Source organism: Cygnus olor, chromosome 3, assembly GCF_009769625.2.
Source record: "Cygnus olor isolate bCygOlo1 chromosome 3, bCygOlo1.pri.v2, whole genome shotgun sequence".
NCBI lineage: Eukaryota > Metazoa > Chordata > Aves > Anseriformes > Anatidae > Cygnus > Cygnus olor.
The window spans coordinates 6,090,966-6,161,017 of record NC_049171.1 but is presented as its reverse complement, the minus strand read 5'-3'; the positions used below and the strand labels follow the sequence as shown (position 1 = coordinate 6,161,017).

At 41.7% G+C, this 70,052-nt stretch overlaps 1 protein-coding gene across 1 annotated transcript; it reads left to right on the top strand.

Moving 5' to 3' along the window:
* Positions 1-10,087: 10,087 nt before the first annotated feature.
* CLIC5 (chloride intracellular channel 5) lies at positions 10,088-63,427 on the top strand. The gene is given in 7 exon segments (XM_040554279.1): positions 10,088-10,568; positions 35,994-36,103; positions 36,429-36,554; positions 37,917-38,023; positions 59,247-59,329; positions 59,332-59,430; positions 61,884-63,427. Coding segments are annotated over 7 exon segments (756 nt in total). The 5' UTR covers positions 10,088-10,505; the 3' UTR covers positions 62,052-63,427.
* Positions 63,428-70,052: the final 6,625 nt, after the last annotated feature.

The following is a 70,052-nucleotide window of genomic DNA, read 5'->3' as shown; positions in this document are numbered from 1 at the left end:
GGTGTTTTGGGGCTAAACAAGCCAATCATTTATTATTATTTTTTGGACAGCCACTTCTGCCAGTCATAGCAATTCCCTTCGGCATGTATCTTCTTTCCACAAAGGTGCCTCTTTTCACAGCTGCATCCTGTGTCAGGTTGCTTCTACTTTTATAACTAGACTAAACAAGAAGAAAAAAAAGATTATTTTAATAACTTCCTTGTTTAAGGTATCTACCATCATTTAAGTAAATACATCATTCAATTTAAGTGAAATGTCCAGATGTAAACACATTAGAGTCAGTCAGAAGAAGCCTCATTAATTTCTTGGTGCCTTTCACAGTTTTTCACTTACCCTGACACCTGTTTTCCTTCCAGCAGCAATATATATATATTTTTTCTAACATCTTCATGATGTTTCCTAGCCTGCCTACAGAGCAGTAACAGAGCCTAATTTTCACTTTCCCGTTGGTGTACTGTCCTGGTTTCAGTTAGGACAGAGTGAATTTTCCTCCTAGTAGCTGGCAGGGTGCTATGTTTTGGATTAGAATGAGAAGAGTGCTGATAACATGCTGATGTTTTAATTGTTGTAGAGCAGTGCATACACCAAGCCAAGGACTTTTCAGCCTCTCTCTGTCCTGCTAGCGAGCAGGCTGGGGATGCAGCAGAAGCTGGGAGGGGACAGACCCAGGACAGCTGACCCAAACTGGCCAAAGGGGTATTCCATACCACCTGACGTCATGCTGAACAATATATAGGGGTGGCTAGCCGGGGTGGAGGGGTGGCCGGCTGCTCGGGGATAGGCTGGGCATCGGTCAACGGGTGGTGAGCAATTGCATTGTGCATCACTTATTTCGTACACATTATTACTATTAATACTATTATTATTATTATTATTATTGTTATTCTTTTCCCTGTCTTAATAAACTGTCTTTATCTCAACTCACAGGCTTCACTTTCCCGTTTCTCTCCCCCATCCCGGAGAGGGAGGGGGGAGGGTGAGCGAACGGCTGTGTGGTGTTTGACTGCCAGCCGGGCTAAACCACAACATGTACTCACAGGTACTGGTCCTGAACTTTGACTTCATCAGGTTCAAAGGGCTTCTCTCTGGATCCTTATTAAAATCCTAATGCAGTTGTTTCCTTGTCTGCATTACTGATTTTTAGGAAATCTTAGCATCTGTGTGTAGAAGCTCAGAGCTTTATCCCTGTAGCTTGAGGAGTGTCTGGGAAGAAAACAGGAGTAGAAGCTTATACACAAATATATATGTATTTAATCTCTCTTCTGATTTCTGCCCACCTGCATTTATGCTATTCTTGGATTTATTTTAAAATGTATTTGAAAAAAATCTGTAAGTTGCTCTTTCTGAGGTGTTGGACACGATTTGGGATTCAGATGCTCTGGCAGGTAGGAGACCTGTGCCCTGTGCAACAGCAGCTTGGGGGTCAGGCAGGGTGCCCTGGGCACTTCACATGTCCCTAGGGGCTGGGTTTCCATCTACAATCCCACCAACACAGCCCCAAATCACTGCAAAGTCACATTTCCATGGAAAGATCTAATCAAATATATCAGGGAAATATCAGATGTCAACAAGGTGTGATACGCCCAGGCACCCGCCTTTCTTCTCTCCGTGGCGATGGGTTTGTCAGTGCCCAACAAGCAGTTTCTAGTTACACAGCGCATAGTTCCTAAATGACATAACAAAGAACACCTTAGTAAAACAAAAGGACAAAAACGCAGGGGCTGATTTATTCATCCATGTATCATTCTGCAGGACCGCATTCCGCGCTGGGCTTCGCGAGGCAAGCTAAATTCTTTCTGTTTTCACCAAATGCAGGCAGGGAGCGTCTCTGTTGACTCAGCAGCTGCCTCCTGGTCCTAACTACTCATTTACTTCGGCGTGCGTCGCCTTGAGTTAACGAGACCACGTAGCCACCAGCACAAGTTGGGAGCAGCAAAATCACGGTCATCGGGCTCCTCCCTGTGAGACTGCGGAGAATGAAGTTTGGACCGGAGCAGGGTTTCTTTGAGGCATCGGGTGCTGATTGGCCCCGGGCCCCGCAGCTGATAACAGCTAAAAATAGCAGAGTATAAAAGCAGAGCCCGCAGCAGGGCTGCCCTGGCCTTTCTTCTGCGGCTGCCGGCCAGGGAGAGCCGGTGCTCCTTGAGTCCGGGCACACAGGTCGCCCAAGAGCATTCTCTGCTGCTTAATTCCCCTTAACAATTAACTCGTCAAATAAAGGCGCATGCTGGGCTGCGTGACTCAGAGGGGAAGGAACCAAGTTCTAATTTTAAAACAAAAAAAAACATACCAAAGGACGGGTTTTCCAAGCACAGCGGGACAGGTGGGCCAGTGGTAGGGCTTTGGGAGTGTGCTGGCAGCGCACCCATACCTCTGTGTGCAGGAATGTTGTATGCACACACATACCTGCATAGGGAATGTTCTCTAACTAGGGGATTCTGGATACCTGGATGTGTTTTTATTAGATTTTTGTTTGGCACTAGTGGCATTGAGGAGTTCAGGAGTCTGTTCTCAGCCTGGCTGCTGACCGGGGGGGAAATCGGGTCTCATTCTTCCATTTCTGTTCCCTTTCAAGCTTCATCTCTATTTCTTTTTAAATGTAGACAGTGGGACTGGGAACAGTGACTTCAGCAGCTGATGGCGTTGCAAGAGAAACCTTTGGATGTCTGAAGCACTGTGCATAAATAAAGGAGGCAGATACCTGTGTGAAAAAAATACCCCTCCATAGTCTGGCAAAAGTTATACGGAATTGAAAACGTTGTAATCAGGGAAAGCACTAGGGAGACTTAAAAATAGGTGGCAGTATCAGCCCTATCAATAATAAATCATTCTCTCCTGGATTAATTCCAGTTGCTATGAGTCCTCCTCAGTGATTTTATGAAGCTTTGCACTATGGAATTTGTATGGATGGATTCCTGCTCAGTGTAACTATAGGGTGCTTTTTTTTTTTCCTCATCTATAATAGGTTTATAATATCTTGCAACCTCTACAGATGACCTGGCCAACTTGTCTTCAGTTTTGATCTGATACACTTAATTATCTGAAAAGGTCACTTATAACTGCCTAGTCATTTTCCCTAAGAACATTCAATTACCTTTTAATTTATGTTTTAATTGAGAGATCACTCATAGCAAACAAGGTAATTGCAGAGGATGCTGGTTTGATAATTCTGTAGAATAAAGTCTTTCTTTTGTGCTCAGGAAACCCAGCATGAGTAGTGCTGGTAGAAACTCCCATATGGTCCAGATACAGAACTGAGAGGAGTCACTCTTGGCAGCACACCTGACTTCCCCTTTCTGAACTCTTTGCCTTTCTTCTTTGAAGGATGTTTTTCAGTGTTAACCTGAATCCAAAAGAGAACCTGAGAGTCTCTTACAGCTGCCTTCCTCTGCAGGGGGGTTTAGGATTTCTCACAACATCACAAAATGCCTTTATGTGTATTTATGTCTGGCATCCAACTCTCACTTGCTGCTTGGCTAGGTATGGATGGAAATTGCTAATAACGAGTAAAGGGCTCCATATATCATTGGCATTTTTCTAACTAATGTAGGTCTCCCAGGAAAAGCTAGTCCATTTTCTACAGAGTTGTATCGTAATTGTCACCAAGGTCAGAGCAGTGAGACTGGAATATCACAGCCAGCACCCACAGGCCCACATGTTCCTTATAAAAGTGATACCTGCCATACGCATTGTGGAAATCTTGAGATTTAGGTAAAACATAAAAAATTTTTGGAAAATCTTCCATTTAAGATGAAAAATCTTTCCTCTTTCAAGTTGGTCTACCCGGTATTCCTAATTCTGGCAGATTTAAATGAGACCCCATCACTGTTCAGACTGTGCTTAGAGCTGAATTTCCCACTAAGATTTACCTTTAGACTTAAGCTAAGCTTGTTAAAAATTGTCGCCACCTTCCTTCACCTAGGGATGTGATCTCAGAAGTCCTCATAACCCGTGCGTGGTGCTAATTGTCACCAGTGAAATCTAATAACTTGTGAGTGTCGCTGCTGAAGAGGGGTTCACATTGTGCTCAGCTAACCTCATTGCTCTGATTCATGCTGTTGTCTGAGTTAACAGGGCTGTGAAAGGGGTCTCTAAGCAAAGAAAAAATAAAATGAGATCTAACAATGTCAAGACATTGAACCTTCGTGTAGAAGAAAGAAAAGACCAAACCACCCTTCATTTAATAACAGCTTGAGGTGATGCACTAAGGAAAGTGAGCTTGATCACTGGCAAACTTTATGGAAACTTTAGCACAGAAGTACCCAAAGGTGAAATGAAAAATGAACGAGCATTTTCTAAGGAGAATGGAAGGGTTACACAGTCCACTGGAGGCTCAAGGTCAGCCAGCAGCATTTAACCTAGGCGCACAGCACTGCCATCAACGCGATGTTGACCGCTGCTATTTCACAGTGATCACAGATGGATTTATTGGGGGGGCCAACAACCAGAAGCCCCTTTCTTAAGCCAAATAGTGCACATGCCATGGAGGATGCTGTAATGTGCTGTGCAGATGCGTGCCCGTAACCTGCTGTGCAGGTTGGTTACGGCTTCATTTGGCACAGCTAAAAGTGAACTGCTGCCAGCACTTGAACCCCAAGGGAACTGGTTTGAGTCACGAGTAATTTCAAACTGAGTTGCTGAGGCTTCATCTTTTAGAAATAATGCGCATCGATACGGAGCGTAATTTCTGCAGTTAGCCAAATTGCTCGCTAAACAGCAGAGTGAAACACAAATGCATCCAAGGAAATCAGCAGCAATTGCGCCTTCGTGGGGCCTTGTTTACTGGGAGCAACTGAAACCTAGGCTGAGATCTGCGTGGCATGAACATTCAATTTCAAACCTTTTCTATGTATATTCAATAATCAGGGTGGGAGCAGCGCATTGTGTGCTGGTCCTTTTGGGGGGATTTCATCCTAGTTGCATGTACATGCATCAAATTATAATCAATTTAGATTTATTTCATAAGGAGAATTGCACCAAGAAATGAACAGAAATAATCTAAACAGGGACTTGCACTAAGAACACCTGTAAATTAAGATAGAGATATGTGTTATTTGCTCTGTTGCAGAGTTTTAAGTAAAATCACGTGGTTTTAGTTCTATGACAGCAGTGAGTCAACAACAGTGGGTACATCACATTTACCTGGTGTTATTTTTCTTCATAGCACTTAACATTATGGAGGACTTATTTTGAAAAACAAGGGCTGAGGATATCCATATTCCTTTTTTCATCAGCTATGTTGTTGATGTAAGCCACAAATCTGGACAATCTGTGATGCTCTCCATTTTATCCCCTGCAATAATGCTTTCCAGAGCTGTCTTGGTCCTGTATGGAAGAAATTTATGTTTTTTGATTGAATTGATGGCTTGGGGGATAATAGTAATTAAACAAACCTCTGTCCTCTAGAAACCTCTCTACCGAATGCAGCATTAGGAGATGATGTTGTACCTTTCAAGTGCCACTTCCCTGTGAATGGTCACCTGTGACTGTCTCGATGCAAGTGGAGAGATGATTATCCATAATGAAATCCTCCTTCACCCTGAACAGCAGTGGGTTTTTCTCCTGAAGCTGTTAATGCTTACTAACGTTACAGTGAGGTTTGATACTGCATCCATGTGAAAACGTAATTACACAGAAAAATCATGTCATGGAGCTCTCTGAGAAACTGCCATCTGAGCTGATGCTAGTGATCTCCCATTTTGTTAAGCAGCTCGGTTTTGTCCAGAGATCTTTAGACCTAAAATCATGCATTCTCACCGTATGGTGAAGGACAGCTGCTGTAGCTTGCAGCTACAACAGATTTATAATGTCTAGGGGATGGCTGTAGAGGGAATATCTAAAAAAATGCCATTTAAGGGGAATGCAAAGTTTTCCTGGCCCAAATTTTGCCACCTCATCCATTTCTTGGGACATTCAGGCTGTGCAGCTGTTGTATGGCTGTCTTTTGTTCCATGCCCTTGAGTGTGGCACAATTTAGAAGGAGGAACAAAATCACAGTTCCTCCTTGTTCCATCCAAACAACATGTTTGGAGGCAGTGTGCATCTCTGGAACCGGGGCTCACCAGAACCGGTGCTCACCCAGCCTTGCTCTGAGGCTCAGAAGTGCTTTGTACATCCTTGCATGCCTTGTGCCTCTGGGGAGGCGAACAGTCTGACCCCAAATGTCTGAGACAAATCTCTTTTGATTTTTCTGAAGATCAAGCAAGAGCTAGATAGAGACGTTGTAATTCAAGTGAAAATTAAAGCTATTCAATTAATCCCTTTTATTTTTGGCTTCACAGTTTCTCACACGTTTGCTTGTTAAATAAATGCTATGTCAAAGATACCAGCATGCAATAAATGCAGTTGCAAATTACTGTAATTCAGAACTGTCCCCAGAAGCTATATTTTCATAACCTGTTCACACATGCTGGATTAGTACCTGCACTCGCTGCTTGGTTGGTTTCCTTTTAGGCAATTAAACAGTTAAATAATTCCCAGGTGAAAATCGTAGCTCCCAATACCATTTACTACAGCTGCACCAAGATTTTGGTTCTTTTCTTACTCCATGGTGGAAGTTTATTCCCAACATAAAAAAAAAAAAGAAATCAAAAAAATCATGTTTCTGCCTTCCAGGAAATGTTCTCTGTCATACAAGACTTGCAATTCCTTGCCCTAACAAGATGAAATGGGCAGCAGCACCACGTGCACGCTGCGGGATGTGCTCTGTGCACTGATCCTTCTTGGTAGCTCAGCGGCCTGTTGGAGAGCTCCACGATAGAATTACATGCTGGATGCCTGGCCTCTGATTCACCCCCTCGGGACAAATCTTTGCTGGAAGTGAGGCTTGGATCAGGCCTGTGAAAGCTGATAGTGGTAGAGTGCACCTACAATAGCGGTCTTACGTGGAGATGTGATGGTTCCTTTTCTGTAGCTGGCCTCTTCTTTTATTAATGGCACGACGTGCTCATATTCATTTATATGTCTCATAAACCTCAAACAATAATGACTTGGCTTATGAGGAGTTCATAATTCAGTATCTAATGTTCTTGTAGGTAACTCAAAGCCTCTGCTACTTCTGACTTGTGAGAAAATGATAGGCCAAACTAAGCGACTCATTCTTCACAGCGAAATGAGAGTGTACTAATTATTTATCAGTATCTTACCCCTCATTTGACTGAAGAAAGAGCTGATTTTCGTACCACAAAATAGAGCCAAGTGGACAATAACAACCATCATAGTCAAAAAGGTTCCACCCAGATGTAAGTGATAAGTCAGTTTTAGATGACAGCAAAGCAGAAAATGCATGAATAGATTCCTGAAGTATTACATATATATATATAATATATAATATATATATATTTCCTCCTACTCACTGCCTCCTACAATGGTTACCTTAAATCAAGCTTTTAGGATCTATTGAAAAAAACACACCTCAGCACTTATATGAACAAAGACTCTGTTTTGTTCGGATCTGAGCACCTTCTTTAAGGAACTAAGTCCTGTTTTCTCCACCATAACTCTCAGGAGTGGGAAAGTGTTAAGTGTTTCACAGAATGTAGCTGTAATAACTAAAGACAATGCTCTACAGCAGGTCCTATGCTACAGAGTCCCGATAATCCTGTTCCCTGATATGTATCTTTGCATTCACTCCCATTTAATTAAATGGCCTATAATCAAAGAGGCTTGCTTTTAAGCTTTCATTTTGTCATGAACATTCAGGATGATGCTTTCTATTAGCAATAATAAACCCGAGCTGAAGCGGGGAGCCTCTTCTTGGGATTCCAGAGGGAGATTTTTGAAAATCGGTGTTTTTTTGAGGTGGGCTGGATTATTCTCTCTGTGGCCCACCAGCAGCATGAAGCTGATGGGGCCTGACCCATTCCTACAGTACCTTAAATCTGGGATGAAATGAAAACAGCTTCAGGTTTTCTTATCTTTCCCTGGACTGCATAGTTTCCTTTCTACTTTGCTGAGCTTCAGTATAAAAATCCTGATTTTATAGACTAATTACAATGCGTGACTAAACCCAGACAGTAATTGGGAAGGAAGGATTTAAATGTTTTGATATGTTGAGTCTCTGCAGAAATTGCTGCATCTGTAGCGGAACTTCCAGAGGTGCACGGCAAGCACATCATCTGAAGTGGGAGATGACACGTGTGTAGAAATCAGGCACTAATTTCTGTTATTTAATAGTTACAGTGGGATTTGTCTGGCCATTGTAACGCCGTCCATCTGAGGTTGTTACCCTGGGCTCACTTTTTTACCAGTGGAAAAAAAGTAGGCACTTCTAGGGCACGTTTCTCCATTCTAAAATAGACATCTAAATAGGCCACACAAATCATCTTTGTAAGTGCAGATACCTTGAATGCTGATTTTATTTAAACACTTTGTTTTCGCATTAGCAGTACTGTAGCTGGCAGTATTTTCTTCTTCCAGAGCTGATATATACTCTCCTGTGATATAAACTGTGCAAAGCACTTGCCAATATCCAAACAGTGTTTGCAGTGAGGCTGGAGCTACAGGTAACCTCAGTCAGGGCAACCCACTTGCCATCATTTTCAGGAGCCTTCAATAAAGGGAAATTGCATTGTTGCATGAGATGCTAAAGCAAAACAAGTTTCCAGCAAAATTTATAGCCACGTAGATGATAATATATTATTTATGGATGCATTTCAGAGATACGGTGACTGTACTTACATATTTGGCTGACTTTTATAACTGTAATATATAATTACAGTGCAATGATTCTTTTTGCTACACACAAGTACGCTTAGCCCATGTCCTTGGAAGTTTGCCTGTAGGCCTATGAATAATTATACTATAAATGTTTGGTAATTAATGTACTTAGTCCAAAAATTACATGTAAAAAATTGAAATCAAAGGAGTAATAACACTTAATTCTCTTATAGTTAACCTTCCAGTTATTTGAATGAGTGCTAATTAGATCTAAAAACCATAAGCGCACTTTTACACTAATTATGATGTTGATTATGTTGTAATTACAGTTGCAGCAGCGTAACGAGGTTGTTAACCATTTGAGTGCTTCAGGGAGTGCACGCAACGGCTGTTGATAGGCATTCCCAGAGAGTTTCCCCAAACTGCCGCGGAGATGTTGGCCACTGCTTTCCTGGACCCGTGTCAAGCGCCTGGAGGTCAGGGGAGGGAATCAGAGATTATCGCGACGGCTGGCAGCTGGGAGCACTTTTAGGAAAGCCGACTGTTTGATCATGTCAGAACAGTTCCCGACAGCCCTGTGGGTGCCAGAAGGGAAGGGTAAACCTGTGCCGCAGCCACACGAGGTCAGTTTTGCTCCTGCCATGCCTGGCTCGCCCAGCATGCGAGAGGGAGCTGCTGCGGTCCTGAAATTACGTTTTGTAATTAAAAAGTCATGTATTGGAATTAAAAAGTCCTCCAAAGGGACTTTTTGAGGGCATGAAGGTGGCCGGTCCCTGCCGGCAGTGATGGCAAAGGCAAGGAGGTGCTGCCCGGCCCCTCCGCCCCTGGGTGCTGCCCTTCCCTGTGCCTTTTTGCCCTGTCAGTGCCCCGCGCCCCGTGCCACCTCTCGCTCAGGATTTGTGCCTGGTGACCTCTGAGTCACACCGGGGTGAGGGAAGGGAGCATAGGTGTGCCAGTTAGGAGGCTGAAGCCCTTTAAAGAAGTTTTCTTCCATGCTCCAGCGTGCCATCACACACCAGTCCCCACTCTGCAACCAGGGATGAGTCCAGCAATATTTGGCCCCAAATATTTAATTTTACTTTATTCTCCCAGGCCCTGTAGCTCTTCGTTGTCCTGCTTAACCCCGTTCCCACTATGCAGGGCTTTCCACCTGTGCAGAGCTCTGCCTTCCTGCACGCCCCTTGCACCAACACAGCATCCAGCCCACGGGGTGAAGAAATCAGGCTCCCTTCCCCTCTCCATCCTCAGCAGTAACAACATTAGGATTTCGAACAGCTGAGCAGCAGGACAAAACACCTTCAGAAGAGAAAGAAAACCACCCCCAGTGGTCAAAGCAAGGAGCCCAGCCTGCCGTGGAGCTTCCCTCTGCCCATCTCCCCAGTGCTCCCAGCTGCAGAATAAGGGAGGGAGCGACCGAAACGTGGAAAGCGGGAAGAGCAGAACTGTTTGCTCAGAGACCGATCCTGCTGTAGGTACCAGGAGCTTGTCTCCTCCCCTGTGAGTTAACCCCACCCTCTGTTTTTATGCTCTGGGCTATTTTGGGCAGGCAGCGAGAAGTGCAGCTCTGACAGATGAGGATTCTGTACCAGAGCACAGCAGCACTTGTTGCTCTGAAGAAGTACAGCCCTGCGGCGGGGACCGCTCCTCCGCTGCCTGCAATTTGCCTTTTATTTATTTATCCACCTGCAAACTTGCCTTCACCACCGGTTTCGAGTTTTATTGTTGCGAGTGATGTTTTAAAAGCTTGGCAGAGCTTTTTTTGGAAGGGAAACCCACCCGCTGTGGGGCTGAAACCTCCTTTTGCCACTTAATAGCGGGAGATCAGCTGGTGGCCTTGGGGGTGAAAAATGACAGACTCTGTTCGTGCTAATGGGGAAGGAAAGGACCCTGAAATCGAGCTCTTTGTCAAGGTAAGCTGCTCTGTGAACTGGACACTGGTGTGGCTCTCGGATCACCTCGGCTTCTATTTAATGATTGAACTTTAATTTTCTGGCGCTGAGCAGACGCGGTGCTGTGACAGCCTGTTATCTCCTGCAAACATGTTCATGCTGCTTTCTTCTTCGTGACATTAGAATTAGGTAATGTTGCAGGAGAGCCAGAGTTCCTTGATTTTATTGTTATTGCTCTCCTTGTGAGTTTGTCCTGTTATTCTTAGCCTGCTGCCTGCAACGTGCTGGGTCCCAACTTTGGAGTGCCAGGATTTTTGTTAGGAATCCTGACTTCCTTCTCCATTTTTGGGAATTAAAAGCAAAGAGCTGAGGGGTACCACAGTTCAGTACCTCGGCAGAGGCTGTCAGGTCTGAAGCACTGACAGCTCCGGAAACACAAAGGGTAGAGCTAAGCTGGCAGACTTCTGATTATATTTCCTGGACTCTTGGTTTCTAAAGCCCATTCTGATTTTTTTACAAGGGTGACTAATAAAGAAAACTGATCTAATGATTAAACACAGAAAAACAAGTGCACCCATTATATGGTAGGATTTTAGAGTACTTCAAACTGGGTACATCTGTTGGTCTTGGGCTAGGAAAATCTTTCCACTGAAGCCAGTGGCACAGTTCAGCCCTGTAACACAAACAACCTGAGTAATAGCAAACTTCACGCAAGCTGTCCCACTGGAGAACTCAGATTTTTTGATGTTCAGAGCATGTTTTAAAGCCTCTGCCCATGTCAATCCACCATGCCCATGTAAAACCCAGGTGTTTGGGCTCTCCGAGCCTAAACCGTCGCTGGTTTGGATGGGATCATTATTAATATGTGGGAGTTATATCGGGCCCTTTGCAAACAGAGTACTAAATGATTGGGAAAGCAAATTCCAGCTCCTCCCTTCTGTCAAGCTGAGGGTACATAATTGCTTTGTACTCCCTGATGGATATTTTGGGCTATAAGTTGAAATGTCAGCCACATACCACAACGCATATACATCTTCCAAAAACAGTCATTTCAGGTGTGGCCTTTCTGACCGGGCCAGCACAGAGTTTTTTTCCTTATCAGACAAAGATTTTACAAGAATTCCTGGCTTGTAACTGTCCGGTACATCCCTCGTGAGGACCTTAATGTGTCAAAAAGGACCTGCCTGGGTCTGTACGTCCTGATACCTTTCCTCTGCAAGTTGTTTCTACCGAAGTGAGTTTAATGGAGAGGTTTCTGTGCTAAAAAATAGGTTAGTGAGATTTTCTGGTGCTCTGTCTTCACAAATGTGTTCTGGAATGCAAACCTGTAACTAGCGGTTCGTTTTAGTGCCCACCCTATTTTGCTGAGGCTGATATGGAGGTTTGTGATATACGGTAATTTGACTAGCATCAGCTGTGAAAGTCAAGGCCACTTTTCAGTGTGTGAAGCTCTGGACCCATAAGTGAGTGGCAAAATTTTCACTGTAGTCAGTGGAGCCATGCCATCACCTGAAGATTTATAACTCCTGAAAGAACATTTTTAGCAATGTGACTTCCTGCATAATGCATGTTACAGAACTGTATAGAGACTCACGTAAAACTCATAATTTGCTGAGCTGCAGCAGAAGAATTAATTGGTATCTTCCTGGAGACTTTCCATTTGGGTTGAAAAATTGCAGTTCTTGAAGTTGTGGAAAGGTGCCATTAATTTAATTAAAAGTCTAACAAGTTGAATAGCAAAACACGTAACCAGAGTATTAAAACACACAGCTCAAAAGTTGAAAACTAAGTAAGAAGACCCAAACAAGACAGGAGCTAAAAGCTGAAAAGTAGGAGTGTATAAGAGAAATATGAACAGGTGAACACTTAGCTAGAGCATGAAATTTAAAAGGATAACTGGATAAAGGGATACTGCAGAGGAGGAGGAGGAGGCCCTTGTGCTGTTTTAAGTTTGGGAAGAAGAGCAGAAAGGCGGCAGTTTCCAGGTGAGTATAAGATGCTGGGACGGGTGGCAAATCTAAACATCAAGGACCACCCTCGAGGGAAGTACTAAGATCAGGCAGTGCTGGGGTCAGGGAGCATTTCATCGTTTGCTTTTGCAGAGCTGACATTTACTCGAGGGAAAGAGTTCGGCCATGCACCCTTGAACGAATCCGCAGCCAGAAAACGCAGAGATCAGTGAGACGACGTAAGACAGCGGGTATGGCCTGGAGAAAACTGAATCTTCTGCAAACACAAATAAACCAGAACAGGCTGTTGTTCACCAGCCAGTGAGCCTCTAATAAAAGCAGTTGGTGTCTCAGGTTAAAAAAAGAGGTGTTACACAATTGCTCTATTTCCTTTTTCTATTTAACAAGCGGTAGAGCAGGAGCCGTAGAAAGACAAGCAGAGGGATGACTGTAAACAAGAGAGCCGTGCTGTAACCTAATGCAGGTCAGCTATCTCCCAAGCCATGCAGATAGGCTGGGCACCACCGCGGTGCTTCCGGACACGGGCATTTGAGCTGGGACGGCAGAGGCGGGTTAAGCGGTTATCACACCTATTTGTTATCATCCCCATTGATTTTACACCTTTTTCTGTTTTCCTAACAGTGCCCTAACCTGGATCTGGGAGATGGCTTGCTGTTAAGGAGTGTTCCTTTCTGTTCCTTTCCCCAAATCTGGGCTAGGGCACAGGAATGGGTAGATGGGGCTCCAGGCAGAGCGGGGAGATGCTGCTGGAGCTGAGTCCGCAGGTTGTGTAGGCAGGCCCGTGGCAAACACCGAAACTCTCCAGCAGCAAATCGCTCTCTGAACTTGTTTGACAAGGACTTGGAAGAGGCTGCTGGAAAATAAAAGGCTTGCTATATAGCAGCGAGGGATGCTGGCAGCAGCGGTGTTGGGGAAGTAAGCATCAGGAGGCAGTGCTTGCTCTGTGCTTAGCCCAGCTGGTTGTAACTCAGGTTAATTTTATTTCTTTGTATGCAGGAGAAGCAAAGTGCCTCTGTATAAATGACAGAAGGTATATTTAGCTTTTTTTTGGCAGTCTTGCACCTGAATATAATGACTAAACTGAACTGGTGCTCTTTTGAGAGACGTGCAGCAATACCAACTATTAAATTGCATATGGGAGGAGCACAGAACTTTTATGGTTTCTTTTTGTTTGCTGTGTAACCAGGTGTTTGGATGTATGTTCCTTGCATTTCAGAGTTAGAGTGCTGCTTAATATCTGGAAAGTTAATTTGACAGCAGATTTGTCTTAAGTGTGGAAAACCAAACGTGATGCAAACAAGGCTCAGAAGTGGAACTGTCTGATTGCATTGCTCAGGACGAGCACAGTCTAGAGAGCAAACAAACCACAGAAATTGTCCAAAGTACATTTAATTAAATAAATCTTCCTGTTTTAGAAATATCTATAATAAGATACATAACGATCCATATTTCTGATGATCAAAAGGCAGTAGTGTCATCGTGGCAGTAGGAGGACAAGCAGTGAGCTGGCAGACAGTTATTTCTGCAGCCAGTCATTGCTGTGGCATTGGGGTGGATATTCTGGATACGCTCATCGGACGAGGTTTGCAAGAGCTTTTGCTGAAAAGCTGCAAGGCTTTACTTCACAGAGCCTTCAGCTGCAGTCATGCCCAACACCCGTCTCCTGGAAATGTGGATGTGCTTTGAAAAGCACAGAGGGAGACCTGTTAGAGACCTTGAACTCACTGACTCATCCGTTGACCGGATGCTAATTGAAGGCATAAAGTCATAAACCACGCCAAATGCTCTCAACCTGTCCCACCCATTAGGAGCAGAGAGCGTTGTGCATGACCAGCCATGGCGAAGGTGTCCTTGCAGCGCCTCAGGGTTACGGCAGCAGCCAAGGTAAGGCTCAAGGCCTAACAGCGGTGATATAATTGTAAGAACTCCTCCAGACACTGTTGCTAGAGGCTTATCATAAAGAAAAGAGGTTAGTTTCGGTGTGGCCATGGTCTGCTGGAGGAGCAAGCAGACATGCTGGGAGCCTACGAGCCATTTGTCACCTCCAAACGTTTCATTCTGAGGAGCTTGAGGTGTCTATTAGGAGTATGCTTAAAAGCACTGACAAGATTCAGCCAGGGATGAGCCCTACAGTTTTTAATTATCTCTACCATAGGGTGATTTCAGACTAACCCTGGTCAGGATTTTGGTGAGCTGTTGTAATGGAGCCCTAAAGGAAGATGCAGATAAAAAGGTTACTCTCAGTACAACCAGTCCCCATTATTAAAGCTTTTTGTGTTTTTAAGCTGATAGAGTCATTGAGATAAGAAAACTGGTTTTAGTTTCAAATTTTGGGGCTTCTCAAAGCCAGCAATGGCCTTGCAAACTGGGAGAGAGAGCTTGATGGGTTCCTTTTAACCTATTATAACAATACAAGCTCTGTAATTTATTTGATTCATAGACTGCCCTCTAGAAACATTCTGACGATGACTAGGAATCCCAACCAGATCTGGAAGGCACAAAGTTCATTTCTGTTTCTTAAGACGCCTGGATATTTTACCAGCTGCTGTGAACTCAGCTTTTGTCTTCCATAAAAAAATCATTTCTACCTTTAGCGGAACTTTCCAGGTAAAGAGGAAATAGTAAAGAAAGAAAACTACCAGGAAGAATAGTGATACTGAAACATCTGGTTCAGCCTGTCTGGCAGTCCAAGGAGGACAATAACATATTTTTGGATCCTTGGTCTAGTGACTTGCCAAGCCTTTCATGTTTCAAGAGAGAAGTAGACAACCTACATGGCAGATACACAGATGCATACAGTGCATGCAGTCTCTGACAGCTTTCAGCCATCACCCTGGCAGCAGCCCTGAGCACGGGTGTTATTATAAGGATCCTGCATTTCTTGTCTGTTCTGAGCTGCCCAGCAGATGGTGGGCTTCATAGGCCTTGTCTCCTCCAAACTTTGTTTGGTGAGGGGGTACATGAGCAGCAATCTTCTGTCTTCCAGTGTGCTGGCCTTGTGCACTGCTATCAAGGTTCCCAAGCCATACCAGAGTCCACTGGTAGTCCAGACATAAGCATATGTACTGGGAGGAAAATAATTTTAAAGCTTTATTTGCACTCATATACTCTTGCTTCATGAGCTCCATGCAGATCTCAAGAATTTCATTGCGATTCTGGCTCAGTTCCTTTCTTGCTCAGTTCTTTTCAAATCAGGATTGACCCTGTTGAAGCCCACAGAATTTATATATGTGTAAAATGGGCAAAGACAGTCAGGCCTCCTAAATCTGAATCACACTGTTTGAACAAACAACATAACCCACTGCAGTAACAAGCAGTAACCCACTGCAGCCCCAATTAAGTGGGAGAAATGCTACCTGGGCTGAGACTTGTTTCTCTGGCCTTCCAATTCAGCATTTACCATAAAGTAATCTAAAGAATAGAGTCAAGTGAAAAAATCCACTTTGATAAGATCTAATTTTGCTTTAATTTTGTATTGCTGAAAAACTATAATTCAATAAATTAAGAAATAGACGCTTAGCAACTGTTTTAAAATTGCAAGTTGCATATTTTTCCTTGTGACGAAGAAAAGCAGTACTCTAAAGAAGCTTTAGCCTGAGTTGTGCAGGCCAGAGTCTGTGTGTCTGCGTCTCTGTTTTCTCTCTGAGCATTTGCAGATTTTGTCTTGTGCGAAGAGAAGTGTCTCATTGGTGGGAATACTGGAGACAGACAGTGTACAGTTTAAGCAGGCCAAATGTACAAAAGGACTTGGCAGGGATATAATCACTATCCATGCCACCTTAAACCTAGGCTGGAACACTTTTATGATTGATTGGGAAACTGGATCTCAAGTTAAGAAGGGAATTTCATCTGTGTCTCCTGCCTGCATACATGATCTAATCATTAGCTAAAGGTGACTGACACCCTTACCTGCCTTTTTGCATTTTTTTCCCCCTTATATAAATAGGCATGACTGCTGGCTGTTTATTGAACTTGATGGCATCAATGTATATGTTAGATGTGACCAAAGCATCTGATTAAAATTAAACATTCAGATTTTTGTTGAGTATGCATGGACTTCAATATTTCCTTAAATACCTTTCTAAATTGAACCCGTAATTAGAACAGATAAGACTTTAGAGACATTCAGGATGGGTCATATCCCGTTGCCATAAAATCCAGTGAAGCTTGCACTGCTGAGTTCAGCAGCAGCAGTTAGACCAGCTTGTGTGTCTTTGAGAAATCTCACCTTAAGTATATTTGAGATTTTGTTTAAACTCCATCTTCTATTTTTATTCCTTTTTTTTTTTTTTTTTTTTTTTTTTTTTTTTTTTTTAGCTGCATAGTCAGATCAGGTAAATAGAGTGTTTTAATCCTACCAAAAAGAGCTGGTAATATTCGTAATTGTTGTTGCCTGTACTTAGAAATAGCCATCAGTATGCTTTGGGCGCTCTATGTTTAGCTGCAGATAGCTTGTTTTCCATCTCTGGCAGCTGACTCTCTGGTCTCTGTGGTCTCTCTGGTCTCGTCAGAATCACAGGTTGGTGTGTCACAGTTCAGTGGTGACAGTGAAGCTCCAGTAAGTGTCCCCAGGAAAATTTTATCGGCAATATATGGCTCTGCTGCGGCTATTCCAGAACAGTAAATGTCACAGAGATCGGTTGACAGAGCATCCCAAAAATATACAGGGATCCTTTCCAAGAGAGCCAGTAGGAAGTACGTCTCTGCTCCATAGTTACATGCTAGTATCAGTTCACCTGGCTATGTCAAATATATTTTGATGGAATGCTGCGTGAGGATCATTTAGAATAACAAAATGATCATTACAGTAACTGTATTACTTGTATTACTAGTACTACCTGTATTACTGGTGATTATAAGACATGTAATTCTTCAAAACCTGGCAGATATCAGTAAACCAATCCTAGCTATGAGAGGTATCATAAACACCAGTATTTCCATTTGGCAGCTAAGGGCTCTAGTGGAAGATTTTTCAAATTATTCTTTAATAGAGTTAGACAAGTGCTAATTGGCAGTGAGTTTATGTGTTAGGGTTATAAATGATTAAAAGATGTCAATTACACTATTTTTCTCAGCAAAGTTGTACTCAAAGTCATAGGGAGAATCAGCTGGCATAAGGAAGGTCTTGATTTTGAGCAGGATTCATCCTATATCTTTTTGAACTAGGAAATCAGAGCAGGTGCCTGAAGTGCTGTAGTATGTACTTAGAAAATAGATTCAAGTGGTTCATTTGACACAGTACAGTTTAACATGGATAAAGTCCAAAATAGATCCTCATTCCCTTTCCTTCCTTGCCCCTTGCTTTGCCCGTTTGTACTTTGTATTGCTGACCTGCAATAAAACTCATCTAGGTGTTATAACCATGGTATATATACACATCTGCAGCTGAGTGGCTGAGTGAATTATTTTTTTTTGTAGGTCTAATGAATTTAATCAGCATCATGTTTTCCTGGCATGATGTTTTATTTCATACTTAAAAGCTGAAAATTATTACAGTGCAAAAGTAATTCAAAATGTATTCAGTTGTGTTTTGAAGATCCAAAGTCAGTAATATTATCTAATCATAAACTCACAGAATGGGGTGGGGTTGAAAGAGACCTTAAAGCCCATCCACTTCCACCCCCCTGCCATGGGCAGAGACACCTCCCACTAGACCAGGTTGCCCAAAGTCCCATCCAACCTGGCCTTGAATACTTCCAGGGATGGGGCACCCACAGCTCCTCTGGGCAGCCTGGGCCAGGACCTCACTGCCCACTGATAGAGTGGCCGCAATTGCTGGTATTTTTGAATTTCCGTCCTATGAACAAATCAGTGTTTCAGCTCTTTATCCTAATACAGAGCAACAGCAACAGTTCCCACCAGGTTGAAACTCCTATTTTTATTTTGATCCAGCTCTACTCAAAATGTGAAAAGGTCCTCCCATGCACATTCTGCAACATAAGGTCAGTAATATTGCTAGGTTACCACCCAGATTCTTTTATTTACTCTTTTGCTCTTCTGCCTTCTTCAGTGACCTTGGACAAGTTTTTCAGGCTCTTCTGGTCTCAGTTCCAGCTCTGTAACACACTGATTATAGTCCTCCATCAGATGTGGAGACATTGTGGGAGCAGGGAGTATTCTTTGCTCTTTCTCAGAATGGCATCCTGAATACCACTGAAAATAGAAATGTATGGTGGGATCACCTCTGTGATGTAGAACTGTCTCCAGAGTATGTTGAAAACCTTGATTTCGTGGACATAAAAGAAATCAAACCAAATGGAACTGGATGTCTGTCTGCTTTCAGGCATCATCTGAGACAAAGCTCCCTTCCCATCCACTCCTTCCAGCCCTCCCTTTTTCCTTCTCAGGGTCTTGTATCTTCTGTAGTGACTTCTATTGCAACCTCTCTGTTTTGTCTGCTTGTTCTCACAGGCATTCAGACTCATAAATTTATACCAATAAGTGTCTTAATTTTCATCATTTCAATGTTGGTCCCCTGGGTCTCCTGGTTCAGCTTATACCAGTGAAGTATCGTGCTTCTCCAATTTTCTTCCATGTGCCTGATTGCCAAATGAAGTTGAAATAGCTTCTTTGTGTGTATTTCTGGTAACCATGCATAACACTCAGATAAAGCACTAACTGAGGCATATTTCAAGAGGCTAATAATTAATTAATGCACCTGTGGGACTGTAGGAGTTAAACCTATCCCTGCTATAGCTATTTGAGCAAAAAAAACCCCATAACATTATGGATGAAGTTGCCCAGATAGTGATAGTTTGCTCTTTTAAATCCTCATTCACAATAGTCCCTAATTTTGTGTACAGGGCAGATGACAGAAGACCATGGCATTTACCTGTGCATGCTCGATGCAAAATGTATTAAGAATGGTCAAAACCTATATTCAAGGCTGAAGGTGATTCTCTTTTGTTTTAAATTCTATCACATTTGAATTTCATACACATAAAACTTGCAAGGTTGGTCGAGGGAGGTGATTGTCCCGCTCTACTCTGCGCTGGTCTGGCCTCACCTCGAGTACTGTGTGCAGTTCTGGGCACCACAGTACAAGAAGGACATTAACCTGTTGGAGAGTGTCCAGAGGAGGGCAACGAAGATGGTTAAGGGCCTATGTAAGGCGTATGAGGAGCGGCTGAGGGCACTGGGCCTCTTCAGCCTGGAGAAGAGGAGGCTGAGGGGGGACCTCATCGCTGTCCACAACTTCCTCGCGAAGGGGGGTGGAGAGGCAGGTGACCTATTCACTGTAAACACCAGTGATAGGACCCACGGGAATGGTGTTAAACTGAGGCGGGGGAAGTTTAGGCTGGACATTAGGAAGAAGTTCTTCACCGAGAGGGTGGTCGCACACTGGAACAGGCTCCCCAGGGACGTAGTCACTGCACCAAGCCTGTCTGAATTTAAAAAGCGATTGGACTGTGCACTTAGTCACACGGTCTAAACTTTGGGCAGACCTGTGCAGTGCCAAGAGTTGGGCTAGATGATCTTTATGGGTCCCTTCCAACTTGGGATATTCTATGATTCTATGATAAGGGTTATATATAGGAATAGTCACAATAACAGTAAATTACTTTTTTCCTCTTCTTGCATATGTTGGTTTCCTCTGGAGTAAGAAAAAGTATCATGACTCGATTCTCCATTTGCCAATATTTCATATATTAATATCTGATCATGATACTGGGGATGCAGTTTACGTGCAGAAGGAAGTTTACTTGATTTATGTATTGCTTTAGTTTTCCTTTCTGTTAACCTTGAAGATGCAAAAGCCTATATAAAATGTTCTAGCTTCTGCTGCTAATAGAGACGTCTGAGTACAATGTTGTACTGTTTGGAACAGGGCTAGTTGTCCCCACGGAGTGTGTGCTGTTGCATGCTAGCAGTCGAGTTCAATGTATGATGAGCTAATCCATGGAGGTAGATGCTCCAGCTTGACGACATTTGTCAGCAAAGCTTAACTGTCTAAAATTCAACAGATATATATTTTAGCACACAGAGCTAGCATGTATTACCACACTGGAAAAGATGTAGAGAAGGATAATTTTAAGACTCAAAAAGAACTTAAGAGTGCTGTCCTTAAGGTGATATTTCTCATTCATGTAAAAAAAATAGAAATCACTTGACTGCAGTATTAAATGTATCTGTAGGGGGCTTTTAAATATAGTGGTAACAAGCACAAGTACTATTAACAATTAGTTAAGGTCAGATATAGTGGAATTAGAAATAGGCTTATTAATAACTGTAAAAGTCATTAACCATTGGAATAAGACACCAAAGAAGACCATCTTCTAGCTCAGAGGAAGACTACATATGATGTTAAGAAACGTATATCGTTAGAATCAATACAGGAATAAACATGCCTTAAAATCTGCAAACCAAGTAGTCATTGCTATGGAAGGTATATTGGCAAACCAGAGTAGGGCTTGGTTAAAGCACAGAAGAAAGCTTTGGTATTCTTTGCCACTGAAATGTGGCACAAATTTGGTCGAAGCCACTGTGATAGAAATAGTGTTCGGAGGCCACTTGCATGTCTTAAAGTATCTCTTTGTGTCCTGGGCACAATAGTATGATGGGATTTATTCAGGTGTTGGTTAAATAAGTGTTTGTTTATATTTCTCTGGGTACACAAGGGCCAGCCATCAGAGTCATAGAATCATTCAGGTTGGAAAAGACCTCTAAGACCATCTAGCCCTACCTTTATCCTAGTACTGAAGTCGACCACTAAACCATGCTACTAAGTTCTACATGTACACGTTCCTTGAAGACCTCCTGGGATGGTGACTCAACCACTCCCTGGGCAGCCTGTTACAGTGCTACACAATCCTTTCAGTAAAGAAATTTCAATTTCTTCTAATATCCAACCTAAACCTCACCTGGCACAAAAACCTAAATCTACCCTGGTACAGAAGGGCATTTCAAGGGCCTTCAAAGATGAAACAAAGCAGATGCTGCCTTGGTCAGGCTCTGAACAACCATGCTAGTGTAGGTCAGACCTTGTTGGCTGAAAAGTAGGAAGAGCTAAATTGGGAGCTTCAAGAGCTAAATTCTCTTTCTGGCTGTCCTGGAGCCATTCCCTAAGTCATGCCGTCTCCATGCCCTGGTTTCATTATCTATGAGACATTTACACCAATGTCCATTTTCATCTCTAGCAGCACAGCAGCTTTTCTAGTTAAAATCACGTTCCTCCTTTTCTCTTTACATAGATTAATGACTGTAAAGCTACTCTTGCTTTGTGGTTTAGGTCCTCACAAAAAACTGAATTAATTCTCAGGTTGGGCAGGTACCTCTCTATATTAATTGCCAAGTTTCTCTTCCCCATTGCATTTCAGCACCCAAATAAACACCCTGAGCATTGCCACCCACCACGTCTAGCTATTGTTTTGGGTGCTGGTGCACATCTGTACCTGTGTATTGTCCAAAACGAGTGGAATTTAGAGAAACTGGCCTCTGATGGATCGCTGCTATTGTGGACAGTGTTTTTCTAGATTGTGATTCAATTTGTGTGGGTCAACAGGCACGTTGTGTTACTGCTTTCCTTTTGCTTTTAGCTGCTGAATGAGCAGCTTACTTTAAACAGATACAAATGCATATCAGGGGAGGAAATTATTTTCTTTCACTGCCCTGTGTTTTGTGATGAGCTGTTGTTGCTGATTCGTTGTGCAACTGGAGACCTGTTTGGTTTGTTTGTTTGATCTGTAGTATTTTTTTAAAAGCTGTTCCTGGATGAAGAGGGGTTGAATCACAGAATGTTCTTGCGGGTTGTAGGACCTCACTGAATGGCAGTTTTAGTTGTTTTACTGTGCCCAGTTCTTTCCGTTTTCAGGACAAGACAAAAAGATGCAGTGTTCCTACCTGCTTCCTTACTAAGCCTTCTTTCAGACTTCCTCTAGCACTTTGATCATTTTCATTTTCTCCTCTGTTGACTCGCACGTTCAGTTTCAGATGGATGGTATATTTGCCTTAATTTACTGAGGTGCCTTTTATTGAACTGAGGTGCTCCAACTTTGGGTTTTAGGTTTTGCTTTATTTTCAATGTCAGTAAATCCCACTCCCCAGTTAAGCTCTAGATCCAGCTCTAAATCTGTCTTGTTTGAGGTTCAAAACTATTTACCCTGTTCCAAGATGGATCCAAGAGCCTTTCCTGAGACTGAACGAATGTGAGCTTTTGGACTTCATCTCATTTATAGAACCATAGAATATCCCAGCTGGATGGGACCCACAAGGATCATCAAGACCAACTCCTGGACTTGATGTTCATCATTTAGTTGATCATCAATGCAGCTATGCATTTCTCTGCACACCTCAGAGGTCACACTTCTCACTACTCAATCCATAAAAAAGGCAGTCAAACCTGGATGCAGGAAGACTTGTTTTGGAGTGGGAATTTCATACCTGTCCATCTCAAGGATGAAACCAGCATCCCTATGGCATGTGCCTATGGGGAGACCTCACCCTCTTCCCTGATGAGTAGGATCTAGGCCTGAAGGTCTCAATATCTATTTCAAAAGAGATGATTCTGCAAGAATAATAATAGTAATAAAAAAGTGCTGATTGCACACAGCTACTTGGGTCCAGCCTGTGTGATCCTGGGAAGGATGCGGTCGGGAAGGGGACGTAATCTTGAAATGATGATTTTCTTTTCTAGGGGAAGGAGATGCCTCTTTTCCCTGACCTTGGCTGGCATCCCAGCCCAATTTGCACGTGTCAGCATCTTGCTTCAGTTTGCATGGGCAAAAGTGTTTTTTTCCTAATTAAACCCTGGGCATCTCTTCCACACTGTGCACCAAGGATCTGGGGGAACATTTAAAGAAATAAGACATATCCAGGACTGTTGAAAGTGGTGCAATTAGTAACAGTCATGTTGTGCCTCGCTGTCAGAAAAAGGGGTTTTGTGCTAACTGATGTTTGTCTATTCAGTGGAAATGGGTATTTATAGGATTTCTTTATATTTGGTATTTTCCAAGAACCACCAGTGCACTTGGCATTTCACATTCTCTCTTTTAGAGGGAATTAGAAGCAAACATGAAAAAATGGCTAATTCTTCTGAGCTTATTCAGGTACTTGAGAGATTTGGGTCTTGCTGTACTCAAATATATATAAAAGGATCAGAAATTCTCTCAGCAAATGCTAGTTTCTCAATTATCTCATTAACTTGGATATTCCAATGAGCTTTTTGTGGTAGTTGCTTGGTGTATGTCGTTCAAATGACATTCTGCAAATTGTAGTAATCATGGCAAGCAGCTCTCTGACAGCCTGCAAAATGGAAACCTCTGTGCTCTCTTTCCTGGATTAACCAGGAGCCCAGGATGGAACAAAAAGCTGCCAGGGAAACTTAAATGTTAGCGATCATTTTCCTGTAGAACACACACTAGCATCGAGAAGACACTGAAGATAGAGATAATGGAGAGGAGAAGCTGCTGAGAGAGACTCTAAAGAAAATCATCAAGAAAGTGATTTTTCTATGGAGGAGGAGACTGAGGAAAAGAGATGTTAGTAGGAAGAGTTTGCTGACTGCTTCTGAGTCCCACCATGCATGACTGATCCTCTTGGAGAGAGGTTCTCTTGGAGCATGAGGGGCCTAAGAGAAGGGACTCAGCGATGGTGAGCATAAAAACTGCCAACACTGAGAACAGACATCACGGCCAGGGATACCAGAAGTGGGAGGACAGGAAGGAGTGAAGAGGTGCTAGGGAAATTGCAGTGGCATAAGTGAGATTTTGTACCAAGGGAAGAAAAGGAAGAATTATAAGATTTTAAGAAATAACATTTAATTAAACTTCATTACCTAAGTTTTTCTTTTATGCTGGATAATAGGATAAAATGAAATTAGAGGAAAGTCAGCCTGAGCATCAAGTCAAATTGTGTTTTGAGAAGGCTGTGAAAGAAGTATGCAAGAAGTAGTCAAAGCAGCATTTCAAAATGACCCAAACTGCAGACACAGAAGTTTTAAGAAATCATCCTGCAATGAGATAATAAGAAATGTGATCCTAATTCTGCTCACTGATCCAGCAGATTTTCCCTATTTGCAACAGTCATCATGCATTAGTTTCACACCTCCATAAGATACTTGTAAATAATACTTCCAATAGCTCACACACTTATTCAGACTTTCTCAGCAGTTTTTTGGAAAGCATCTCTGTTATACTCTTGAGTGTTTGATATTGAAAACACAAATTGTTTTGCTTTGAAATGAGTAACATTTGCTGGCTGTTTGGGTCTGTGTCCTTCTTAGGCTTTTGTTTTCATTGCAGGTATTTACATTTACAAACTCAGAACTCGCTCTCTGTTTCTTGTTTAATGAAATATTCAGGGAGCATTGCATTCCCCTCCTCTGTAGATGGCTATCAGAAAAGGCTACCTTGTAGAGTAACAACCCCTTTAATGGCTAAATTTGACTGTATGTAGTGTAAATGACCAGGAGAACAAATACAGCAGTTTGGGAATGTAAGAAAATATTAAAGGTGAAAAAATGTTTCCTAAATACTAAACCCTGTAATGATTTCTCTGTGAGTAGCTGGAAACCAGAAAATTTGTTTATATTGTATTTGTACCCACACAACTTCAAGGTTTGATCCAAATGCTTGCAGCATCATTATTTTACCACTAAGTATTTTACTGAAGATATTGGGAGTTGCATCAGGAAGTCATGCTGAGATGCAAACGCCAAATCAAATTCTAGCTGGAGCCTGCGATGCACTGCTCCTTTGCAAAGAAACTTGATCTGGTTTCAGTGAAAGTCATAACCATTGCTCCCATCTCAGATGAGGTTTGTCTCCTACCCTCTGCAGCACAAGTAACTTCGGAGATGCCACAAGAGGCAGGAGGACCGAGTCCTGCTCACTCAGAATAGCTCTGCAGGGTTCCTGATGGCTCTTCCCTCCCATTCATTCAGAAGTCACCAATGAGCATATTTATATGATGCAAAATAAGGTACAAAATAAGGCCATCGAGGGCAGATTATGGCTGTCACGGCAGTCAGCTGGTTCAGCAGTAGATGCCCTTATCAGAGGCAGCCCTCCATTCAGCCCTGTATTTGCAGGGGCTGCAAGTGCCTCTCTCTTCTAATAGCACAAATAAAGTCCTGGAATTTCAATAAATAATTCAGTCCTGGATCTGATTTCAGGTTCAGCATTAACTTTCAGCACCTGGCTGCTGTTATTATTTGTTAGTCTGATATGCTGCTTAGAGGCATGGAAATTTGGCTGCAATTCATCAGCGTTTGCAGAATGTACTATATGACCAGATTACCATCCCAGGCTCAGAGATTTTTAACAGATATTCAAATTCCAGATGTGCACAGATTTAATTCTTACAAGAACGACTGCAAGCAGGATTCTGGTACTGGAGTGGGAACTGGAGGTCTCTGCACAGAGCTTTCTTTAAAGAAATGACTCCTATATTTGCACCTGATCTCTACCAGAAACATTAATAATTTTACTATAATTTGCATTGCCCATGCCAATTTCTGACAATGACCTAGCTCTCATTTTATTTTCTACAAGCTTTCCTGGGAGAATAAATTTTTTACATCTCTAATCAGCTCTTGGGATATTGAATCATCAATATTTAAAACAATCGTAATTGGTGCTCTACGAATACCTAAAACAGATTCATTCCCAGTTTCTTTCTCCAGAGCCCATAAAACCACTTGTGGTTTTATTCACTTATTAGAAAGGAGCTGGTGAATCTAAAATATGATTCTGCTTTCGCTGAAATCAGTGGATTATCTTTAGTAGGAATATTTTCTATGAATATTGAATATTATGAGAGCAGAATTAGATTGTCTATATTCCATTAATAGCTCTGGAAATGAAAGACCAAAATCAGAATATGGCCCTATAGGCATATGCTTCCAAAATCTATGTCTGCAGCCTGTATGTGCACAGCATGAACAGCCATCCAGTATGAATACATTGCAGGACAAGTTTACTTGTCTTAAGGAAAGGTGTTTTTTTTTTTTTTTTTTTTCCCAAAGTGCTGACATCTTCCTAGGAGATACAGCCTGGTAGCCACAGTAACCAAGCAGTAGCTGATGCTTGGGCATCTCCATTGGCCTTTACTAAAATGGTGACTATTTTCTGAGTACTGCACTGGCCTGATCCTGTGACTAAGATTCCTTCCACCAGTTAATCCCACATACAGCAATGCAACTGTTGGAAAAGATTAAAAAAAAAAAACAAAACATATATAAGTGATGGGGTAAGTTAGTTATCTTTAGGAATATCTTACAGATGGGAAGTCTGTAGTCGACTTCAGTGGGAGCGAGAACTTCACCCTGCAACGCAAACATAGACCACTAGAGGGGATTTTACTACCACTCTATGTCTAGCATATGTCTCCCCCGAAAAACCTTTTAAAACATATGTTCTAGTTCAACCACAAGATGCTGGCTACAAGCTGAGTGAAATCTATGGTTTGTATTATGCAAAAGGTCAGGAAAGATTAATATAATTGTCCCTTCTGGCCATTAAACCTGTGAGTGAAATTCTGGTCCCATCAAAGTCACAGGCAAAATTCCCATTGACTTCACTGGGGCCAGACTTCATCCTGTGCAGGTCAGAGGAAGGCAGAATTCTGCACCACCTAGCACTGAGAGCAAGAACAGCTTTGTTGTCAGGCACGAATATATACTGTTAAAAAAACATTTTAAAACATCATATGCAACCTCCCTGCTCTGCACCCGGATGAAATAAATCGAGACCTGTTTTCACATCATTTTTTTTTTTTTCCTTTTGATTTCTTCAAAGCCTCCACTAATGCAGATTACACAACCTCCTTAGAAAGTCTGCTTTGTGTTTCATTATTCATATAATTACACTGGATATTTTTTTTTCCCTAAAGCTTTATTGCTGCAATTAAGCAAAATAATAATCCTATACTCTGTGGACATGAGCAACAGTGGATCATCATCCTCTTTGTAAAACAGTCTTCTATGTGCTTGAGGACTGTTATGTTGTCTGATGTTCCTAGTAAGACATCGCACATACATCACATTATCAGGTTGCTGTTGTTTGTGGACGCATATTCTGGTGATTCATACTGTTTGTGATTTATGTAAAACCTCCTTCGCTGTTCCCCATCCTGCACTTGTACACTGGATTTTGCTCTTACGTTTTACACTTTGTGGTTTACTTCACTAAATTCCACTTAAGTGACTTCAGACACTTTGTTCCAACTTCTCAGTATTGGTTTGGAGTCTGCTCCTCTCCTGGGAAATACCAATAATCCCTCTGTGCTTGTTGCTGTCAGAAAATTTCGTCAGGCTCTCTCTGTTCCTTCACTTTGCTGATGGAAACATTAAATATGACTCATCCTGTCATAGACCTTTACGGTAGCTCTAGTTGTTATGTGTATCTAGACTAACAGAAAACTTTATTATTATTATTCCAAAAGTATTTTTTCAAATACTCATACAAGCACTTTGCAGAAATTTTATGCACATCCTATTTTCCTACCTTCCTTATGAAAATATGATCTGGAGCTTGTGTTAGAAACCTTACAAAAGTTACCTTCTAGATACCTGCCACATCCTTCCTACCTACTGTGCTGGGTACCCTGTCAGAGAACAAAATCTGATTATTTTAATGTCATTTGTTCCATATAATGTTATCTTTTCTTACCATCTCTATATCACATTTACTTGTGAGCTTACTCTTTAATCATTTGTTCCAGTATCATTCTATACATAAAGCTTACACATTTGGCATTTCTTGAGTTCTTTCTCTCATCCCCCCTCTCCCTCCTCATGTTATCTCATTAATAGTTGAAGATGGATCCCAAAAAACCAAAGCTTTTAAAAAACACTCACTGTAGTTGCATCCAACAGCTAATGTGGGAATACAGACTCGTTTGCCATGATCCTGGTGAGTGGTGGGAGCACAATTGCTTTGTTAGGTTGGAGAAGCTCAACAAAAAGTGTAAAGGATGATTTTCTTTTTGTCTGTCAAGCCAAGAAACATATATGCAGTCCACTGTGTCCAGATGCACACAAACTTTGTGCATAATCCACTAGTTTGAAGCTGTGATGAGAATGGCAATTTTGGTTTCTGAAGAATTTCAAGATTTTGCTCTAAATTGCTCAAAGTCTAAAAAAACACATTTTAAAACATCCGCAGCTTTACTGAACAGAAGCTGTGGGTTTTCTGAGGGGAGGGAAACTGCAATAGTCTCAGTAATTTTGAAAGGAGATTTTGGCTGGTGCGATGAAGGGAAGCCAGGCTCTGAGAGCTCTCTTTCAGCCTCTCATGGTCCCGGCACCCTGCCTTTCCTGCTGGGTCGCCAACACCAGGACACTCGGCACAGTGATACAGCCAAACCTCGTGTACGTCTCCACCAGGATTTGTCAAATTCTGGTTGTCCTTCTCAAAAGAATAGTGTGTCAATAGAGACTTGCATTTCAATGTTCTCGTGTAATTATTTTTTTCCCAATTGCTCAAGAAGCTCATAGAAGGGATACTTCCAAAGCAGATCTAGAAAATTGTTACTAAGACTTTAAAAAACAGCTATTCCTTCTGGGTGGCTTGTGGCCCGATTTTCCATGTGTAGAGAGTTGATACTTGTGAGAAGTCAGCCACCTTTGAATTGTCTCGCAGCATCTAAAACTGCTAGCCCCTTTGAAAAATTCAGCTTGCCTATACCACCCATCCCTTAGCTGGTGTTTATATACATTTATACAGCAAAGCATTGTCTTGCAGGAAAAAAAAAAATAAAAAAAAATATCATTCCCTAGTTCAGAAATTGCTGTATATTTTTAGGTGTAGGAAGTTTCATTTTAGGTTCTACTTCCTTTGATTATTTACAATCAATTTCTCATAAAGGTGAATGCATGCAGTGATAGGTAAGGGATCTACAAATATAAATGAGAACAAAATAATTTCTTTGTCCAGGCTGTTGGACCGGTCTGTGCTTTTCTATTCTGTCGATATTTGCCAAGTCATGGGCCTTAAGTACTATAAAAGAAAGCAGGAGGGGTGATGGAATAACATGATTTTTTTTTCCATACTAAGGCTATCCACCTGTGACCAGGCTGTTGTTTTCCAAATCCAACCTGCACCCAGATTGGCGATCCCAGACATCACAAAAGTTATTTCAAAGCATAACACGTGCAGTGGCCAGTGGCTCCCACAAAGCCCTGAGGAAAACCAAGACCTCTCTGTGCAAGTAGCAGCTCTGCTACCAGCACCTTGGCTGATGTGGCAGGTGGGAGTGCTCTGCCCCGGGTGGGTGGACCAACTGGAGACAATTGTTCTTTAATTACAAACATCCTAAACCATCCTGAAAAGATCCCTAGAAAGAACCTGGCCTATATGATCCTGTCCTGCCCGTGCTGAAGTTAATACGAATATAAAAGGTTGGAAAATAATAATTTACCAAGCCTCAAGACCAACACCCATGGGGACTCCAACCTGCAATTCCATCACCTGAAAATCCCAAATGTCTTAAGGGGACAAATGCATCTCTCCCAAAACCGCTGCAACCTGGAAACTGCAACGGCACTTTCCTTGGAGATCCTCAGCTCTACTGACGTGCTGCTCAGTCAGTTTGAACGGCGTGGAACAAGCCAGCTCCCTTCAAGTTGGCCAGCAATGCAAACCAAGTTAAGCTTATGTGCATCTATAATGTATGCCTGTACGTATGCCAAACTTGGACGACATTTTGGCTGGCTTTTGGGGAGCTGGCTAAAGATATTCACCACTTCCTTTTTGTTTTGTTACTACCCTGAAGTCTTTCTAGCAAACGCTCTATTTTTGACATGTATGCACATGGTCCATTTCCATGTGTGTGTGCATAGGAATATATTTCTGCTCCAGCTTGCCCTCACTTGGAAAGCTGCTGCTAGGAGTTTCTTGTAGCAAAATGAAATTTCGGAAAAAGTCCAATGAAATTAAAAAGCTGCACAGCAAATTTATTATTGTTATTATAGGCTCCCATTCAGGAAAATACTTAAGTATGTGCTTAAGTCCCATTGAAATCATCAAGACTTAAGAACATGCTTAAAGTCAAGCGTATACTTCCTCTGAATTGGGATGTATTTCAGCACATGCTTAAATGCTTTCCTGAACCGGAGCCACAGTCAACAAGAGTGTCCTGTGATGCACAGGACTTGCACTACAAGATTTACTTCTTACTTGAGACCTACCAGTGCTGCACTATGAGTATACACTTCTTAGCTTGCCTCTCCGTTGGTGGCACTCCAAATAGCTTACTGGCTTTTACATTTGGATGAGAACTTGTGAAAGAGACTAGAAACTGGAAAAAAAATGAGCCTTGCTAAAGCAATACCTTGGCTTCTCTGATCTCATGTTGCAGCCAACAATTTTTCCCTACAATGGAGATTTGTGCTATTGTGTGTGGTATAATTACTAAGACAGATTTTTTTTTCTTTTTAATGGCATAATAAATAGGATATTTCCTGGCCTGCTCTGCATTTCAAATAGGATTTTCACTTCCCCTTTGGGTTCTGAGCGTAAGGAGAGTAAGTGTCAAAAGGCAGGCGCTTTCCCAATTCTAAAATAGAGAGAGTGCAATCATGTGTAATGTGAATCTAGATTTTGATTGTAAGGATGATGAAATCAATTCTCTCCTTAATCCTTACTTGGAAACATTTGGGTGAACTAGCCTGCCTGCTTTTGCTAACTTGTTATAATCCTTTTGAAAAAGAAATGTATTTTAGTGTCATCAACAATATCTGCCTACTTTACCGGGGAGTCCAACAGAGCACTGGACAGAACGGTCTCAATGCAATGAAAAATTAAAAGAGAAGGAAAATAGATAAAACCAAATGTATTCTGTTCCTGGAGAAAGCACAGAGGTTTCCAATAGGCAGCTCTTTCCAGTGCTGCCATTTTTAAGCTAGATGCTTAGTCATTATTAATGACAGTATGTTGCTATAAAGCTGCTATATTTGGGGAAGAACTGGAAACAAAACCTTTTTCCCTCTTAAGGTTAGGTATAATAACATACAGTTGCCTGTATGCATTGCAGTCACTCTGCATCTACCAGTTGGAGTATTTTTGGAACCAGTGAGGAAGTTTATTACAGTTATTTCATTTAAGGCAAAGTAGTAACTTGAACTTGAGAAGAGCTCCCTGTTCATGTCGTTCAGCTATGCTGTGCAGTGGTTGGAGGCTCTCAATATTGCTGCTACTTTTCAGAAGTATTTGGCACAAGCTCATCAAATCACCAAGACTTATTTCTCCCTCCTGAAGCCTCCTTTAATTTTGTTCCTTGGTGATGTGTCGGTACATCCCCCGCTTGCGCACACAAATATCTTTAAGGTTTAATTAATTCCTTAAAAATAGCTGAAGTGTTTAAGGAAGAGTGCCTTATAAATAACAAAGGAGAATACCTTGTTCATTCTTGTCATCGCTCAGACAGAGGCAAGCAGCTGCTGTGACGCTGGGGTTTTCCTAACGTGATTACACTGAGTTCCAGGGCAGGACCTTGCATCAAATGGTGCGTAGTACCTAAATGTCAAAGGCCAAGTAGAAAAGCATCCTGTTTGGTAGTTAAACTAATAAATATAGATTTAAGAGAAGCAACGAGAGCAGAAAGTGATGTTTCCAAGACAGAGCAAAAAATCCTCCAGCAATTCTGCCTCCACAAAGTCCAGGCTTTTCTGTTAGTGGAGTCCACATGCATCCCACCTAAATTCAGATACACATGAGACTTAGTCGAAATGAAAGTGGCCAGATTCATCTTCTGGATGTGCTTCCCTGCCTTGCCCACACAGAAGGCCTTAGGCATCTCAGAGAAACTTCAGCGGGACGAGTGCTGGCTGAGGGGTCTCACCCAGCAAATCCTTGAATCCATTTTACTCTTCCATGGTCACTCTGGGAATTTGTTGCCTGAAAAGGTGAAGTGTTTCTCCTTAGGGAAAAGGAGGCAGCGCTCTTCTGTGGGGAAGAAGAGGCTCTGAAACCCTTTCACAGCACTAAGAGTTACAGTGCACATTTTAAAATCTCAGTTTCCTTGATCCTGGCACCCACAGAGCCTCAAGTCTATAGCAGTCATTGAATCAGCAATATCCAGCGTTACTGGCAGGGAGGGTGCATATTTCATCAACTTGCTCCTTTCTCTAAGCGGCTGATCACTTTTGCTGTGCCTCAGGGAAGCTACATGAGAGAGCTTTTGTGCTCATTTGTGAGTAGCAGCGGGGATAAACGGTGTTTCTACAGCTTGTCAATTATTTGTTCTTTTCTTTCTGTCCACTGTTTGAGTTCTTGATCTTGATTAAGGTATTATTTAATTCCTGCATTTCTGAGCCCTTAAGCTGGGACAGACACATAATAGGTTTGCATTTAGTCACTACCAGGGTGCTTTAAGCAAGCTGGTTTTCTCTGAAGCTGAAAGTGACTAAGCCTGGGAAATTCTCTGTTCTTCCTCCTCTCCTCCTAGTAGTTAATAGAATTCACAGGTAATCTCAAGACACTCTGATAAGCCTTTGAAGTTATTACCCACTAAGTTTCTGCTCTTTCTGAGTGCCGAGCATTGAATTGCTGACTGCTGTTAGAAGCAACGAGAAAGGATTCACAAAACTGACAGAGCCTTGACTATAATTTTTGCAGACAAGAGCTGAATTTAATGGATAAATTGTGTTGCTGGGGAGATTTTGATTTTGTTCCCTCCTCTGTCACCATTTTGCCTTGTGATTTGTGGTAGCATTTTCAGTTATGCCAGTCACATGAGATCTAAACCCATGAGTCAGACTCCACCCAAATCATGAGCCTGGCTTTCAGATCCAGGAGCTTTGAAAAGAGATCATACCATACTGTGTCTTTAGTTTATCTTTCATTTCTGGAATTTCCTCTGTGTATTTCCAACACGTCTGTAGCAATTAATGTTTTCCACTCTTTTGGAAGTGTCGGGAAGAGGTTCTGACCATTTGGAGCTGTTGAAGGCCTCATTTGACCTACACAATTACTTTTGGTTTTGATCTCCAAATGAGTCTTATTTCTTCCAGATTCCGCATCTTTTGTCCTCAGTGATTTCTGCATCCCTTAGCCTCACATGACCCATCACTTCTGTCCCTTTGTTGCCATTCAGCCACTCTGTCCCACCTTTACTCCTCTCCAGTCTTGAGGGGGTTTTTCACCGTTGCCTTTCAGGATGGAGGAGGTACAAAAAGATGCAGATCTGGGAAGTCCTTAACATTCCTATGAGAATATATAAATGGAGAGTGCAGGGAAATAGCTTCTCCTTCCTGAAAAGGTGAAATTTGTTACTTGCAGCACAAGAAGTAGGTGATGAGGACAGGCAGGAGAGTGCCTCCATGCAGGAAGGAGACCTATAAGAGGGCTGGAGCTTTGTGGGTTACTTCAACACTAGACCCATTTGCTCAGAAGGTGTCTGCAGGACTTGGGAAATCAGGGTTTTATACTCACTTTGAAGGGAGTCAGGTGACAAGTGAATTAGACTCAATGGGGTTAATAAGACAAAGTAAGTCCAGAGAAGATGGATTGAAGATAGATGTAAGATAGGAGTCAACTCTTCTGTCTGCACAATTTTGCTCTCTAAATCAGTGGTCAATCTGTTTTTCCTCAAATTTAAGGTTTGTAATATATTGTTTGCAGACTCTGATAGCCAACTCCATTATGAAGGATATGATTAGACTGAGATGGTGAAAAAGCCAAGGGGAAATTTGGTGTTGTGTCACTGTTTTTCCCTATGGCATTTGACTCTTTTTAGGACAGCTAAGAAGTTGCAAGCTCTTGGCAAGTGGTTATTAAGCCAAAGCCAAAACAATAAACGTAATTTCACAGTAATTATTGCATGCAACACTGTGGTGCCTGGTATTCCCATGGTAACATTGTCATTGTTTTGCCATGAAATTTGGAGAGCAGAGCTAACTATTTAATTAATAAAGTTATGCAAAACTAGTATATTCACACGCCAGGCAGACAGAAAAAAGCATCTTCTCTTGCTCGTCTCATACCATACCACTACTTTATCCACAGTGTTTGCGGGTTCTTGCATATGCCATGTGCCAGGCATTTGGCTGATCTATAATTTCATGTAGAAGTGCAGCCAAACTGTACCCCCAGATCCAAATATCTCTAAAGTCTGAGTGCTTGAAACTGAATCTGAAGCCAGAGAAAAACTCTTTACATAGCCCTAAACTTTACAATGTGCTGTCTCCAAGCCTTGAACCCACACTCTCTCCGTATTTTGGTGGATGGGAAATCTGGAATTTGTTTTTAAACCCAGAATTATCAAAAGCTGTGTTGAAGACATGAGAAAGATTCATGACGTCTACTCAAAAATCTTTCAGCTAAACTTTTCCTATGCAAGTTGTAGCAACTGGACACATCTAAAAATGTTTCGAGCTAGTCTGTGAACGTTTCACAAAAGAGCAGTAATTAGAAGTGATTCCTTCTTTAAGACAGAGAAATGCCACTCCACAGCTTGAATATTAATAAGATAAAATTTATGAAAGCAGAGTAATATAATATTTTCTCCAGAGGAAAAGGACATGTATTTGCTTAGCTCTTTCATCAGCCATTTTCAGACACACACTGCGTGCATAAAATACAGTTATGCAACCCATATGGGTCAACAAAGGAAGGTTGGTTGCTTCACCAGGATTATAAGAATCTTTTAAACACAATGGTACCACAAATTAAAATGGAAATCTATCAAAACCATTATCGTCTTGAAAGCTTTGGCCACAAGCATAATTATTGTAGAAGGATGTTGTCCTTGGACACAGCTTTGGCTCAGTTCAAATAGTGTTATTTGTATCCCTCTATGGCTTAAAGTCGGAATTTGCATGGCTAAAGACCATAAATTTTTAAAGGAAAAAAAAACACAAGCTGTTTCCTTAGTACTAACACTAGCAGTTTTTTATTGTTTTGTAGTGGTTTGTAGGCAACTCATTAGGTGCTAGAGATAGGAACAGACTGAATGTGGCGGCTGAAGTCTGCCTTGAACTTTGGAAGGTTTCAGATGCAGATTTCTGTCTGGATCCAGTTGTTTGTGTCTGAGGCTCTTGCTTTATTTGACATGAATAAGAATGAATGAATGTTAGGCATGTTTGGGTTTAAATCCACTTCCAAATGTCCCCAGTTTGGATAGTAAAACAGTGACCCAGTGATGTGCAATCCACAGACTTAGAGCAGAAAACCTGTCCTGAGTTTTCTATCATGTCGATGCAGCAGGCAGTCCTGTAGAATGGGAGTAATTGAACACACAGTGAACATATGGTGAAAAGAATATACAGTCTTCTGGATGTTGCATACCATAAGTAAAGGACACATCTAGAGCCAGAGTTGTCGCCAGGAGAGGCACCAGGTTGCTTTCTCCAGCTCCTGCTGAAGGCTAAATCCTGGAGTAACTCCATTATCGAGCTGGTGATAAGCTGTATAAAATAACAGGCACTGTAGGTTATTCTTGAACTAGCTATGCGTCTTTCAACATCCAATTTTCATCTTGAGGGAAATAAGTGACTAACGTATTTGAACTCTATTTTTTGTCTTTTTCCATCCCTCAGGCTGGTATAGATGGAGAAAGCATTGGGAACTGCCCGTTCTCCCAGCGTCTCTTCATGATCCTCTGGCTCAAAGGAGTTGTGTTCAACGTCACCACTGTTGACCTGAAAAGGTAAAAATTGTTCACTTTAATTGAAAGTAGTTATATGATCCAGTGTTTTTCCAATAGAAAGGCCACACCACGTTCAGTCAGATTGGTATCTGGCTTAGAGAGCCTGTGGTGCACAACAAAATAGTTGGGATTCAAGTCTGTTATTTCTTTTTGCACTTGTGGAATGTTTTTATATTAAACAGGGTGTTCAGGGTACTTTAAAGTATTCTCACCACAAACTGCTCAAGAAATAGAAGGGCAAACTGATTTTGCAGGAACTGTAAATATCTGTGCAGCTACCTGACCATAAAGATTGGTGATTCCATGACCTTTTTTCTCTCTGCAGAAAGCCAGCTGATCTACACAATCTGGCTCCTGGGACCCACCCACCTTTCTTGACTTTTAATGGAGAAGTCAAGACAGATGTTAACAAGATTGAGGAATTCTTGGAAGAGACTCTTGCACCTCCAAAGTAAGAACTTGGGATTTTTTCAGTCAATATTCCATTTCCTAGGAATGAAAGATGTCCTAAGAGGAGTTCCTAAAAAGCACTCTCTCCTACAATCTTTACTTACAGGAGTAATATTTATTTATGAAACTTGCTGGCTTCAGTGAGATGACTTCCATGTGTGAAAGTTACTTGTATGACTAATAACTGCAGAATGTTTTCTCTGTACACATTTCAGGATGCCCTTGTATGCAGAATTAAGGAGACCAATGCTAAAAAATAAATAATAATAAAAAAATTGTAGGGGTCTGGTGTCCACATTTTACAGAGCTAAAAATAACTTGTAATGGATGCAGAGCATTGCCACACAAAATATCTGTGCCAGTAAAAGTGTTTTATCATTAAAAACTGAAGGCTTCTGAGCTGTGTGTTGTATTAAAAAGGTTGGAAGGGGAACTGTTGTGCAGAGTACAAGGAGCTCTGGAGTCAGAAAAGTGCTCATTAGTCTCATCAAGAAATGACAAGAGCCCATGACTGGAAATTATAACCAACCTAATTCAGATTAGAAATAGGGCACAGATTTTTCAATATGTATGAATAAGCATTGGAACAAACAGCCGAGGAACATGTCAGATTCACCAGATATGCCTTAGTTAGTCAAGCATTTTGGACTTAGTACAAGGATAACAGAGAGAAAAGATTGCTGGCTTGTGTTTTGGACCTTAAAATCTATGAATCAATGAAAATATTCTCAGTTCCTTATGGAGCATTTTACCTCCAACTGAATGAGCAGCCATAGGGCCAGTCGTGAGGCAAGAGATCAGGTACTGAAGCTTTCTGTAGTCTAGTCCAAGATCACTGAAATCAGTAGGAGTCATTAGTTCATGTTGATCTTTCAAATCAATATATCCCTTTGTGCCAGATGTCTATAAAAACAACAATTAGGAGACTGAAAACTTTATGTTCCTTCACCTGGCTGATGCTAACATGCCTTGCTATTACATCCTGGCAGACATTTTCAGTGCAGGGAGCTAGACATGACTGCCATTCATAACAGAGAGAGCTGGCTGCCAGCCTCCCCTGCACCTTTCTGGAAATTTATGCTTCCTCCTGATTTAAGGCCACTGTATCTTGGATGGTGGTCACATAAAGCACCAGTGTAATTACCTTTGTCCTGAAGCCATCCCTGTGTAACTACCCAAATCTCTGCCTTGACAGATACAGATATCATTAAGAGGGTCTTGCCAAGCTGTTGGTTTGAGATAAATGACAATGCTAATTGCTGTTCCTTGTAAAGGGCTTTTTAAAAATGTCTTCTTTTAAACTGTATCTGTAATCATGACTATACTGCTGGTAACACGCTGTGACTCTCCAACCTCCTTTCAGATATCCCAAGCTGGCTGCTAAGCACCGGGAATCAAACACTGCTGGAATCGATATCTTCTCCAAATTTTCTGCATACATCAAAAACACCAAGCAGCAGGATAATGCTGGTGAGTAGAGTCATTACCAAATGTGCTGGGGAGTTTTTGTGCTTAGAAGCTGAACAATTTTGCTGTTTTCCCCTAATTTTATTGTGAACTGTGTTGATGACATCAGGTACCACTGCTGATCAGTTTGAGACGGTAAGTTCAGATGTACTTCACATGTCCACAGTCGAATTAGTTACATCTATACCAGTGAGTAAAACAAGGACAGAGCATTCAGCAGTAGGCAAACTTCTCCACCAGAACAGGATCCCACAGAACTACTGGATTTGGCTGGTGGCTCACTCTAACGCCTCTACTCAGGCCAGGCACTGCTTGGAGTGCTAGTTGCCTGGGTCCAAAATTGTGACAGCAATAGACACAGCACTAAAAGTTTAGCACTGAATTATTGGTGAATGAATGAGTGAATGAATGGAGAGCAATCTGTGCCTTTTTACCCTGCATAATTTCTTAGATACAGGCATTTACACCAGACTCTCCTCCCACGTATCTCATGGTTATGTTGTGGTAGTATAGCTCATTTGCTGATATAAACTGAGTCATATTGGGACAGAAAGTAATTGAATGAAAGTGAATGAATTACAGAAAGTAACTGAATGAAAGAAGTGGCTTTAAGAAATATAATTGCACACTGTACACTCCAGACTTTCCCTCATACATTTGTGTCAAAAGAACTACTCCCCCCCCGAAGCTGGATGCCATGCATATTTACATGCATCCTACACTCTCTTCTTAATGAAATCACTTTTCTTCTCCACATTCCTTTCCCTTCAGAGAGGCACAGCTCCAGCTAGTGCAAGCTCCTGTTGCTCCATGAAAGCGAATGGATTTACACTGCCATGTCCCTTGAGATGAGCTAGTAGAAGACTTGCAGTCACTCATTGACGTTCATCTTACCTTGTATTACTAATTTCACAGAGACCTAAGGCATGCTAAACACCATGCAGTCATCACACTGTTCAGAGAAAAGTAGATTTTTCAGGTTCCAGCTCTGCCACAGATTTCATTTGTGCGATTATATTTCATTGCCTGGGGCTGACTCATGAGATGAAAATGGGGAAATGATGATTTATGTCAGATAAAAATCTGCTCCTTAATATTTTTTGTGTTGTTAACAGAAGGAAATAATTATAGTGCTTCACTTCGCAGGGATGCTAAAAAGTTATTTTTTTGTCTGCTGCCAATGGGATGCCCAGCTAACCTCTGTAGGAAGGCTTGTAAAAAGAAGATAAATTAAGAGTTAACTTAAATAGATGTTACAGTTAAAATAAATATCTTGGCCATTTACAAGGAATTTTTATGGTCCGTGGTGCAATTGTAAGCCTTAAATTCAGCTGTGCTGTCCCTTGTATTCTAAAACTGTCACAAGTATTTGTCCACATGTAAAATCCTGCTGTGTTGCTTCTCAGTGACTCTGCAAAATGCAAATCCCCAGACTTGTAAGGGCTGGCAGCTCCTGCTGGTAATAAATGGCAGTCCTAGAGGTGTCTGCATCTGGCTGTAACCAGTGCTGGAATTCAAGGTTGGATATCTGCTACTGTGAGATAAAGAATCTAACCCTGCAAAGTGCTCCTGGTGGGCTGTCTGCATTTGTTCTATCTCCAGTGTGATTAATGGGAGCTTTCCCTAGTTCTGCCTAGCAAACTTGGTTTAGGTACGCTTGCAAAGAAAATGAAAATCCTTCTCAAAGGCAATTGAGCATACCAAGGTTATAGGGAAAAGAGATAGTAAGCTGCAAGACAGCAACAAACTTTGTTCTGTGTAAACTTCCTCACCGCATTTTGTTGCTGGGTCATGTTCCTTTGATAGCCAGACACACACTGGTACTCAGCTTTCCTCTTTGAAGCAGAGAAATGTTTTTAGCTTAATTTTTTGCAGCTGGAGTGCTGAAGCACAAGGAGAATAAAGCTGAGATGAGCAGAGTACCTACGTGTTCTTTGTAGCACTGTTGTGAAGTGCTTGTGGACCTCTGAGTACTTGAGTCTGGGAGTGGAGATTTATGAAATCTGGGAATTAGACCTCAATTTTAGCAGAGTAATTGACTTCCATTTTTCAAGGGCTGAGCAAGAAAAGTGTTTCCCTTATCTCAGGGACATTTTACCCACTGAAGTATCCTTTCCAGTTTATCTGAACCTACAGCAGTTATTCTGAAGGCTGATTTGGATGGTAGATAGTGAGCTAATTAAAAGGTAGCTATGTTAGATTTCTTGGGCTGGAAAGAGACTATGTGCAAAAAAGAAAGGAAAGGATCATATCACTGTAGACATAATTCCTAATGCAGCTATTTTGGATGGGTATTTTTTAAAATTGCAGCAGCAATCAAAAAGGGATCTGGAGCTCTAGCCTTGATCTGATATATGCCATTTTGCGGAAGGTTCTGGCAGCTTATCCTCCCTATATAACAGCATAAATAATTATATATTGTTCTGTAAAAACAGAAAGCAAGTTCTAAATATATTATATATGATGGTATATAATACATGATAAATGATGATATATATTATGATATATGGTAACATAATATGTGATAATACTATATACTAGATACCATATACTAGATTCTATATAATTAGGGGGAATGTCCCTTTTCCTATCTCCATGTGAGTAGGTAAGGTCCACAATGAACAGAGGTTGCTAGTTGTGGCTATTTCCTATACACTGCAGCTCTCTAATAAAGTTGATGGCATATGTCTCATAGCCATCCTCTATATTGAGTCCTAGCTTCAGCTTACTCAAATTTGGGGGTTAAACTGGAAAGCCACACCAGTGACTGGGACATATGTTGCACATGATCAAAATAGAAGAACACTTGTCAATAAAACCAAAACAGAATGGAGACCCCAGACCATTACATCAAAAATAATTCTAATTGTTTTTGGTTGGGAATAGGAAAGTGTTGGATACCATGTATCCTAAATCACCAAACATCAGGTTGTTTAAATTTTAGTCTCTTAACTTGGAAGTCAGGGTGGTGAATTCATTAAGGTATGGGATATCAGGTTGGGAATTTGTAACATCCAGTGATCTCTAGCTGCAAGAAATGTGGTTAGGTAAAATTATATATGATCATTCTTCAGGGCATCCTGGTTTAGCAGAGATCATGAGGTCTAAGTAATATGAGCTCTCACTATAGCCTGTGGCTATGAAATCTTTGCCGAAAAGTGGTGTGAAGTGGTTGGGATTATTAAGATTCACACAGTAGGAGGATACTGGATGTGAGAGTTAATGAGAACCCAATGCATGCCAAAGATAAGCCCAAACTAGTGTTTCTCTCAGGAGGGTTTACAGCTTGGGTCGTGCAACAATTTCAGACTTCAAGTGATGCCATCACTTGGCTATTTGTTGTGGAGAGGTGGTAAGAAGACACTGATAACAGAGTCTGTAGCCTTTAAGTGCCTAAATGATTTTATTTTATTTTATTTCCCTCAAAGGGGAAATGTCATGAAAAAAATAGGATTTGTAATTTCTTAGTTTAGTGTTTGAATTCTTGCATGTAAATGAGTAGACACGATGATACATATGTTTGTTTGTTTCTAAGATTATGATACCCTCTGCTGGCAAATATGTGAACATATAAAGCAGGAAGCTTTACAATCAAGGATGAAACATCCCCTTGACAAACTAGGTTTCCTTCTGCCAAGATAGTTTCCTCCTACAAATGTGACATTGTCAGAAGAGAAGTGCTTCATAGTAACCTATGGATTTTGACAAAATTTTCAGGGAAAAAATTGTATTTTTCTGGATGAATTTAATTTACTTAGAGGTAAAATGTTTTAAAATCACATAGAATAATACTACTTCCCCCACACCCACCCACCCACCCACCCACCCTTCCTTTCTTTCTTTCTTTCTTTCTTTCTTTCTTTCTTTCTTTCTTTCTTTCTTTCTTTCTCTTTCTTTCTTTCTTTCTTTCTTTCTTTCTTTCTTTCTTTCTTTCTTTCTTTCTTTCTTCTTTTCTTCTTTTCTTTCTTTCTCTTTTTCTTTTCTTTCTTTCTCTCTCTCTCTTTCTCTCTTTCCCTTTCTCTCTTTTCCTTCCTTCCTTCCTTCCTTCCTTCCTTCCTTCCTTCCTTCCTTCCTTCCTTCCTCCCTCCTTCCCTCCCTCCCTCTTTCTTCCTTTCTTCCTTTCTTCCTTTCTTCCTTTCTTCCTTTCTTCCTTTTTTTTTTCTTCTGGATTCACGCAGTACTTCATTAGCCACATGCCATTATGTTTCATGTCTGGCACAGAAACAGGTGATAACCTTCTCGTGTAAGGCTGCATGGCAATATGTTATTGATCATGATTCATTCACTTACCAAAGGTATTTGGCAGCTAGGCTGCCCTGATTTAATAGCTCCCTGAATCTCTGATGCTTTTTTTCCATCTTTGTTTTGCTAACTTTTCTGTCTTATAATATAAAAATGTTGAAAGGGCTGGCTAGGGCTGTAAGCCCAGAAGCAAACATGCTCATGCCATATCAAAGTCCCACCACTTTTAAGCTTCTTAAAAGGGAAGGAATTGATTCCAGATTCTCAGGATGTGGCAAGCTGTGTTTAAAGAAAGTGTGTGCATTTATTATTTCAAGTCACTTCAATTACAACGGGCTTGATTCCTTCCACCCCCCATGTCACTCGATAATTTTATAACAGGCCTCTCTGAAGAAGTGATCATCTCATCGCAGGAATAGGTCGACATCTGGCTTAGATAGCACAACTGGGTTATTCGGTCCTCCAGCCCTTGCCACTGGACTTGGCCACTCAAAATTATGAGAAGTGCTCATTCACTTCATGGCTCATTCTCCTTCACGGAATAAAGCAGTGGCAGTATTCTTCAAAATTATCTCTTCCTCAGGTCCACGTTGCTCAAGTTTGCATGACAAATCTGAGACTTTTGGGCTGCTTTGCAGCTGCGTAATATCTAGGAGGCCTTGTCTGAGCACAAGGAGAAAAACCGAGGTCCTGGGAGTTTGCTCTGGTTCCTTTTGTTGATGCTGAGCAAATCACTCAAGCTCTGTACAGTAACCGAGGTAGTAACAACTTATCTATTCATCCGAGGAGGATGCAATTTAATTAATTGGAATGCTGTGTATGTATTCAGTATCCTGCTTATTATTTTTCTTGCAAGCCTGTATACTGCAAACCAAGGGGACAGCCTGTAGTAACCACCCATTAACCATTCCGCCTCAAATTCTAAGTTCTTTGGCTCATAGAATGAGCCCTTTGATTTCATTTATGAGCTTAAAAAGTTATTCTTGAATTGAGTTCTTAGGGGGCACCAGCTCCAGTGTGGGTGGGCGCATTCATTAGTGGTACGGAAGGATATTTCACTGTACAGCTCTTCAGAAGGCGCTGAGCTGGGAGACCACCAGCATGATTTCGTGCACAGGAATTTCCAGCCGTCTGACCAGAGGACTCCACGTGTCTGGTTTGGATTTACATCAAGAGGCCAAAAATAAAAGAGCATTTAAATCATTAACTTACATGTGATTAAATGCTGTTCACCTCTTTCAGTAGCTACATCACACTCTGTGGTTAAGCGCGTGAGGTGGGAAATGGCTCTCTTCATGTGCTGAGTGTGTGTGCATACAGTAGGTATGCAAACATGCACATGGCTGGGATTAAGGCTGGCCTACATCAGTTTTAAGCTGCTGTGACTCTGTGGAGTTACTTCTGCTGAGAAGAGTCAGACCCACAGTATAGGTAGGTGCACAGGCTGGACAGTGTGCTCTGATCCTTTCTAGAAGCCATCACATACCTCCTTAAACCAGCAGAATATTAATTCAGTCCAAAACCCCACCTTGAATATTTACTGCAGTAATGGATCCGTGGTGCAGACCCTTTGCGGTGAGCTCCTTGATGCTGTGGGTCAGCCTGTGTTATCCCAACAAACGGGATCTGGTCTGCTCTCCATCACCATACAGGCATAGGGGAGCACAGCATCTTTTCCCAAAGCATCTTCTTGCCTGTTGGGGAAGGGCAGCAGGTCACCTTGCTTCCTTCCAGCCTGGCTTTTCACATCCAAAGAGGTCAGGCTGTAGCCGTGACACAGCTTGTCCCAAGCCTTTGATCCTTCTGTCCTTTGCTGTGCCTAAAAGCTTCAGCCTCTGCTCAGCAAACTTCCTGGCAAAGCTCCTGTTGATTTTAATGGAGCAAGGTAAAAAAAGCTGTTTGAATGCCCTTAGATGGATCAGGAGTTTCCTTCAGCAGGAATCTTGGAGCAGGCTCTAATTCAGGACCGATGTTAGTGCTTTACAGCTTTTGCATGGATTTTCAAGGTGCCACATAAATATATAGGCATGAGCCATAATTTGTCCTACACTGTGACGATATTAAGTTTTCTGTCGTGCAACCAGGATGGACTAGAAATAGCTTTTAAAATCATTTTAGGGAGAAGGAGTTGCTTTGTGATGGGCTTTCTAGCTATGGAATGTCTCAGGATGACAGATCTTTAACTGTGGCATTTAGACGGACAAAAAAGCTATTTTAGAACATTTTAAACAAGTTTTTATGGCTCCCTCTGAGCTGAACACTGTTGGGTTCGCGGTAACTAAAGTGCCTGGCAGCTTTACAAAACCAGTCCTAGTATAAAAAAAATACCCAGTCTTTAAAACATATGTAAAATAGCTTTTCTGCAACATTTGTGGCACATAAAGTACCGAATACATGTTGGTGAGTGTGATATAAAGATTTTATTGCCGTTCATTTGGGATGACCCGTATAACTCAGTCATGATATGTTAATAAAACTGTTCTCCACTCTGTCTTTTATAAAAACACACATATAAAGATCACTAAAATAGTGGTGATAGCTGTGTGCGAACTTGTTAAGAAGTGCAGCAAGTTGCACTCAGCGTCCATCCTAAATTGCTTTATCTCCATTCTGCCCAGTAATCAAAGACCAATTCTAAAATGCTCAGAAACAGCATTTTACAGAAGAAGTTTGCTGGAGAAATCACTTTTTGAAAACTTCCCTCAAAATTATGCTGGCTGGTGGCCCAGAGCAATCAATATTCTGTCTGGTACCAGTGACAGGTTTAAGGACCGATATCTTTTGACCTGCCAAAACTAAGAACTGAAATTTTATGCCATTGGAAGGAAGAGGTTTTCAGTTTTTCAAAGTGATAACAAACCGTCGTCTTAACCTCAGAAGTATGTACCTTACTAGGGAAAGTTTCTGAACTTTCCTATCATTTAGGCTTTTTTCTTCCTCTAAGACCTTTCAACTTAATTTTGCTAATTAAGGCATGAAGATTTCCTGATGGAAATGTGAAAAATAATATTTGAAGCCAGTAGACGACTAAAACTCTCTGTAAGTCCAGATGTGGTCAGACTGCAGGACCTCCAAGGCAGGGACTTGGTAATGCTGATTAGCACGCTTAGCTGCAGGCTTTCTGGGAACAGTAAACATTTACCATTAATGTACTCGCAGACATCATTTTCTGACACATCTGTGCACGCATGTTGGTGTAGCTCTGAGAGCACGGCATGCCATATGGAGGGACAGAGAAAAAAAAGAAAGAAAGAATATATATTTATATACATATGTGACAGAGAACATGAAAAACCCTAAAAACTAGGTGACAACATGTGCTGAAGTCCACAAAGTTAATGGTGTGCTCAAATGACGGCACGTTCCCGAGCATTTGCTGAATCAGGGCCTATATGCACAGGCCAGGCCTAGACTGAAATCCTTGCAATGGGAACAGTAGCTGGCAGATGCTCTTCTTTAAGAGGGAATTATTTCCCCTGTGTGTTTGAATATTCCTCCAAGTGCTGCTGGCTGCACTGGGATTCTTTGTTCTGTTTCCCAGCCGAGCTCCCTTGCTTTCACACAGGAGCGGTAGCACAGCTGGAAATGGATTAGAGCAATCTGGCGGCAGCAGTCCTGGGAGGCATTAAGTGCCTCGCTGCTGGAATGGGAGGCCTAAATTACATTATTATTTAGGATTCGGTTTTAACTTCATTGCTCTGCTGTTTCGCACGGGTGGGTAACTCTACCAGTTGCAATATACTCGGTGCATCATAAGCATGCATCAAGATTTCAGTGAAGTTATGGCATTACTCAGTAAAATATCCAAATCTTACATGAGCAAATGTCTAGAATTAAGCACCCAACTGGTCCTACAATCCCAAGAGGGTACACAGGCTTATATTTAGCAATGGTAGTGTGAGCTATCACATGACAGAGAGCCCAGTGACTGGCTCCCGATTTTGCTGAAGTCAGTTTGCAAAACTGTTAGTGACTTCAAAGGGAGAAGGATTGGCCCAGAATCTGTTTTTCCCAAAACATATTTTTTGTTTATGCATGCAAATGTTCTTCATAAAATAAGTGGGAAGAGAAGAATAAGACAACTGAAAATCAGTGTTGCTAATTTTCTTTATTAAAGGAGATCTTAAAGAGTTGACATTTAGCTTGAAAACAGTGCTGGGAAAAAAAAAAAGGTGACTAAATGAGAATTGGAGACACAGTTCTTCTCTAATATCCAGATTTTTTTTTCTGATTGCAAAAATAAATAAATAAATAAAAAATTCAAAGAGTTTGAGGCTAGAAGGACCTTTGTTTTTTTTATTAAGGTCTCTTACAAAGCACAACCCAGTCAGTTTTGCTCATTAGCAAATATGTTAGTATTTCAGTCCTTTACAGTATAAGTTGTTTTGCATTCGAGCAGAGAACAGGAGAAACGGAAGTGTCTTTGATGCACAATGCCCCTCCCAGGGAGGAATTTATTGAATGAGAGCTGCTCAGGTGATGGCAATAGCTGGTCCATATTTTGCACTGCAGAAGGTGAATCCCTGGTGACTCAGACAGTCAAAGCTGAAAAAAAAATATTCTGAACCTTAACCTAGAGTCAGGATGACCCTAAAAGTGTGAGGAAGGCATCTATGCAGCAATACTTTATCCCTGAGTTCAAGGCATTGGTCTGCCTAATCCAAAGTCCATCTGCTCCCCGATACCGTGATCAGGTCTGAGAGATGAGATTTAATTACAGTTACTGCCTTACTATTGAGTAGCAAATTCTCTGAGTACAAGCAACCCAGCTCTGTCCTTGTTCCAGGACATTGGAGATGACACTAGGTATGTAAAAGCACCTAGGCTGTGACCTGCCCATGCAGCGCTATCCCCCTCCATCCCATTTTCTCCCATTTTTGCCAGAACTGGATTAAAACCACCTTTTCTTAGCCTTTTATAAACACCCCAAGAAGTTAAGTCTGCCTCAGCTCCCTCCTTGCTTGTTCCTTAAGCAGTGCAGTGCTTTGGCAATGTGGAAACTGAAATTTGTCCAGCTTTCAGCCATTAGACCTCCCCACGCCTTTGTCAGCAGAGCTCTGCTCACATTGCTCACTCACACCTCACAGATATTTTGCCCATGGGTGAGTGGCTGCACACATTTAGCCTCCTGGCCTTCTCTCTGATAAGCCGAACAAATAAACCCTTCAAACCTGGCATTTTGAGGCTTGTTTTCCAGTCCTTGAGCACTGTATTTTTGTTCTCCTTTGACTTTCTCTGGAATTTCCAAAGCCTTTTTTTAATTGGGGACTCCAGAACTGGGAAAATGTTCTTCATACTTGTCACAACAGGGCTGTTGCAACAGAGGGAGTATGACCTCCCTACTACTGCTTGGAAATTTTTTTAGGCATCCCAACATAACTAATCTTTTTGCTACTGCTCCTTTCAGAACACTGAAGTTGAGGCACAATCGTGATGATCCCTAAGTCATTTAGTGAGGCTTGAAACAAAAATATCAAAAGCAGAGAAATAGTGGAATAAAATAAAGACAAGTCATTTGTAATTCTCATCGTCTCTTTTTTTATTTTATTTTATATCTTAGTAATGATTTTTTTTGAGCACAAAGGACACATGAGAGAGAAACAGCAATGCCTAGCCAGCAGAACCTGAGGATACCAGAAACATTAAAATAAAATAAGTTGAGGCTGAGATCTGCTAAGTGAACAGTGGGATTTGGGGACCCAATAAGCTTTAAAATTTCATTCTCAGATTCTGCTGGCTAGGCATTGCTGCTTCCCTCTCACGTGTCCTCGCCGCTGTTTAAGTGAATAACTTAGTTGGAATTGTTGGAGTGCAACTGGGATTATCCCACTGTAAACAAAGGGGACTTTATTCCACTATACCTCCAGGATTTAAATAAATTAATCTTAAAGTTGGAAGTACCAACAGCCTGTAGAACAATTTTCTTTGCTTAAACATTAGAACACAAGGGGTCCCCACAGCACTGTCACTAAAGCCCAGTTGCACGCTCTACGAGAAGCTAACTTTTCCCTCATTTTAATGCAGAAACACGTAGCTAATTTTCCTTTGTCAGTCCCCAAATCATCTTGTTTGCTCTGTGCTAGTAAACCAAAACTTCACACTCAGAGTAAACACACAGTATGTTAAAAATCAAGATACCGGAAGTGATTATCTCATACTATAACTGTATGTCTTGATAATGTGTAGGGATTTTCTTCTTCTTCTTTTTTTTATTTTTTTTTCAGGGTTCTGATGCAAATCAGCTGCTGCTTGTCTGCACTTGGTTTAGGGACACCTGCACAAGACTAGCATTGCAGAGGTCAGGATTAGGCCCTGGGGACGTGATCTAGAAGAGATGCTTGTCACTTACGTGCTGCTATAGGGTTACGAGATTTGTGAAATGCAAGTTAGGTGCTGCCCTTCCTGGGGCACTTGTAGGCAGTAGTTTTACATTCAGTTGCTTCCTGCCCTCAGGGTCGCTTGGACTCCTAGGAGACTGTAACTGAACCTTGCTTTTGGTGCCACTAACACCTGGGTTTTCTTCTTAAAAAATAGCATTTGAAGGTGCTCCAGTTGTGTTCTTCATGATAGCCATTACGAACATTATATTTATTTATTGACTACCCATTAAAACTAAGAAAAGGGAAGGAATAAAACCTGAGATTTAACTAAAACTAGAACCAAGTCAAAACAACTTTCTAGGAAACTTGAGAATTACGCGTTTAGTTTTCTTTCTGAAGAGTTATCAATACACCTGTTTCACCCAGGTTTAATCTGGGAGTAGGATGGATGCTATCACAAAAATAGGATGATGCCTCTTACTTTTTGTAGTTACAGTTTATTTCTCTCTAACCTGAAACAAATATTCATGGCTGGTGCATTACTGCTTTTACCAATGTAAAGTGTGTCGCTGAAGAGTTCTATCATCCTTATTTTGTATATGGGAAGTAGATAGAGAATTTAAATCATTTATGTAAGGTCACGTAGAATAGCTGGGAAGAAAAGACTTGAACTCACGTCTCCCAAATCCAGGTTACCTCCTAGCCCGTGGATCATCGTGCTCTGGCTGAGGGAAATTTACCTGGGTTGAGGTTTCTGCTCAAGTATATAGCAACACACTTTTGTGGATTTTGACAGGTCTGTCAAAATATCCCAAACCTTTGGGATGAAGCTCTGATTGAGCAGTCCACATCCTAAAGGTTTGTAGATGGGGTAGGGAGGGAAGGGAAATTCCTTTAGTGTTGCCTTTTAACATTATCTACATATCTGCCTTGGACAGCTAGGTTAGATAGATACCTAACATTTAGAAAGCTAAAGGTAGACAAGGTGAGTCCCACCCGTAAGTACCTCAATAGATTTTCAGCGCGTCTGGTTTCCTAAGGTTGCTTGGTTATCTAATGGCTGAATTTCAGCTCCATGTTCCCCTGAGATCTGTCTGCAGTGCTCTTGGGGTTTAGCAACTCCATTCCTCTCAGTGGACATACACAGAATGTATGGACCAATATACATGGAAAATATGTGCCTATTTATGCCCAGTTCTCCTCTGTGTACACAACAAGGTCTTCATTGATTCATTAAGCAAGTGGAAACAGACAGGAGGATTGCTACTTTTCAGCGTGGGCATTTACCTTTATTGTGGGAACATGCTCAAGTCTCTGTTCTAGTGAATATTGAATTAATCTAGAGTGGAACATCTTTAATAGCAGAGGTGACTCACCCCAGAAACTACCTTTGGCCCAGAGTTAGGCATCTAAATGGCTTGGATACATGGGAGCCACACCTCCATCCTTCTCCTTTTGGTGACTAACCACTCATTTGCCTCTCAATATAGATCCTCCTTAGAGCTGGGGATTTTACAGGGCAGAAATATGCCTGGAAATTGGATGTTGCAATGCTCAAATTGGTGATGTACTTGCCCTTTGGGGTGTGAACCCTAAATATCTAAGTAACTTTAAAAGAATGGTGGGTATTATCCTAACATCACTTAGGTGAACAGTGAAATTATAGTCAAAGGGTGGGATTCATCTTGCCCAACTTCACCTTCCCGAAAGTTTGGTGTCTAGTCTGAGCTAGTCCTTTAGGTTTCATCTACGATTCATGCAGCAAGAAGGGCATGAGTGGAGTGAGTCACCAGCTTGCATCAGGTGTCGGGCAGCTGGAGGCAATTGCCCTCCAGAGATGCTTAGTACCTCTGGGCAGAGAGGGAGCCTATAAAACCAGCTGAGATGAGACACCTGTCTTTTAAATGGCTAAACAGAGGGACTCAAGGCAGCACTCAAATCTCCAGGGTTGTATTGAAATCACAGGGAGAAATATAAATGTTCATTATGCAGTACGGTGGCAGTAATACATATTGCAGTCGCAGCTCCTCCATGTGAGACGGATTAATCTATCCAGATTAAAGTTACAATACTCTGTTGAGCCTGCCTGAAAAAATGAGCAGGATGTTAGAAAAAAGGGAGTGAAAATATGAATCCTTGGTCTTTAATCAGACTGTCAGGCTAGTAGAATGATATTATTTTCTTACCTTAAATTGTTGTTTCTCTAGCTGGTTTTCCTCTCTACCAGAAAACAGTATTGGGTCTCATATAATATCAAACTCTGTGAATCTGGAAGTGATCAGGAAAGGTGGTTTGTTTTTTTAAAGGAGAAATAAATCTCAGATTGTTTGTGTGAGACTGTGAATATTTATGTACTGTTCCCTCTCTTCCCTCGTTGCGTATTTCACCAAGTTCATTTGCGTGTGTTACAGGATAAATCTTACTGGAGGGCCAGTGGAAGAAAGCAGTAAAAAGAAAAACGCATCAATCAGTTGTCCAGGGTAGCAGCAGGAACCGTTGTTCATTTTTGTACATGGATTATTGTTTGTTGAACTTGCTTGGGCTTGACAATTAAGAAACTTGCAGCTCTGCTGAGGTCAGTCTCAAGTGATTTCAGATGATAGCTACAAATGCCATATATTGCTGGACCTCAATGACTTTGAAGTCGTCGTGTCACTGTGCTTTCAGTGGTATTCCCTTATGAAGAGGGCCACATATATTTTACTTTGGCTTGGACCAAAATATTTTGTGATAAAATGTTTATTTAACAAAAAAATACCACGGGAAGTGTGGTATTCTAAATTATGGTCAAATGTGAGTTGAATGTGGTGAATAATGACTTTTGAAAAAAAAAAAAAGTATTTTCTCCTAATCTTTTTTGAAACAAAAGTTTCTTCCTTTTCTTCCTCTTTTTTTTTTTTTTTTTTTTTTTAAATTTGGAAATAAAAATTTAAAATTTTTAATTAAAAGATTATCAACGTTTGGAAAGTCATGCGAAAATGATTGAACATCTAGGCATGACTTAAAACAGCCTAAAACACAATTTTATTTTTGTTTTTATGTTTGGAAAATTTACGTTATTTTTCTTTAAGATTGTTTTAAAAATGTAAGCAGTTTTGCTCTCTTCTAATGTAGATCAAATAGTTTTTATGTTCAATTTGACCAAAGAATCAATTGTTCTTATTGCTTTTATTGTGCTGTCCATGCTTTGCTGTAATAACTAGCAAGTAAAATCCTCATCCTGCAAATTGTTCCACTCAGACACGTAAACAGGAGTCATCTCACCCAATTTTAGCTATTTTAAATTTAGGTGGCCAGTCTGCCTGTTCTCAAAAGAGAGAGCAAGGCTCCTCTGGTGGTAATTGAGCTTTTCCTAGGCTACTATTTTAAGATGGAATGATTTGCCTTCCAGTGGCTCCTTCAGGCCACAGAGATTGGTGTTTATGTGCTTTGTCTGCTTTGCTATTTCTCCTCATTCCAGCATTAAACAAGGAAGGAAATATTTGAGTTCAAGGAAGGGGAAGAAGAGTCCTTGTCTGACCTCTGCAAATGCAGTGGGTGTGGATGGTCTGAATCAGTTTTACTTTTTCCGAACCATTTTTCTTTTACTACTTTCTAGTTACTTTCCATTTTGCTTCAGCCTTATTTGACCCATAGAAAATAGAGATGGAAACAACCTACGATGCTGGAAGTTTTATGGCCACTATTATTCGGGAGGTCAGATTAAATGATTGTAATAGTCCTTTTCTGGCTTTAAAAGCTGCTGGAGAAATCTAACCCCACTGAAGTCAACAGCAAAACTTTCACAGGCTTCAGTATGGCCAAATTTCACCTAAAGTATCTACTAATGAATCTTTGAATCTGGCCCTCCCCCTGGCTTGCAGGATTGCTCTGTGCATTTACATTTTCCAATGTTTTATTCAGTTGTGGTATAAATGTTTCAAGACAGAAGGATTTCTCTTTGTCCCCTGGAAATAGTTGCACGGGCTAATAATTTAAGGAAGTTTTTGCTTGAAGAGTTGAATAACAGAGCCAAATCTGGTCTTGGTTGAACTGGAGTAAATATGGAATAGCTTGTTGACAATGTGGAGTTACTCCTCTTTTATGTCAGTGTAACTGAGAGCACAATTTTGCCAATTATTAGCTTTTGTTACATTATTTGTATTTCTGTGCATGTCAGGATTTGTTAATCTCATTGTTCAACATCAAGTAACCTTTTGCTGAAAACAGAGCGTCATTGTGAATTAGGTATCATCAGCTAAATTGAACCTCACCCCATGCATTTGACAGATGGTAATACATTCATTAAGTGTTCTGTGGTTGCTTTGAGGTTGGAAAGTGCTATTTCTCTGGCTTCTAACTCAGAATTCATAAGGAAAGTTGTATAAAAGCATAGTTTTGAGGAGAGAAGGAAACTCACAGAGCTTGTGAGTTTTTTTTTTTTTTTTACTGATAGCATTGTTCACTCTTGCTGGGATGACACAGCAGGACTGTGACTGATGTAAGTTGTCTTTGGCTGCATAAATAGCCCAGAACACAGCAGTGAAGGGTGAGAGAGGGGATTCCACCACGGATTTTGAATATCCACAGGTAAAACTTCTTGGAATTTGAATTTATATTCAATACATCACTGTGGAGGCAACAAATTGCTTGTGTCCTTTTGCTTAGCGATTTCACTGGCCAGAAAGATGGTTTCTGTGAGTTCAGACGTTTGCAGATGTTGCAATAGTAACCTGATGACAGGGCTCCTCTTGCAGGGCTGGTCACATTTGGGATCTCTAAGATCACAGTGCGAGTCTACAGGGTGGGGAAGCAATTGGAGGTAGAAATTTCAAAAGCAGCAGAGAGCCACATTCTCAGGCATAGTTCCACTTGGTGTTGTAATATTGAATCCTCCACCCTGACATTACCAGCACAATGCAAGGCTGAGATTAGCCGCTTCAGGAAAAGTTCTCCATACAGCTGATTTAGGGTCACTCACACTAAGAACAGCAGGGAAAAGAAGACTCCACTGACTACAGAGGAACCTCAGGGTCTTCAGTTCAAAACAATTCATTTAATTTACACACATTAGGGAAGATTAATCCCAACATGACTTGGATGGAGCTTCAGCTCTTATCAATCAACCTGTTCAGTTCTTTGATGTTACCATGAGGATAAATTGAGAATTAGCTGTCTAACCACTTCTGAAATTTGTTGTGGGTAATATATTCACAAATGGAAAATTGCACATTCTTTAGTTAGTCACATCTTTTTAAATGTCTTCATTCAGTCTAGTGTTGTGACTGGTATCACAAGGCCCTGGTGAGTGCCTGCTGCTCTCTGCGCTCTCAAAGAAGACAATATATACTTGTCCAGATTTTCACAAAATATCCATGGTGTGGCAGGTTCAGATTGAAATCTTTCTTCTGCTTGGTTTGCTCTTCAATGTGAGCCCAGACAGCTCTTCTCTCCAAGGGACCCAAAACCTTCAGAGCTGTAGGATTTTTTTTGAGGAGGATATTTCTCAGTCTTTGCTCATTTTTTTTCATCTTTAATGGAGTATCTTAAATATTGACCAGATAAGAGAGCAAATGACAGTTAGTTTTCAGGCTTTTACCTGTTATCAGCCCTAAATGATGATCCATTGAAATAATTTGTGGAAAGTGCAACAGTTCCACAGGAGAGCCATACAGATTACCCAATACTCCACTGGTGGGATTTGATCTTGGAGGTCTGGGCTGACCACTTTGAAAAGGCATTTGAACCTCAGTCTTCCACTTTTCAGAGAAATGCTCTCCCTATACCATTGTTAAAAGCTCAACTTTTCACAAACATTATTATTATTATTCAATTTATTTGGTAAGAAATAAAAAACAGACCTGCTTTTGGTACCTCTCACTTGTGCAAGTCACTGGTAAATTCAAACCTATGAACGAGTTCTCTCACCCATACCAATATGAGACACTTCACTCTCTCTCTGAGATGTCAGGCTCATAAGCCTCTTGCTTCAAAATTTTCAAGATTCTTTTATACATCCTGCTATTTCAAGTGTGGCTTTCTCTGAGCACCTTCTCAAGGAAACTAAGCCTTTACATCTATTACATAGATAAATCTGAATGTGATGGGTGATGGGCGCCTCGAAATTAGGATTAGCAATGTGGGTATTTGCATATGGATTTCAAAAAAAGTCTTGAAAAAGTTTCAAGAAATTTTTAAAATTCTTTAAAAATTCCACCCTGTGCGCCTAAAGTCCTTTTGAAATTGCAACTTTAGGTTCGTAATTCTCTTAGCTTTTCAAAATGCTGTTAAGAAAGGCAGTTTCTCCCTTGTTCGCTGCCTTTCTATTTTCTGGCTGTTCTGGGACCTTTACTGAGATCAGAAGAGTTTTAATTAATTAAACAGGGTCTTAGTGTCAGAAGTAGTATTTCTTAATTATCAAAATATGAGATGGTCCCACCTAGTAGTGGCTTCAGTGGGAGATCTCAGGATCCCGTGGGTTCCAGCAGAGCCTGTGAATGAGGTCTCAAATGTGTTGAACCCTGCACATATGCTTATTTCTGGTCTAAAGCAGTTGTAAGCAAGAGCCAAGTATGAATTCAGATAGATGTTTTTCCCACTGTCACAAATAGGCTCCACTCCAGGCATTGTTTTTGAGACAACCATGACGCATTTTGATGTATCAGTAAGAGAGGGAAAAAAACCCTAAAAAGTTCCAGAAAAAGTTACATAAATCCATGTTACCTGTTGCTCCTGTCTTATAAACACACATAATTGACCCCATGGGCTAGCATGGTGCATCTAAAGTAGCATTTCCACTGGAAATATTGCCCAGATCACTCAAAGAACTAATGATCTTATTGGGTAAAGGGGATGCTGGAAAATACTTAAAGTTAAATCAGTTTTCTAAAATCTGAATGAGCAAAATCGAATTCAATTACAGTAATTTGATTCCATTGTCTCTAAATGAATTCATTGTAAGAGGATATAGTCTGGGGCTGACCAAGAGAAGAGATCTATTCAACAGGTGTTATGGGTCAAACCAAGACGAGATTGCTAAATCTTTCGAGTGCTGCCACATGGGGTAATGTTACACACAAGGCAGTTACTACCCTTCAGCAGAAGTTGTGTGGTGGAGCACAGCTGCAGATGATTAAAGACACCACTGCCTGGATCTGATGGCAGAATGTCAGTGTCAAAATGCAATTTGAATTGATTAAATAAGGGATGGCAACACTTTTGTTTTATGGATGGCAGCACTTCAGTCGCTTTAGATGCTCTGCTTTCAGAACTAAAATTCTTCTCCTCCCTGCTGTGTTTGTCAGGGTGTTTTCAGTTGGATTGCAGTTGTTCCTCTGGTCGATCAATTAAGCCAGGATTTGCCACTGTGTCTAGGAGTCAGCCGCAAAAGAGCTGGTGTGGTTCCCTGCTGCTTCGCCAAGAGGCTTCAGTGGGAGCAAGGCATCAGAATCACAAAATCGTCTAGCTTGGAAGAGACCTCCAAGATCATCCAGTCCAACCTCTGTCCTAACACTAACAAGACCTCCACTAAACCATATCACTAAGCTCTACATCTAAACGTCTCTTAAAGACCTCCAGGGATGGTGACTCAACCACTTCCCTGGGCAGTCCATTCCAATGCCTAACAACCCTTTCAGTAAAGAAGTTCTTCCTAATATCCAACCTAAACCTCCCCTGGCACAACTTTAGCCCGTTCCCCCTCGTCCTGTTACCAGGCACGTAGGAGAATAGACCAACCCCCACCTCTCTACAGCCTCCTTTAAGGTACCTATAGAGAGCGATAAGGTCGCCCCTGAGCCTCCTCTTCTCCAGGCTGAACAATCCCAGCTCCCTCAGCCACTCCTCGTAAGACTTGTTCTCCAGACCCCACACCAGCTTCGTTGCCCTTCTCTGGACTCTCTCGAGCACCTCGACGTCCTTCTTGTAGCAAGGGGCCCAAAACTGAACACAGTACTCGAGGTGCGGCCTCACCAGGGCCGAGTACAGGGGGACAATCACTTCCCTAGACCTGCTGGCCACGCTGCTTCTTATACAAGCCAGGATGCTGTTGGCCTTCTTGGCCACCTGAGCACACTGCTGGCTAATATTCAGCCAGCTATCAACCAGTACTCCCAGGTCCTTCTCTGCCAGGCAGCTTTCCAACCACTCATCTCCCAGCCTGTAGCGCTGCTCGGGGTTGTTGTGCCCCAGATGCAGGACCCGGCACTTGGCCTTGTTGAACTTCATACAGTTGGCCTCAGCCCATCGGTCCAGCCTATCTAGATCCTCCTGCAGAGCCTTCCTATCCTCGAGCAGATCGACACACGCACGTAACTTGGTGTCATCTGCAAACTTACTGAGGGTGCACTTGATCCCCTCATCCAGATCATCGATAAAGATATTAAAGAGGACTGGCCCCAGCACTGAGCCCTGGGGGACTCCACTAGTGACCGGCCTCCAACTGGATTTGACTCCATTCACCACAACTCGTTGGGCCCGGCCATCCAGCCAGTTTTTAACCCAACAAAGCGTACGCCAGTCCAAGCCAAGCAGCCAGTTTTTTGAGGAGAATGTTGTGGGAAACGGTGTCAAAAGCCTTACTGAAGTCAAGGTAGATCACATCCACAGCCTTTCCCTCATCCACTAAGCGTGTCACTTGGTCATAGAAGGAGATCTAGTTCGTCAAGCAGGACCTACCTTTCATAAACCCATGCTGACTGGGCCTGATTGCCTGGTTGCCCTGTAAGTGCCGCGTGATGACACTCAAGATAATCTGCTCCATGAGCTTCCCTGGCACTGATGTCAAACTAACAGGCCTATAGTTCCCCGGGTCTACCCTCCGGCCCTTCTTGTAAATGGGCGCCACATTTGCTAGCTGCCAGTCGACTGGGACCTCTCCTGATAGCCAGGACTGCCAATAACTGATGGAAAGTGGCTTGGCCAGCTCCTCCGCCAGTTCGCTCGTACACCTTCGGGTGGATCCATCCGGCCCATCGACTTGCGTACATCCAAGTGCGTAGCGGTCCCAACCATTCCTCATAGACAGTGAGGGCCACATCCTGTTCCCCATTCCCTTCCACCAGCTCAGGGTACCGGGTATCCAGAGAACAACTGGTCTTACCGCTAAAGACTGAGGCAAGAAGGCATGAGTACCTCAGCCTTTTCCTCATCCTTAGTAACTAGGTTTCCCCCCGCATCCAGTAAAGGATGGAGATTCTCCTTAGTCCTCCTTTTTGTGTTGATGTATTTGTAAAAACGTTTTTTTGTTATCTTTAATGGCAGTAGCCAGATTGAGCTCCAGATGAGCTTTGGCCTTTCTAATTTTGTCCCTGCACAGCCTCACAACATCCTTATAGTCCTCTTGAGTAGCCCGCCCTCTTTTCCAAAGATTATAAACCCTCCTTTTACTCCTAAGCTCGAGCCACAACTCTCTGTTCAGCCAGGCTGGTCTAGTTCCAGGCAGCTTAATCTGACTTCCACCCTGGCACAAGGTTTAATGGATGTCAGAGCAGCAGAGAAATCATGTTCTGTGGTGTTCGGCTCCGCTCTCTCCATGGCCCCTACGTGCCGCCTTTCCCTTCATGCAAAAATACAGGAGTGGCTGACAGCAGAGCCAGAAGAGCTACCCTGTGCCAGCAACCTGCCCTGCACGGGGCAATTTGAATGGCAGCCCTTTGAAGCTCACCATTGTGCTCCATAAATATATTTATCTCCCTAGGCTTGTAGTGCTATGCCGCATGAGTAACTCGACACATTGAGTAGTCTCTCTGAAGTTTAAATGGCAGTAAGTTACTCAGAGATACAAGATTTTACAGGATTAGGCCTTAAACACTGACTCCGGGCCAGGTCTGCAGCAGGTATAAATCACGGCAGGTAATTTTCACCAGCTGAAATTCTGGCCTGAAGCCCATGAGTCATGTTGTTATTTTTTCACATTGTAAATTCTTGCTGTTTCTTATTTATATTGCTTTAGCAGTTTGGGGCACTTGTCAGGGGCCAGGACCCCATCGTGCTTGTCACCACTTTAAACAGAGATGCAAAAGATCCTTCTTGCCCCAGAGTGTTTGCAGTTTAAATAACAGTAAGCCTGGGTACAGTCAGTGTGTACAGTTCAGTTTTCTATAAGCATATTGTTACTATCAGATTTTTCTACTATCTTTCTAGTAAAGCACACAAAACACAAATTCTGTGCCCAAAGTTGATTTTTTCTAGTAAAAATTTTACAGTCTGCTGTGCATTATGTCTAAGTGGAATTTAAGTCTTGAATGCCTTAGAGCCAGCAGCAGTGTGTGATAACGTCTTAGTAATTGAAGGTCCGAAGTCCTATCTCCATTGTGGCACTTCTTTTGAGACATATCAAAGAGAGAATTTGCACCTAAATGAACCTGAAGTAAGGGGAATCTTAATGATGGCTAACTATCTCATCTGCTCTGTCTAGCTTTGTATTTAGTTTTTGTAATATTGCTTTTGTTTCAGTCATAGTGTATCTTATAGCTCTAATAGAGTTCAGGTTAGCATCTTTGGAACTGTTGCTATTGCCTTTAACTGCCCTGAAAGAGTGTATGAGTTGTAAAACTACAACCTTTTTTGTGTGTGTGTGTATTTGTCTATTTTATTTTCTTGATAGCGCCATGGCCACTGGCAATGAGTGTTTCTAAATAATTCTCACTCTCCCCCTAACCACTTACTCGTTACTTTTGGCATAGCCCTTGAAAAAGGTTTGGTGAAGGCTCTGAAGAAGCTGGATGACTATCTGAGAACCCCACTGCCGGAGGAGATTGATGCAGACAAGCACTTGAAGAGGAGAAGGTGTCTAAACGCAAGTTTCTGGATGGCGATGACCTGACCCTTGCTGACTGTAACCTTCTGCCCAAACTCCATGTTGTCAAGGTAAAAGGTGCCATGTGATGGACAAAGAAGCCAGGGAAGTTCCCTGGTTCATACATTATGAGGTTTTGTGCTACACACTATGTAACGCCCAGGTATTTACCCACTCTGTACTCCCTAGCAGGGTGAGCAAGTACACAGGTTGAGAAGCAGAGCTTGAAACACATTTTCCTCAGTATTTCTTGTAGGTTCACTTAAGCCACTTCGTATTTAATACATGGGGAAATGTCCCATCACTAGTTAGTAGCAAAGACAAAATTAAGATCTGGTATCCTGTCTCTTATTCTCACCCTGCTGCTGGTAAAAGCCATATTTCATATTAATTACTTCCCATTACTCTTAAGAGAGATGTCAAAACTTTAGTCAGTTCCCACCATTTGTAACTTAAGAGACATTCCATCTTTTGGTGGAATATTTGTTCCAGCTGGTGTTTCACACACAGAAGTTAACAAATCAAAGTCAACACTGAGATCCAGGTTTACGATGTCCAATGGTTGCTGGTACAGTGCAAATGATGTACATCATCCTGACTTCCAAATGTTACGTTATTTAATTTATCAGATTACATGTTTATTTAGAATAAAGCAAGTACCTGGCAGACCTTGGCAAGCAAGAAGCTAGGAATTAAAGCCAAGTCATGCATCTAATTTGGCTCGGTGAGCCAAAACATAAACTGAGCCTGGAAGCTGACTGCACACATGCAAAAGGAAAAGAAAAAGGGCATAAGTCACCAGGTAAGAAATGTGATAATATCCTCACAGGTTTAGCTCTTTTTCTTTTTGGCTTATCTTCATTGGTGACTTTGGAGTCAGACAATGCAAAATCACTGTGTGGCCCCTTAATGGCTCCTGCTTCCTTGTGATAAAATGAAAGATGTCAAAAGAGAATTAAAAGACAAGCATAACATAGGATATTATCTGAAAAGTATTTTACAGATGGAAGAAAAGGGTAAACTATTAGGAGTGTTTTCTTTTGATGAAAGATGGGTGCTGGAAGTTATGAAAATCTTTAGTTGCTCAGCAGGTTTTATCTTCCCCATGTGTGTGTGAAACCATCACTGAAGACAAGAATGCTTAATTAAATGAAGTTTAGGACAGCATAAGGCCTCATATACCAAGTGGATCCTGGTAATAAAAACAAATCATAGTCATTTCTGAGAACATGACTGTCCTAAGAAATCTGAGATGGAAAGAGCTCTACCATGTGCTTTAAAAATAAAGGGGAACTCTGTGGCACATATGTATGTAATTTATGCTCAGGAACAATTTTATACTGTCAGAAAAATTAGAGATTGGAAGCACTCATTAAATCAGCTAATCCATCCCTTCCTATCAGCTAGTTCATTCTGTCACCACAGGATTATTCTATTACAGTATATTCTACAGGAATATTGAAATGTCCCAACCCAACTTAACCAGCCAACTAGCTTTAAACACAGATTAGTCCCATTGACTTCAATGGACTATACAGGTGCTTAAATTAAGTATGTACTTTAATATTTTGCTGAATAAGGGCCCTGAGTGTTTTTAGAAATCAAAAATTTCCCTTGATAGACAATTCCAAGTCTAACAAGTCTTGAAATAATCAGTTTCTCCCCCCAGTTATCCTAATAGTCCTGTTTATAATGTCTGCTAAATCATCTTGGTTTCTCAGTCATGGTACCCATACCACCCTGAATATTTCCTTTCAAGAACACAGATAAAGCCTTCCAGCAGCTGTAGGTGGTTATATCCTCTGACTTCGTTGGCCAAATAAACTATATTACATATATAACAAATATAAATATAGTAATATATAATGTAGTGTAATGTTAAATATAATCATTAATATTAAAATGTTATGTATTAATTGTTACTAATGCCTTTCCCTAAATGTATTGTGTGGTGCTTTTTTTTTTTTTTTTTTTTTTTGTGTTTGTGTGATTCGGCTGTAGGATCCCTTATTTGGCATCTCAGAGTTAAGAAGTGATGCACATAACGCTGACGGGAAAACACTAGAAAATAACACAGTAAAATTAATGAATTTTAGGTACCATAAAAGGCACAATTGTTGATGGTTGCCAGGCAATTGTATTAGAGTGTCTTTATGCCAAGTAGTATGCAAGACACGGGATGACCAATGTTCACTTTTCAAGCTTTTATATTATAAGCCCATGTATCCCCAGGCATATAAAAAATCATAGAATTATAGAATAGTTGGGTTGGAAGGAACCCTTAAAGATCATGGTCAGGGGCATCTTTCACTAGATGGGGTGCTCAAAGACCTGTCCAACCAACACTTCCAACAACAGAATCCACAACTTCTTTGGGCAACCCTGTTCTATTATATTACTACCCATTTCTCTCTTTTGCTGTTGATTATACTACAAGAAAGAGTAAGAAAACTCTCTAAAATGAAATCGAAATATATTACCAGCAGGATTTTTTTTTTCTCTCTCTCTTTTGTCTTCGTTTTAGATTGTTGCAAAGAAATACCGCAACTTTGAGTTCCCAACAGAGATGACGGGCCTTTGGCGGTACCTGAAGAATGCATATGCCAGGGATGAATTCACCAACACCTGTGCAGCAGACAAAGAAATTGAGCAAGCCTATGCAGATGTGGCCAAGCGGCTTAGCAAGTCCTAACTGACCCCAGCAGTGGCTCAGCATCCCTGGGGGATTCCCATTTTACAGACACTTCTCCTTGTTGCCTTAAGATATATTTTATCATTATGCTATCTGGTTGGCATCCCTATGACTTCACCTGTTCAAGTGTATTGGTCAGGGCAAATCTGCCTCTCCCCACAGAAAGGAGAAGGCAGCTCTAGCATGATGGGTGGAGACCCTTTGAAATCTGAACCTACAATCTGACATAACTAGTATTACTCATAATCAGTATTGGAAATGAGTCCACTTTTAGTTCCTGTTTCATGTTGGGGTATACCAGCACCTGTTTTCTTTGGAGTTTTGAAAATATTAGCTGAAAGCAAGTCAGCTAGGGACATGTAGAACTGGTTCTTCTGCAGGCTATTTCAAGGACGCTTTTTTACAATGCTATTGAAATTCTTGAGGCAGGAACAAAATATGAGAGAGGGAAAAAAAAAGAGTTTGACCCTAAAAGAGTAATGCTCTTAGCAGTTATATTTAAAAAAAACCTCTCTGAATGCATTTTTTGTCTTAGCAGGCCCAAGAGTTTATAGGGTATTTATTTTTAACTTGGCGCAAGAGGGGGAAGCCTGAGTGAATATGTCAGACTTGCAGATGCTACTTTGCATAAAATTTGCATGATGCTGCTGGATCCAAAATTTTAAAGTAAAAGAGAGTGAATGAGCAATTGAGCAGGCAGCCCTTGGAAGAGTGGTGCTAATGCCAAAATGCCCAGTGGATCTGCTAGTTGGTAGAGACAGCACTAAGGGGGGCAGCATATTGAGTCAAGCCCATAGCCAGAATTGGCACAGCTAACCAAACCACCTAGGATATCATCGTCTTGACTGTACAGCTGCCAGTTCCTTTATACTGCTATCTTGGGAAACATGCATAGGCAGGAGCAAGCTGTTGCTGCATTCAAATTCCAGACAGGGGAAGCACTTTCCTCACTTTGGCTCCAGATGGGTCACCTTCAAACGCTCATCATCTTACCAGGGAGCTGTACACACTGATAGCCTCAAAGAGGGCAGGCTGAACAGAGGAGGAGGATATTTCCAGCCAGAAGATTGGTAAGCACACTAGCAGAAAGCCACGCATGATGCCTTAGTCCGCTCCTCCAAGGTTCAGCCACTGAGGTTAAATGATTCTGGATTGGTTTCTGTAACGCCTATTATTTTGTCCTATCTGGAGCATCTGCCCTGAAACAATCTGCTTGGAGTAGTGATTATTTGCACTTACTGTAGCAAATCCAGAAGACAGCTCTTTTGCATAAAACCCTTATGCCCTAATATGTATCATAGTGTACATGGCTCTCAGTTTCAGTTTAGGAACACTTACGATTGCTTTTCAAAGACGAAATAAAGCTGAGCTCTCACCTGGTGTGGCTCTCATTTTGATCAGAGCTGTAGAGAGCTGCGCTGGTTTGAGGGAACCCCCAGACTGGTGAGCTCGAGACCATGAGGAAACCTTACAAGGAACCTGTTTGCAGCAGAGAGCCAGAGGACTGGAGAGAGCATGTAAAGCCAGCCTCTGCTGTGTGACAGCCATCCCATTGCTTTGGTGAGAGGATTCCACTTTTCACTCTAACCCAGCCGGGAGCAGAGCGCTGCTCGTTGACTCTGAAGATAGTTTGTGGCTGACTATCGTTTCGCATGCAGTGATCAATTTGTTCTGAACTTTCCAAAACCTCCGGAGAAAATCCATGAGCTCCCAAGTCTTCCCCTAGAACGGGTCATTGTAACAGCGGCTAGACTGGAGGGCAAAGGCTTGCACTCTTTAAAATATTGCTGAGAAATCAGCTGGCTCAGAGAACACTAATAGCAGCCAGAAAAATCTAATGAGATTAGAAGTGTCTGCACATGCACATGTGGCTCGTTAAAAACATTTCTTCATGAGTGTGGAATTATTTGTGATTTTTTTTTTTTAAATTAAGGCATTTATTTATTTATTTATTTTAATCCACTCGGTCCTTTCTGTCTGTCTTTGATTTTTGTTTTCACTCAGCATGCTGGGCAAGATGGCTCTGTCAGTTTAGCAGAGTGCTATTAGCAGTGCCGTGCAAGTTTGTTTCAAGTGAAAAGTCTGCTGTCTGATTGATGGTCACCGGGATTTTTTCACTGTCAGTATGATTTGGCGAGGAGCATGCCGAACAAAACCTACATTTTTCCTCAGTTGTCATTCTCCAGGTTTGCACTTCAGTTAGTGGCTTTGCTTAATCACAGTGGCAGTGATCTTTGAATGAGGATGCAGAGGCAGACACAGCTTCTCGCTCTGTGCTTACTGCATTTAGCACCCCAAAGAAGATGTACAAACATGTAGCAGATGCAGGCAGGGTAAATGAACCAGTTCAGGGGCTGTCCTGATTTCTTCCATCTCCAGATCTTCACCAGTTTGCTGAATCCTGTTCTGAAATGCTCGAATCTGTCTTACTTCAGTTTTGCTAGAAGAGGGCCAAATCACAATCAGTTGATCTCAGCAACCTCAAATTACATCTGTTTTTTTAGAATGATGTTTAAAAATGGTTCGGCTTATACCAAAGAGAAAATGAGCTGTTGGCACAATGAGCTTTTGTAAGATGGTTTGCCTTAAAATGTCTTAAAATCTTTTTAGGATTTAATTATAAAACCAAAAATCCCCAAACTACCTTCCTTTCAATCAGTAATACAAAACCAAAATATTTTCACTTTTCTAGCAACACCACACACACAAAACATCTGGACAAATGTATTGATAGAAACGAGAAGGTAAAAATTAAACTGGTTTCCCATCAGCTACAGTGCCCATTCTGTGGTAATTCAAGTCTCACTCTGCATCCTAACTTTACATTTTATTCATAACTCTATTATGGGCTGATGCAAGATTATGGACAGGTTCAGGCATTCCCTGACCTTTGTTTGGGTTTGAAATCCAGGCTCATGCTTTTAGATCTGTAACTTCTGCTCACCTTTGTGCTTTTGGCTTCAGCCATAGTCAGAAGCAGGAAATACTGGAAATCCTACATAGAAAAGTGTTTTGCTAAGATTTTGAGCCCAGTTCTCAAGACTGAGGATCCATCACCAGTGAGGTTTTAAAGGGCTCCAGACTCCTTTACGCAGGGTATTTTTGGTGACCTTCCATTGTATTTAGAATTATAAGTAATAAATATTAATCATACAGGATTGTATGTCTACATTGGCAAGGCAGCATTTCTGAAAAGAATCTAAGTGACAAGACAGACATTGCAGATTTACAATAACTTTGTTCATAAATTTTTTTACAAGATGTAAAGAAAGACATAGTGCAGAGGGGGAAGAAGCCAACAATGTGGATTTAATCATCTACATTTCAGAAATGCAGACCAAATGTCTGTAAAGATGTCCATTTCATCCAAACATTTCTTAGATATTTATTTCAAAGCTCCCTGTTCAGTCAATCCAACACTCCATTCATATTGGAACTAATATTGATTTTTCTTCTATTACCAGTGATACGGGAGTGCTAGAGGATCCCATATACAAGTTATTCTCATTTTTTGTTAGACTTTTTGAATTGCCAAGAGGTCATCTTGCTGTACAGGTAAGACCAAGGGAGTATCTGTCTCAAGACTGTTTAAAAGAGGGCTTCTGACAAACATTTTTTTTTTCTTTTTCCAGTAGAAATATAGTAGGGAATATGGAGCTATGGGTTACAAGCTCTTGTCCTGTGTCTGCATCAGCTGAAAAGCCACTGCCAGGGAGGAACAGCAGTCCGTATCACAAAGAAGCTAGACATCTTTTTTTTTTTTTTTTTTTTTCTGCAAGAAAGACCAGCCGAATTGGGCACAGTATTAATTTTGAATATGTATTTATTTATTAACACGCAGCCACCTTTCCTCCTCTCTTGTCCCTGATGAAAGTCAACTCCAGGCTATCCACAACCATTCTGCCATTTCCTTGCTGCTAACCAGGGGAGTGCTCATGGGTGGGCACACAGAGAAACTCATTTTAGGGTAACCCAGCCACCTTGTAGGATGATGTCCAAAGTCCATCAAAGGCTCGCAGCCCTGCTCCCACTACTGCCCCAGCAGCAAAGGTGAGAAGCAAAGAGAGTCCCCTTCCTGGAACGGCCAGCTTTGGCTAACTAGCTGAGTTTAGGGTATTGCTAAAATGTAGGCAGTGGAAATCTCACTCATTTAAGGCCCTAGAGGCACGTGGAAACACTGACTTTTTAGAACAAATTGGTGTTTTAAACAGGAAAATAAATGCAAAGTCTTGTGTCCTCCTTCACATGTATTCTTTCAGGCATTGGGAAGTTTGCAGTTGTTTATTATTCTGCTAGATGTATTCATTATTCTTGAATAGCTTTTCGTATTAAGAAATAATTTTCCAGTACGATTTTGCCTTTCTGCTCAATCTTTCATCTCTTCATTAATTTTGATGACTGCAATGACCTAATGATTCCAGAGGAGGCAGGAAAGCTGTGAGGCTATACTTGTTGAGAAGTTGAAGGAGGTAATGATTTTTTGGAAAAAACAGTATTCAAAGCATTTTTAAAAAATCTGTCTTTTCATCTGGGATACTTTAACCAAGAGTGATGGACTGTTTATTCTGGACTGTGATTTTCAGCTAGGACCTGAACAAGTCACTTTGTTTAAGGTGGCTTTGCCTATGGATTTTCCCAGGATACATAGAGATGTTCCCTCTTGGTCACAAAATGTTCCATTTCCTTGGCCAGGAGGGCTCTGCTGGTTTGTTTTGGTGCTAAACTATAACAGTCCACTAACTCTGTGGTAGGCAGTGACCCCTCCCAGGTCATGTGCAAGGCAAGAAGAAAGCATCGATCTGTTTTATTTCCTTGTCCCATGTCCCAAGCAACACTGCAGCCCTAGGAAAGCACGGGAACCTTGTCCAACGCTGGCTTTCAAAGCTTGAAACGTGTGACATGAAGGTCTGGAGCCTCCTGTGTAGCTCCTCAGGCACTCACCACGCACCATTACAGGACTCAGCAGCGTTTCACATCCTGCAGCGATCATGCAGCCTGTCATTCCCCTGCTGCCCCAAATCATCCCCCTTTCACCATTCATTGGAGAGTTGCTAACACTGAAAATACTCCAGAGGGATGCACTTGAATGTGACGTGCTTTGAGCTGGGCTCATCAGCTAAGCAGCTCTGTGTGATGACATTGTCACAGCTCAGCGGGTCGCTGCCAGGCGGACCCCCACCCCTACTGGGCCATTGCCCTTTGGATTTGTGGCATTCGGGTAGGAAAAGCCAGCGCCGAAGCTGCTCAGCCAGCGATGGTGCAACCATGATGAAAGGCTTCAGTGCCACCTTTTGCTGAGCCCAGCTCTTGGGCTGAAGTGTGTTAGCAGCTCAGCCGGGGCCGCGATCCAGCGCTAATGAGCGTTTCTAGCTTGCAGCATGTGAATAGGGACTGCTCATGTGTTTAATGTTAAACATGTGCCTGCCTGCTTGGCTGGATGGCGCCTAAAAGACATGACAGAAAAGCCTATATTAACGAAGAGCATTATTATTCCATTTCCTTTGAAATCCAGTGGCAGAATTCCCAGTGGGGGAATTCCCAATAGGAATTCCCCAGAGCCCAAGGCTACATAAGCATGAAGCCATTTCAAGCGTGAAGATGTCCTCAGAGAACAGAAAGCACTCAAAGAGGCAAGGAAGCAGCAGTGATATACGGGGTCTTACGGCTTATATGGGATCAGGGACCCAGCTCTGTCCCAGCTTCAACTGGGGGGATGCTGCCAGAGCTGCCAGGCTCCCTTCTGGTTTATCACCGGGGCGCTTCGGAGCAGAGCCACCTGACAGTGTGATGCCAAGGCATGTTCTGCTCTACCTCCAACAGCACTCCTTGTGGTGGTATCCCACAGCATAACGATGCCTCCGCTGTGTCTGCTTCACTCTTATTATGAAGTGGCTTGTCTAAAGAAAACTAAGAAGGGTAGGGGATTTTGTGTTTTTATATATATATATGCACAGAGTAAAAACAATCCAAATATGCTTTAATGGCTCTCAACATGATACTGTCAATTCTCACCACAGGGTAGAAATTAAATTAAATTAAATTAAAACTGAAAAGCTTGGCCATTGCTAATGGTACTACTGGGAGCCCTAAAAGCAGTTTGCAGTGTAGAACCGTAGCAGGAGGGAACATCCTTTAATTCCCAGAATCGCTTGAGTTTCACAGGGTCATTTCAGCCTATTCTGCTGCACTGCTGAGAAGTTGCTCTTTCCCTGTCTCCCTAGGTCCATAAACTCTGAAGAATTTGGGAAATAGCTAAGGGCACCACATTAATCTTTTTCTTTTCCACTTCTTTTTTTTTTTTTTTTTTCTCCATCAAATTAACTACTTTAGTTTGGAGGTAAGCAATAAGTAAATAGCATTGAAAACAGCAGATTTCTCAGCTTTTTTCATTAAGGATGTTTTTAAGAGTTTTCAGGAAATGAGTGGTTATCCCCAGCTTTGGGAATAAGCTGTGGTATAAAACATAAAGAAGTGTGATTCTGACCAAATCATTGAAGCAAGAAGATTACAGCTTGTTTTAAGGAGTATGTTTAGGAGTAAATGAACAGCATAATCCAGATACTGCAAGAGGGATTTAAAATTCAGTTCAAATCTCAGATTTTGGATATTTTTATTTTTATTTTTTTATTATTGACTGTACAACAGTTTACTTCCATGTAAGCTATATCTATTTATATGTATAGACACTTTATTATTTATCTGCATTATTTAATCCAACAGTGCTCTAAAAGTACATTGGGGTGGAAGGTGGCATAAAGAGGAAAACTACTCCCGAAATGACACAGTTGTTAGCTGGGCATTTGGTTCTGTTCCCACTGGAATAAACAAGAGCCACACCACTGAGGTGTGCAGGAGCAGGAGCACAACCACACAGACCCAGATATGCTGGCTAACCCACACCAGCCACATTTACCTGCAGCACAGCCACCAAATCAGCCCAACATCGGCAACTGCAGTGTACAAGGGCTCAGGAGTGAGTCCAAGGAGCAGCTTTGTCATCAGCCGTTTCCCCTTGTAACACTCCAGATCTATTTTCTAAGCATGGGGAGGCACAACAGGAGCGTGCTTCATTCTGTTCAAATTGTATTGCTTGGGCAGGAGCATTGAAACACAGCTGTGGGCCCTCTGCCTCTCACCGCACGCACCCAAGGTGGGCAATTTTGGTACGGTGACGTGCACCCTGTCCTGCTTCAGCACTTGGAGACTCCTGTGCCGAAGCAAATCTCCTGCTAAACTGCTCAGAAATGTTCCCTCAAGTATCCTGAGCTGCCACCTTGCCTCCCTTCTCATTTCCAGTGCCAGTTTGTGTCCAAGCCTTTGGTTGCAAATAAACCTGGAGTATATTGCATTGTTTTGTGCTGCGAATTACTGGGCTTTATTAGCAGTAGGAAAACATGGTGGAAAAAAACCCTAACCCCCAACCCAACCCTCTTTTCTAGTGCAAAACTGACTGCTTGTGTACATGGCTGTATTTCTGGAGGTTGTGAAGCAATTCCCTTCTTTGGTTTCTGGGGAACAGGTCCTCATCTGTGCAAATCCTCATAGCGATGATCCTATCTTCTCCTTTTTTTTTCTCCTTAAAAATTGTTTTTGAAGAGTCCTGCTCCATATTGCTTAGCAATTTATGACCTAGCGATTGACAGATTTATCTTCCTAGTCTGACTGTTTCCAATTTTAAAGCCTGAAGATCAAAACCAAGTTGTGTAGTGAGATTTGAGGGTGAGCAGAAATGCTTTTTTTTCCCCCCAAAAACCACTCATTTTCAAATCCTGACTCATTTGTGGCACAATCCTGGTTACTTAGAGGGGGGCTGAGATAGAAAGAGAGGAAGGGGAGCCCACTGTACATGCTACTGTCCTTCCACTGAGAGAGTAGGAACAGTCTGGAAGTCCTAAGAGGTATATGGACAAGTTTTCCATCTTCTGTGTGAAATCAACCTGTACAGCGACCTGAATGGCCCTAAACGGACCCACAGTTGCTTAAAACTTTCAATGACATTAA